The sequence below is a fragment of the Nerophis ophidion genome, linkage group LG21, assembly GCF_033978795.1.
Source record: "Nerophis ophidion isolate RoL-2023_Sa linkage group LG21, RoL_Noph_v1.0, whole genome shotgun sequence".
NCBI classification, from domain to species: domain Eukaryota; kingdom Metazoa; phylum Chordata; class Actinopteri; order Syngnathiformes; family Syngnathidae; genus Nerophis; species Nerophis ophidion.
In genome coordinates, this window is record NC_084631.1 from 42,883,641 (window position 1) to 42,955,729 (window position 72,089).

Below are 72,089 nucleotides of genomic sequence, written 5' to 3' on the forward strand. Positions count from 1 at the left end.
AGGCCATAGGGCGGGCCACTTACAGTCATGTGACTACCTGAACGCGGGCCACCTAGTCATGTGACTACCTGAACACAGCCCATAGGGCGGGCCACTTACAATCATGTGACTACCTGAACGCGGGCCACTTACAGTCATGTGACTACATGAACACAGCCCATAGGGCGGGCCACTTACAGTCATGTGACTATCTGAACGCGGGCCACTTACAGTCATGTGACTACCTGAACGCGGGCCACTTAGTCATGTGACTACCTGAACACAGCCCATAGGGCGGGCCACTTACAATCATGTGACTACCTGAACGCGGGCCACTTACAGTCATGTGACTACCTGAACACAGGCCATAGGGCGGGCCACTTACAGTCATGTGACTACCTGAACACAGCCCATAGGGCGGGCCACTTACAGTCATGTGACTACCTGAACACAGGCCATAGGGCGGGCCACTTACAGTCATGTGACTACCTGAACGCGGGCCACCTAGTCATGTGACTACCTGAACACAGCCCATAGGGCGGGCCACTTACAATCATGTGACTACCTGAACGCGGGCCACTTACAGTCATGTGACTACATGAACACAGCCCATAGGGCGGGCCACTTACAGTCATGTGACTACCTGAACGCGGGCCACTTACAGTCATGTGACTACCTGAACGCGGGCCACTTAGTCATGTGACTACCTGAACACAGCCCATAGGGCGGGCCACTTACAGTCATGTGACTACCTGAACACAGGCCATAGGGCGGGCCACTTACAGTCATGTGACTACCTGAACGCGGGCCACTTAGTCATGTGACTACCTGAACACAGCCCATAGGGCGGGCCACTTACAGTCATGTGACTACCTGAACACAGGCCATAGGGCGGGCCACTTACAGTCATGTGACTACCTGAACACAGCCCATAGGGCGGGCCACTTACAGTCATGTGACTACCTGAACGCGGGCCACTTAGTCATGTGACTACCTGAACACAACCCATAGGGCGGGCCACTTACAGTCATGTGACTACCTGAAGGCGGGACAATAATGTCATATCAAATCTCAGGTGCTAATCGTTGTATTGAAAACAAAGAATAAAAAAGAGAAACAGTTGTCTGCGACAACGTTGAGTCATCATTTTATTAAAAAAAGAACATTTCATTCCTCAACATTGGTTGTGTTTTGTAAGCAGACAATAATAACAATGGCTGCTGTGTGCAGGGCGTGGAACATACAATACAACAACAGTGCATGTATCTAAAGTGCATTTTAGAACCTCTATTGAAAGACACATTTTTATATTTCCTCTGTGAGTTGCAAGCTGTGCTGGTCTCCAACAGCGGACCTGTCAGAAACACCAGCTGGTTACCAGGAACTGATTAAACAAGTTGGAAAACATCTTGGTTGGTTAGCATTTGGTGCTCAATTGTAGGCAATATGTACTTTACTGTGCAATCTAACAATACAAGCTGATGAACAAGTCTCACCTACACAAGAGGATCTGTTTGGAAAGGCAATCTCTTATATCTTCTGCTTCTTTGTTCTTTCTCTTCTGCACCATCAACTCCATCTTCAAGTCTCTGTGGCTCTCCTCCAGGCGACGGATATTCTCCTGGAAATAAAAAGCATGAATTGAAAAAAATAAATGTTCTCGGGACAATTTGCCTGCTGCTTTTGTTTGTTGGTTTTTATTTATTTGAAGGACAATGTGCGTTAGATATAAACAAATGATCCCTTGATTTAAAGAAAACAAAAGTTATGTTATTCGGCTATTTTCCAATCCAGGACCAGCAATAAATATAGATGGCGTGATTCTAGAAACGGTGTCAGAAATTAAATTCTTAGGAGTCACTATTGATAATAAATTAAGCTGGAAACCACACATAAAACATATACAAAGCAACATCTCCAAAACCATCTCTATTATCAATAAATCCAAATTCTTCTTAAATGACCCAGCTCTGCATTTATTATATTGTTCATTGGTCTTACAATATCTAAATTACTGCATAGAAATCTGGGGCAACAACTACAAAACTTCACTACATCCCCTGGTTACACTCCAAAACAACTACAAAACTTCACTACATCCCCTGGTTACACTCCAAAACAACTACAAAACTTCACTACATCCCCTGGTTACACTCCAAAACAACTACAAAACTTCACTACATCCCCTTGTTACACTCCAAAACAACTACAAAATTTCACTAAATCCCCTGGTTACACTCCAAAAAAACTACAAAACTTCACTACATCCCCTGGTTACACTCCAAAACAACTACAAAACTTCACTACATCCCCTTGTTACACTCCAAAACAACTACAAAATTTCACTACATCCCCTGGTTACACTCCAAAAAAACTACAAAACTTCACTACATCCCCTGGTTACACTCCAAAAAAACTACAAAACTTCACTACATCCCCTGGTTACACTCCAAAACAACTACAAAACTTCACTACATCCCCTGGTTACACTCCAAAAAAACTACAAAACTTCACTACATCCCCTGGTTACACTCCAAAACAACTACAAAACTTCACTACATCCCCTGGTTACACTCCAAAAAAACTACAAAACTTCACTACATCCCCTGGTTACACTCCAAAAAAATTACAAAACTTCACTACATCCCCTGGTTACACTCCAAAACAACTACAAAACTTCACTACATCCCCTGGTTACACTCCAAAAAAACTACAAAACTTCACTACATCCCCTGGTTACACTCCAAAAAAACTACAAAACTTCGCTACATCCCCTGGTTACACTCCAAAAAAACTACAAAACTTCACTACATCCCCTGGTTACACTCCAAAAAAACTACAAAACTTCACTACATCCCCTGGTTACACTCCAAAACAACTACAAAACTTCACTACATCCCCTGGTTACACTCCAAAAAAACTACAAAACTTCACTACATCCCCTGGTTACACTCCAAAACAACTACAAAACTTCACTACATCCCCTGGTTACACTCCAAAACAACTACAAAACTTCACTACATCCCCTGGTTACACTCCAAAAAAACTACAAAACTTCACTACATCCCCTGGTTACACTCCAAAAAAACGACAAAACTTCACGACATCCCCTGGTTACACTCCAAAAAAACTACAAAACTTCACTACATCCCCTGGTTACACTCCAAAACAACTACAAAACTTCACTACATCCCCTGGTTACACTCCAAAAAAACTACAAAACTTCACTACATCCCCTGGTTACACTCCAAAAAAACTACAAAACTTCACTACATCCCCTGGTTACACTCCAAAAAAACGACAAAACTTCACTACATCCCCTGGTTACACTCCAAAAAAACGACAAAACTTCACTACATCCCCTGGTTACACTCCAAAACAACTACAAAACTTCACTACATCCCCTGGTTACACTCCAAAACAACTACAAAACTTCACTACATCCCCTGGTTACACTCCAAAACAACTACAAAACTTCACTACATCCCCTGGTTACACTCCAAAAAAACGACAAAACTTCACTACATCCCCTGGTTACACTCCAAAACAACTACAAAACTTCACTACATCCCCTGGTTACACTCCAAAACAACTACAAAACTTCACTACATCCCCTGGTTACACTCCAAAACAACTACAAAACTTCACTACATCCCCTGGTTACACTCCAAAACAACTACAAAACTTCACTACATCCCCTGGTTACACTCCAAAAACAACTACAAAACTTCACTACATCCCCTGGTTACACTCCAAAACAACTACAAAACTTCACTACATCCCCTGGTTACACTCCAAAAAACCTACAAAACTTCACTACATCCCCTGGTTACACTCCAAAACAACTACAAAAGTTCACTACATCCCCTGGTTACACTCCAAAAAAACTACAAAACTTCACTACATCCCCTGGTTACACTCCAAAACAACTCCAAAACTTCACTACATCCCCTGGTTACACTCCAAAACAACTACAAAACTTCACTACATCCCCTGGTAACACTCCAAAACAACTACAAAACTTCACTACATCCCCTGGTTACACTCCAAAACAACTACAAAACTTCACTACATCCCCTGGTTACACTCCAAAAAAACTACAAAACTTCACTACATCCCCTGGTTACACTCCAAAACAACTACAAAACTTCACTACATCCCCTGGTTACACTCCTAAACAACTACAAAACTTCACTACATCCCCTGGTTACACTCCAAAACAACTACAAAACTTCACTACATCCCCTGGTTACACTCCAAAACAACTACAAAACTTCACTACATCCCCTGGTTACACTCCAAAACAACTACAAAACTTCACTACATCCCCTGGTTACACTCCAAAACAACTACAAAACTTCACTACATCCCCTGGTTACACTCCAAAACAACTACAAAACTTCACTACATCCCCTGGTTACACTCCTAAACAATTACAAAACTTCACTACATCCCCTGGTTACACTCCAAAACAACTACAAAACCTCACTACATCCCCTGGTTACACTCCAAAAAAACTACTAAACTTCACTACATCCCCTGGTTACACTCCAAAACAACTACAAAACTTCACTACATCCCCTGGTTACACTCCAAAAAAACTACAAAACTTCACTACATCCCCTGGTTACACTCCAAAAAACCTACAAAACTTCACTACATCCCCTGGTTACACTCCAAAAAAACTACAAAACTTCACTACATCCCCTGGTTACACTCCAAAACAACTACAAAACTTCACTACATCCCCTGGTTACACTCCAAAAAAACTACAAAACTTCACTACATCCCCTGGTTACATTCCAAAAAAACTACAAAACTTCACTACATCCCCTGGTTACACTCCAAAACAACTACAAAACTTCACTACATCCCCTGGTTACACTCCAAAAAAACTACAAAACTTCACTACATCCCCTGGTTACACTCCAAAAAAACTACAAAACTTCACTACATCCCCTGGTTACACTCCAAAAAAACTACAAAACTTCACTACATTCCCTGGTTACACTCCAAAACAACTACAAAACTTCACTACATCCCCTGGCTACACTCCAAAACAACTACAAAACGTCACTACATCCCCTGGTTACACTCCAAAACAACTACAAAAGTTCACTACATCCCCTGGTTACACTCCAAAACAACTACAAAATGTCACTACATCCCCTGGTTACACTCCAAAACAACTACAAAACTTCACTACATCCCCTGGTTACACTCCAAAAAAACTACAAAACTTCACTACATCCCCTGGTTACACTCCAAAACAACTACAAAACTTCACTACATCCCCCGGTTACCTCCAAAAAAACTACAAAACTTCACTACATCCCCCGGTTACACTCCAAAACAACTACAAAACTTCACTACATCCCCTGGTTACACTCCAAAACAACTACAAAACTTCATTACATCCCCTGGTTACACTCCAAAACAACTACAAAACTTCACTACATCCCCTGGTTACACTCCAAAAAAACTACAAAACTTCACTACATCCCCTGGTTACACTCCAAAACAACTACAAAACTTCACTACATCCCCTGGTTACACTCCAAAAAAACTACAAAACTTCACTACATCCCCTGGTTACACTCCAAAAAAACTACAAAACTTCACTACATCCCCTGGTTACACTCCAAAAAAACTACAAAACTTCACTACATCCCCTGGTTACACTCCAAAACAACTACAAAACTTCACTACATCCCCTGGTTACACTCCAAAAAAACTACAAAACTTCACTACATCCCCTGGTTACACTCCAAAAACGTGCAATAAGAATTCTACACAAGGTGGGATATTGTGACCACACAAATATTTGATTTTTATTATCTAAATTATTAAAACTGCCTGATCTAGTTGATTTTAATACAGCTCAATTATTATTTAAAGCAAACAAAAAGGTTCTACCTGCCAATATTCAAATACATTTCAAACACAGAGAAGGAGTTGATAATCTAAGGGGGTGTAGTATCTTTACTATTCCAACAGTAAGAACTACCAGGAAAAGTTAGTGTGTGTCTGTAGGTGGAGTGAAACTTTGGAACGGATTAGATGTGGAGCTCAAGCAATGTTCAAATGTCCATCAGTTCAAAACAAGATACAAAAAAATGGTATGTGCAATGTATATGAATGTGAACATGGACGCCTAAGTGTTAAACTCCATCACTGGCTAATAAGGATTATTGTTATTATTATTATTATTGTTGTTGTTATCATCATCATTATTTTATATGTATTATTGTCATCATTTCATTTATTGTCATTGCTATTGCTATTGTTCATATTGTTATTATTATTGTTATCATTATCGATATTATTATTGTTTAGTCATTGTTGATATTATCATTATTATTATTACTTCTATGACATCACCCAACTAGTTCAACTATATGAATTAGTATCAATGAGAGGAATACATTGAATTGTGTGTGTGTGTGCGCATGTGTGTGTGTGTGTGTGTGTGTACACAAACAATCCTATATGCAATGTGAGTAATACAAATTTTCTGCAAATGTAAAAACAAATATGAATTCTGACTAAAGAATTGGTGCCGATGGAAACTAAGAAAAGGGATTTGGGTCCACTATCTGGAGTACAGGGCAGGCGAGTGGGGGAATCTTATGTTGGTGGATAACTCCTCTGGCAGGGGGCTCCCCTCGTCTCTTTTAATGCACAGCATAGGACACATAGCAAGAGTGGTCCTCAGGTCCTGTTTTTTTTTTTTTTTTTCCCAAGATGGCGCTGCTGTAGTGGCTGCTGTAGGCAGGAACTCTGTGCTCTTGTGTCATCCTTTTGTGTTTCCCTCTTGTTTTTCATGTGGTATTATATTTTTTTGCATTTTGGTCCGGGACCCTTTGGGACTGTGTGACAAGGGATGGCACTTTCGTGACCTCTGCGGTGCTTTTTTTGTGGACTTCTGGATCTGCCTCCCGGCAGCCTTTTGGCCATGGAGACCAGCTGCTGGGTCTCTGCTACACCGGAGTCTGTATGGAGGGACTGGAGGAGATGCGGATGAGGGGACAGGGCTGCGGAGCTAGCACTGAGCTACTGGGACGGAGAGGCTTCGCGGTGTCTTGGCTGAGTGAGCAGGTGTCGGACACCTCAGTCACCTTGGACGTATCCTCGCTCATCCATGCGGACTGGACACTGGAGAGTGGAGTCGGCTGTCTTGGTTGCTTTGTTGGGTCTGCTCCTGTCTCTGGCCATGCTCCCCCCATCCCAGCGGACGATGGCGTGGAACACCGCAGAGGGCACCAGAGTGGATATGTTTCTTTTACTTTTTATTCATAGCTGTATGTAGAAGTGTCTGGTTGTATCTGCTGCTTTAATGTCTTTAATGTCCTATGTGTTCTTTGATGTTTGATGTTTCCCTCTTACACACATGGAAGAGGGATGTGTACCATGGCTATGAGTTGTTGGTTTTTTTTCCCCTTGGCCTCAGTCTGCACCCCCACTCCAGGACCTAGGCTAAGACCGATTTTTTAATTTTATTTTAATCTTCTATTTTTTTCTCCCCCCCCCTTGTTTACCTGTATGTCATCTTTTTTGTAAGGGGCGCTGGAAGCCGGCAGACCCGTCAGCGATCCTGTTCTGTCTCCCTGTAATGTTTGTCTGATCTTGAATGGGATTGTGCTGAAAATTTTAATTTTCCTGAAGGAACTCTCCTGACGGAATAAATAAAGTACTATCTATCCATCTATCTATCTATCTATCCATCTATCTATCCATCTATCCATCTGTCTATCAGGGGCAATGGCTCCACAGCCACAGATCCACTATTAACCACAAATATCACAGTCAAAATGAAAGCTTGTTCCCATAGGCACCATAAACTGTTAATAATGTTTAGACAAAAGTGTATATTATATATACTATTATATATATTGTATTTATATAGGTGTGTGTGTGATGGATATGTGTGTACTTTGGGTATATGCATGTGTGTGTGTATGTGATTGTGTGTGTATGTGTATATGTATGTATATATATATATATATATATATATATATATATATATATACATATACATATATATATATATATATATATATATATATAAATTGTATATATGTGTGTGTGTGAATTTAAATGTATTATATATAGACAATATATAGCAGCAACCACTGAATTGAATTATATTATATATATTATTGTATTATATATTGTATATATATATTGTATATGTATAGGGGTGGGACCTAATAAGTTTACTTCTTCCCACTCCCTTTTGAGCCGATCTTGACATCTACAAAAGATTAGTCAAATGTAATGTTTTCAATGTAGGTGTAAAAATAATGTATCTATATATTTCTTTTGTATTTTATGTCATTCTCTTGTTTTGTTTGCATGGCTCAAAATAAACCCATTCATTCATCCATTCATTAGCACCATGCTCATTTCCATCTGGAGTCTCTTTTATGCTGCAGCTAGCGTTCACAAAACGATGGCATGAGATATTAAAATGATGTAGTGATGAACAAATTATAGTTATAGTGTTCTGGCAGCTTCATTTCAAGTGCAGAAGTATATAAAGTGCAGCAGTTTTGATGAAAGTGCACATAGAGTGCAGTAGCCATCCGATGATATCATTCCATCGGCATGAAGCCCATTGATATTGCATCCACATTCACCTGATAGTGCTGAGCATCCTCTTCCCTCTGCATGTGTCGCAGTTTGACTTTCTGCTCCATGCGAGCTCTCTGGAGCACCAGTCTTTGGGTCTCCTCCTGCAGGGGTCTTAACTGGGCCCTGAGCTCCTGGGCCTGCTCCTTGGACTTTGCACAAGACCGCGTTGTCGTCTCCTTCCTCTTCAGCAAGGCCAGCAAGACGGGCTCGTACCTGCGACGTTTGCCACACGCCAGCACAATGTCAGCATGACGGCCCGGAAAGGAAGGAAGGAAATGTTTTCACTTGACTTCATTCTCCCAGAAGTCATGGACCATGTGTCCGACATATTTGTAAAGCAGTCTGAACACAACCCATAGGGCGGGCCACTTACAGTCATGTGACTACCTGAACGCGGGCCACTTACAGTCATGTGACTACCTGAACGCAGGCCACTTAGTCATGTGACTACCTGAACGCGGGCCACTTAGTCTTGTGACTACCTGAACGCGGGCCACTTACTGTCATGTGACTACCTGAACGCGGGCCACTTACAGTCATGTGACTACCTGAACGCGGGCCACTTAGTCATGTGACTACCTGAACACAGCCCATAGGGCGGGCCACTTACAGTCATGTGACTACCTGAACGCAGGCCACTTAGTCATGTGACTACCTGAACGCGGGCCACTTACAGTCATGTGACTACCTGAACACAGCCCATAGGGCGGGCCACTTAGAGTCATGTGACTACCTGAACGCGGGCCACTTAGTCATGTGACTACCTGAACGCGGGCCACTTACAGTCATGTGACTACCTGAACACAGCCCATAGGGCGGGCCACTTACAGTCATGTGACTACCTGAACGCAGGCCACTTAGTCATGTGACTACCTGAACGCGGGCCACTTACAGTCATGTGACTACCTGAACACAGCCCATAGGGCGGGCCACTTACAGTCATGTGACTACCTGAACGCGGGCCACTTACAGTCATGTGACTACCTGAACGCAGGCCACTTAGTCATGTGACTACCTGAACGCGGGCCACTTACAGTCATGTGACTACCTGAACGCAGGCCACTTAGTCATGTGACTACCTGAACGCAGGCCACTTAGTCATGTGACTACCTGAACGCAGGCCACTTAGTCATGTGACTACCTGAACACAGCCCATAGGGCGGGCCACTTACAGTCATGTGACTACCTGAACGCGGGCCACTTACAGTCATGTGACTACCTGAACGCAGGCCACTTAGTCATGTGACTACCTGAACACAGCCCATAGGGCGGGCCACTTACAGTCATGTGACTACCTGAACGCGGGCCACTTACAGTCATGTGACTACCTGAACGCGGGCCACTTAGTCATGTGACTACCTGAACACAGCCCATAGGGCGGGCCACTTACAGTCATGTGACTACCTGAACGCGGGCCACTTACAGTCATGTGACTACCTGAACACAGCCCATAGGGCGGGCCACTTAGAGTCATGTGACTACCTGAACGCGGGCCACTTACAGTCATGTGACTACCTGAACGCGGGCCACTTACAGTCATGTGACTACCTGAACGCGGGCCACTTAGTCATGTGACTACCTGAACGCGGGCCACTTACAGTCATGTGACTACCTGAACGCGGGCCACTTACAGTCATGTGACTACCTGAACGCAGGCCACTTAGTCATGTGACTACCTGAACGCGGGCCACTTACAGTCATGTGACTACCTGAACGCAGGCCACTTAGTCATGTGACTACCTGAACGCGGGCCACTTACAGTCATGTGACTACCTGAACGCGGGCCACTTAGTCATGTGACTACCTGAACGCGGGCCACTTACAGTCATGTGACTACCTGAACGCGGGCCACTTACATTCATGTGACTACCTGAACGCGGGCCACTTAGTCATGTGACTACCTGAACGCGGGCCACTTACAGTCATGTGACTACCTGAACGCGGGCCACTTACATTCATGTGACTACCTGAACGCGGGCCACTTACATTCATGTGACTACCTGAACGCGGGCCACTTACATTCATGTGACTACCTGAACGCGGGCCACTTAGTCATGTGACTACTTGAACACAGCCCATAGGGCGGGCCACTTACAGTCATGTGACTACCTGAACGCGGGCCACTTACAGTCATGTGACTACCTGAACGCGGGCCTCTTACAGTCATGTGACTACCTGAACGCGGGCCACTTACAGTCATGTGACTACCTGAATGCGGGCCACTTACAGTCATGTGACTACCTGAACGCGGGCCACTTACAGTCATGTGACTACCTGAACGCGGGCCACTTAGTCTTGTGACTACCTGAACGCGGGCCACTTACTGTCATGTGACTACCTGAACGCGGGCCACTTACAGTCATGTGACTACCTGAACGCGGGCCACTTAGTCATGTGACTACCTGAACACAGCCCATAGGGCGGGCCACTTACAGTCATGTGACTACCTGAACGCAGGCCACTTAGTCATGTGACTACCTGAACGCGGGCCACTTACAGTCATGTGACTACCTGAACACAGCCCATAGGGCGGGCCACTTAGAGTCATGTGACTACCTGAACGCGGGCCACTTACAGTCATGTGACTACCTGAACGCAGGCCACTTAGTCATGTGACTACCTGAACGCAGGCCACTTAGTCATGTGACTACCTGAACACAGCCCATAGGGCGGGCCACTTACAGTCATGTGACTACCTGAACGCGGGCCACTTACAGTCATGTGACTACCTGAACGCAGGCCACTTAGTCATGTGACTACCTGAACACAGCCCATAGGGCGGGCCACTTACAGTCATGTGACTACCTGAACGCGGGCCACTTACAGTCATGTGACTACCTGAACGCGGGCCACTTAGTCATGTGACTACCTGAACACAGCCCATAGGGCGGGCCACTTACAGTCATGTGACTACCTGAACGCGGGCCACTTACAGTCATGTGACTACCTGAACACAGCCCATAGGGCGGGCCACTTAGAGTCATGTGACTACCTGAACGCGGGCCACTTACAGTCATGTGACTACCTGAACGCGGGCCACTTACAGTCATGTGACTACCTGAACGCGGGCCACTTAGTCATGTGACTACCTGAACGCGGGCCACTTACAGTCATGTGACTACCTGAACGCGGGCCACTTACAGTCATGTGACTACCTGAACGCAGGCCACTTAGTCATGTGACTACCTGAACGCGGGCCACTTACAGTCATGTGACTACCTGAACGCAGGCCACTTAGTCATGTGACTACCTGAACGCGGGCCACTTACAGTCATGTGACTACCTGAACGCGGGCCACTTAGTCATGTGACTACCTGAACGCGGGCCACTTACAGTCATGTGACTACCTGAACGCGGGCCACTTACATTCATGTGACTACCTGAACGCGGGCCACTTAGTCATGTGACTACCTGAACGCGGGCCACTTACAGTCATGTGACTACCTGAACGCGGGCCACTTACATTCATGTGACTACCTGAACGCGGGCCACTTACATTCATGTGACTACCTGAACGCGGGCCACTTACATTCATGTGACTACCTGAACGCGGGCCACTTAGTCATGTGACTACTTGAACACAGCCCATAGGGCGGGCCACTTACAGTCATGTGACTACCTGAACGCGGGCCACTTACAGTCATGTGACTACCTGAACGCGGGCCTCTTACAGTCATGTGACTACCTGAACGCGGGCCACTTACAGTCATGTGACTACCTGAATGCGGGCCACTTACAGTCATGTGACTACCTGAACGCGGGCCACTTACAGTCATGTGACTACCTGAACGCGGGCCTCTTACAGTCATGTGACTACCTGAACGCGGGCCACTTACAGTCATGTGACTACCTGAATGCGGGCCACTTACAGTCATGTGACTACCTGAACGCGGGCCACTTACAGTCATGTGACTACCTGAACGCAGGCCACTTAGTCATGTGACTACCTGAACGCGGGCCACTTACAGTCATGTGACTACCTGAACGCGGGCCACTTAGTCATGTGACTACCTGAACGCGGGCCACTTACAGTCATGTGACTACCTGAACGCGGGCCACTTACAGTCATGTGACTACCTGAACGCGGGCCACTTACATTCATGTGACTACCTGAACGCGGGCCACTTAGTCATGTGACTACTTGAACACAGCCCATAGGGCGGGCCACTTACAGTCATGTGACTACCTGAACGCGGGCCTCTTACAGTCATGTGACTACCTGAACGCGGGCCTCTTACAGTCATGTGACTACCTGAACGCGGGCCACTTACAGTCATGTGACTACCTGAACGCGGGCCACTTAGTCATGTGACTACTTGAACACAGCCCATAGGGCGGGCCACTTACAGTCATGTGACTACCTGAACGCGGGCCACTTACAGTCATGTGACTACCTGAACGCGGGCCTCTTACAGTCATGTGACTACCTGAACGCGGGCCACTTACAGTCATGTGACTACCTGAATGCGGGCCACTTACAGTCATGTGACTACCTGAACGCGGGCCACTTACAGTCATGTGACTACCTGAACGCGGGCCTCTTACAGTCATGTGACTACCTGAACGCGGGCCACTTACAGTCATGTGACTACCTGAACGCGGGCCACTTACAGTCATGTGACTACCTGAACGCAGGCTACTTAGTCATGTGACTACCTGAACGCGGGCCACTTACAGTCATGTGACTACCTGAACGCGGGCCACTTACAGTCATGTGACTACCTGAACGCGGGCCACTTACATTCATGTGACTACCTGAACGCGGGCCACTTACAGTCATGTGACTACCTGAACGCGGGCCACTTACATTCATGTGACTACCTGAACGCGGGCCACTTAGTCATGTGACTACTTGAACACAGCCCATAGGGCGGGCCACTTACAGTCATGTGACTACCTGAACGCGGGCCTCTTACAGTCATGTGACTACCTGAACGCGGGCCACTTACAGTCATGTGACTACCTGAATGCGGGCCACTTACAGTCATGTGACTACCTGAACGCGGGCCACTTACAGTCATGTGACTACCTGAACGCGGGCCACTTACAGTCATGTGACTACCTGAACGCGGGCCTCTTACAGTCATGTGACTACCTGAACGCGGGCCACTTACAGTCATGTGACTACCTGAACGCGGGCCTCTTACAGTCATGTGACTACCTGAACGCGGGCCACTTACAGTCATGTGACTACCTGAATGCGGGCCACTTACAGTCATGTGACTACCTGAACGCGGGCCACTTACAGTCATGTGACTACCTGAACGCGGGCCTCTTACAGTCATGTGACTACCTGAACGCGGGCCTCTTACAGTCATGTGACTACCTGAACGCGGGCCACTTACAGTCATGTGACTACCTGAATGCGGGCCACTTACAGTCATGTGACTACCTGAATGCGGGCCACTTACAGTCATGTGACTACCTGAACGCGGGCCACTTACAGTCATGTGACTACCTGAACACAGCCCATAAGGCGGGCCACTTACAGTCATGTGACTACCTGAACGCGGGCCACTTAGTCATGTGACTACCTGAACACAGCCCATAAGGCGGGCCACTTCCAGTCATGTGACTAACTGAACACAGCCCATAGGGCGGGCCACTTCCAGTCATGTGACTACCTGTTCTGGAGGGCTGTCAGGCTGGCCTGCAGGTACTGCTGGAGGTCCCCATGGCAGTGCCTCTTGCACAGCTCCTCCTGCATAGTAGGGGAGGTGTGCTTGGTGCCCTGCAGGTGAAGCTCAGCCAGGAGGTCCAGCAGGTGGCGCTGGTGGGCCAGCTTGAGCTGCACACCCTCGTCCGTCCTCTGGAGGACCACAGTCTGCAGGGTCTCCTGGAGTTAAGCAATGGGCGAGAGTTACGTCTGGGAATAGGACTGAGGAATAGAGGTGTTCCGATACAACTTTTTCCATTTCCGATTCCATACCGATATTGAATCCTGGCATGTTAGCCAATACTGATATTGATCCGATACCATGAATCAAACATACTTTTATTTTGCAGTGTGGAATGTTAGAGAAGGTTTGATCAAGGAGAAGGAGACAAATGGTCAGTATGAAAAACACTAACCTATGAAGTTAAGCTCACGTTGTAGCTAGTCAAAATGATGCGGACACGTTTGTTGCTGGATACTTTCTAACACGCTTCTAACTCGGAGAATCCTTGTGTGTAAGTACTATGCAACTGTAACTATTTGATACTTGTGCACATTGACACATGTTCGGTTTCACCCTGCAAAAGTGTACGTCTCGCTTGTGTGCTTGGCTGTCGTGTAGCTGTTAGCTCCAAGTAGCCTAGCATGTTTATCTTTACCCAAAATAGAAGAAATGGTGTTCTTATTGGGAGAGATAACCTAGTCAGTGGCCTCGTGGTTACAGTGTCCGCCCTGAGATGGGTAGGTTGTGAGTTCAAACCCCGGCCGAGTCATACCAAAGACTATTAAAATGTGACTCCTTACCTCCCTGCTTGGTGCTCAGCATCAAGGCTTGGAATTGGGGGTTAAATCACCAAAAAGGATGCCTGGGCAGGGCCACCCAGGCGGTGAACAAGGGGATGGGTCAAATGCAGAGAGTCATTCCACCACACCTGGTGTGTGTGTGACAATCATTGCTACTTTAACTTCAACATAAAGACCTACTGAAATGAGATGTTCTTATTTAAACGGGGATAGCAGCTCCATTCTATGTGTCATACTTGATCATTTCGCCATATTGCCATATTTTTGCTGAAAGGATTTAGTAGAGAACATCCACGATAAAGTTTGCACGCTAATAGAAAAGCCTTGCCTGTACCGGAAGTAGCAGACGATGTGGGTGTGACATCACGGGTTGTGGAGCTCCACACATATTCACATTGTTTTTAATGGGAGCCTCCAGCAGTAAGAGCAATTCGGACCGAGAAAGCGACAATTTCCCCATTAATTTGAGCGAGGATGAAAGATTCGTGAATTAGGATATTGATAGTGAAGGACTAGAAAAAAAAGAAAGAAAAAAAAGCGACAGTGACCCGCGTTCAGGTAGTCACATGACTGTAAGTGGCCCGCGTTCAGGTAGTCACATGACTGTAAGTGGCCCGCCCTATGGGGTGTGTTCAGGTAGTCACATGACTGTAAGTGGCCCGACCCTATGGGCTATGTTCAGGTAGTCACATGACTGTAAGTGGCCCGCCCTATGGGCTGTGTTCAGGTAGTCACATGACTGTAAGTGACCCGCGTTCAGGTAGTCACATGACTGTAAGTGGCCCGCCCTATGGGCTGTGTTCAGGTAGTCACATGACTGTAAGTGGCCCGCGTTAAGGTAGTAACATGACTGTAAGTGGCCCGCCCTATGGGCTGTGTTCAGGTAGTCACATGACTGTAAGTGGCCCGCGTTCAGGTAGTAACATGACTGTAAGTGGCCCGCCCTATGGGCTGTGTTCAGGTAGTCACATGACTAAGTGGCCCGCGTTCAGGTAGTCACATGACTAAGTGGCCCGCCCTATGGGCTGTGTTCAGGTAGTCACATGACTAAGTGGCCCGCGTTCAGGTGTCACATGACTAAGTGGCCCGCCCTATGGGCTGTGTTCAGGTAGTCACATGACTGTAAGTGGCCCGCGTTCAGGTAGTCACATGACTGTAAGTGGCCCGCCCTATGGGCTGTGTTCAGGTAGTCACATGACTGTAAGTGGCCCGCGTTCAGGTAGTAACATGACTGTAAGTGGCCCGCCCTATGGGCTGTGTTCAGGTAGTCACATGACTAAGTGGCCCGCGTTCAGGTAGTCACATGACTAAGTGGCCCGCCCTATGGGCTGTGTTCAGGTAGTCACATGACTGTAAGTGGCCCGCGTTCAGGTAGTCACATGACTGTAAGTGGCCCGCCCTATGGGCTGTGTTCAGGTAGTCACATGACTGTAAGTGGCCCGACCCTATGGGCTATGTTCAGGTAGTCACATGACTGTAAGTGGCCCGCCCTATGGGCTGTGTTCAGGTAGTCACATGACTGTAAGTGGCCCGACCCTATGGGCTATGTTCAGGTAGTCACATGACTGTAAGTGGCCCGCCCTATGGCCTGTGTTCAGGTAGTCACATGACTGTAAGTGGCCCGCGTTCAGGTAGTCACATGACTGTAAGTGGCCCGCCCTATGGGCTGTGTTCAGGTAGTCACATGACTGTAAGTGGCCCGCGTTCAGGTAGTCACATGACTGTAAGTGGCCCGCCCTATGGGCTGTGTTCAGGTAGTCACATGACTGTAAGTGGCCCGACCCTATGGGCTATGTTCAGGTAGTCACATGACTGTAAGTGGCCCGCCCTATGGGCTGTGTTCAGGTAGTCACATGAATGTAAGTGGCCCGACCCTATGGGCTATGTTCAGGTAGTCACATGGCTGTAAGTGGCCCGCCCTATGGCCTGTGTTCAGGTAGTCACATGACTGTAAGTGGCCCGCCCTATGGGCTGTGTTCAGGTAGTCACATGACTGTAAGTGGCCCGCCCTATGGGCTGTGTTCAGGTAGTCACATGACTAAGTGGCCCGCGTTCAGGTAGTCACATGACTAAGTGGCCCGCCCTATGGGCTGTGTTCAGGTAGTCACATGACTGTAAGTGGCCCGCGTTCAGGTAGTCACATGACTGTAAGTGGCCCGCCCTATGGGCTGTGTTCAGGTAGTCACATGACTGTAAGTGGCCCGCGTTCAGGTAGTCACATGACTGTAAGTGGCCCGCCCTATGGGCTGTGTTCAGGTAGTCACATGACTGTAAGTGGCCCGCGTTCAGGTAGTCACATGACTGTAAGTGGCCCGCCCTATGGGCTGTGTTCAGGTAGTCACATGACTGTAAGTGGCCCGCGTTCAGGTAGTAACATGACTGTAAGTGGCCCGCCCTATGGGCTGTGTTCAGGTAGTCACATGACTAAGTGGCCCGCGTTCAGGTAGTCACATGACTAAGTGGCCCGCCCTATGGGCTGTGTTCAGGTAGTCACATGACTGTAAGTGGCCCGCGTTCAGGTAGTCACATGACTGTAAGTGGCCCGCCCTATGGGCTGTGTTCAGGTAGTCACATGACTGTAAGTGGCCCGACCCTATGGGCTATGTTCAGGTAGTCACATGACTGTAAGTGGCCCGCCCTATGGGCTGTGTTCAGGTAGTCACATGACTGTAAGTGGCCCGACCCTATGGGCTATGTTCAGGTAGTCACATGACTGTAAGTGGCCCGCCCTATGGCCTGTGTTCAGGTAGTCACATGACTGTAAGTGGCCCGCGTTCAGGTAGTCACATGACTGTAAGTGGCCCGCCCTATGGGCTGTGTTCAGGTAGTCACATGACTGTAAGTGGCCCGCGTTCAGGTAGTCACATGACTGTAAGTGGCCCGCCCTATGGGCTGTGTTCAGGTAGTCACATGACTGTAAGTGGCCCGACCCTATGGGCTATGTTCAGGTAGTCACATGACTGTAAGTGGCCCGCCCTATGGGCTGTGTTCAGGTAGTCACATGAATGTAAGTGGCCCGACCCTATGGGCTATGTTCAGGTAGTCACATGGCTGTAAGTGGCCCGCCCTATGGCCTGTGTTCAGGTAGTCACATGACTGTAAGTGGCCCGCCCTATGGGCTGTGTTCAGGTAGTCACATGACTGTAAGTGGCCCGCCCTATGGGCTGTGTTCAGGTAGTCACATGACTAAGTGGCCCGCGTTCAGGGAGTCACATGAGCGTTTCAGATGTAATCAGACACATTTACTAGGATAATTCTGGAAGATCCTTTATCTGCTTACTGTTTTAATAGTGTTTCAGTGAGATTTTAAAGATTGTAAAGACATACCTCGAGGTCGGATGGCTGCGGTGAACACGCAGTGTCTCAGAGAGAAGCAGAGGAGCCAAGCTCACAGCTGCCTTTTAAACAGCTGCTGCAGGATGACAAATAATCCACTGATGTCTCTGGTAAGATATATATATATATCACAATTTTCCACATCCAAAAACATGCTGGTTGACGTAGAGAAAACATGTTCGCTTGACTGCTCCGCTTCACAACAAACAAAGAAACATCGGCTGTGTCTCGGTGCTAAAGACAGCTGCAATCCACCGCTTTCCACCAACAGCATTCTTCTTTGACGTCTCCATTATTAAATGAACAAATTGCAAAAGATTCAGCAACACAGATGTCCAAGATACCGTGTAATTATGCGGATAAAGCAGACGACTTTTAGCCGTGTTTGGTGCAGCGCTAATATTTCCTGACAGTCCGTGACGTCACGCGTACAAGTTTATATATCAATGATGAAATATTAACATTGCAACACATGCCAATACGGCCACTTTAGTTGACTAAATTGCAATTTTAAATTTCCCGGGAGTTTCTTGTTGAAAACGTCGCGGAATGATGACGTGTGAGCGTGACGTCACGGACTGCAGAGGACATATTAGTGCTGCACCAAACACGGCTAAAAGTCGTCTCTGTTCATGGCGTAATTACACAGTATTTTGGACATCTGTGTTGCTGAATCTTTTGCAATTTGTTCATTTAATAGTGGAGACGTCAAAGAAGAATGCTGTTGGTGGAAAGCGGTGGATTGCAGTTGTCTTTAGCACCGAGACACAGCCGGTGTTTCTTTGTTTGTTGAGTAGCTTCAACACAGAGCGGTCAAGCGAACATGTTTTCTCTACGTCAACCAGCATGTTTTTGGATGGGGAAAATTGTGATATATATCTTACCGAGACATCAGTTAAAAGGCAGCTGTGAGCTTGGCTCCTCGGCTTCTCTCTGAGACACTGCGTGTTCACCGCAGCCCTCCGACCTCCAGGTATGTCTTTACAATCTCACTAAACACTATTAAAACAATAAGCAGATAAGGATCTTCCAGAATTATCCAAGTAAATGTGTCTAATTACATCTGAAACGCTCACACTGCCACCGCCCGGAGCTGTCGCTTTTTTTTCTTTTTTCTTTTTGTAGTCCTTCACTATCAATATTCGTATTCACAAATCTTTCATCCTCGCTCAAATTAAATGGGGCAATTGTCGTTTTCTCGGTCCGAATTTCTCTTACTGCTGGTGGCTCCCATTAAAAACAATGTTCAGATGTGAGGAGCTCCACAACCCGTGATGTCACGCGCACATTGTCTGCTACTTCCGGTACAGCAAGGCTTTTCTATCCATCCATCCATCATCTTCCACTTATCCGAGGTCGGGTCGCGGGGGCAACAGCCTAAGCAGGGAAACCCAGACTTCCCTCTCCCCAGTCACTTCGTCTAGCTCTTCCCGGGGGATCCCGAGGCGTTCCCAGGCCAGCCGGGAGACATAGTCTTCCCAACGTGTCCTGGGTCTTCCCCGTGGCCTCCTACCGGTTGGACGTGCCCTAAACACCTCCCTAGGGAGGCGTTCGGGTGGCATCCTGACCAGATGCCCGAACCACCTCATCTGGCTCCTCTCCATGTGGAGGAGCAGCGGCTTTACTTTGAGTTCCTCCCGGATGGCAGAGCTTCTCACCCTATCTCTAAGGGAGAGACCCAAACTCATTTGGGCCGCTTGTACCCGTGATCTTATCCTTTCGGTCATGACCCAAAGCTCATGACCATAGGTGAGGATGGGAACGTAGATCGACCGCTAAATTGAGAGCTTTGCCTTCCGGCTCAGCTCCTTCTTCACCACAACGGATCGGTACAACGTCCGCATTACTGAAGACGCCACACCGATCCGCCTGTCGATCTCACGATCCACTCTTCCCTCACTCGTGAACAAGACTCCTAGGTACTTGAACTCCTCCACTTGGGGCAGGGTCTCCTCCCCAACCCGGAGATGGCATTCCACCCTTTTCCGGGCGAGAACCATGGACTCGGACTTGGGAGGTGCTGATTCTCATTCCGGTCGCTTCACACTCGGCTGCGAACCGATCCAGCGAGAGCTGAAGATCCCGGTCAGATGAAGCCATCAGGACCACATCATCTGCAAAAAGCAGAGACCTAATCCTGCGGTCACCAAACCGGAACCCCTCAACGCCTTGACTGCGCCCAGAAATTCTGTCCATAAAAGTTATGAACAGAATGGGTGACAAAGGACAGCCTTGGCGGAGTCCAACCCTCACTGGAAATGTGTTCGACTTACTGCCGGCAATGCGGACCAAGCTCTGGCACTGATCATACAGGGAGCGGACCGCCACAATAAGACAGTCCGATACCCCATACTCTCTGAGCACTTCCCACAGGACTTCCCGAGGGACACGGTCCAATGCCTTCTCCAAGTCCACAAAGCACATGTAGACTGGTTGGGCAAACTCCCATGCACCCTCAAGAACCCTGCCCAGAGTATAGAGCTGGTCCACAGTTCCACGACCAGGACGAAAACCACACTGTTCCTCCTGAATCCGAGGTTGGACTATCCGGCGTAGCCTCCTCTCCAGTACACCTGAATAAACCTTACCGGGAAGGCTTTTCTATTAGCGACCAAAAGTTGTGAACTTTATCGTGGATGTTCTCTACTAAATCCTTTCAGCTAAAATATGGCAATATCGCAAAATGATCAAGTATGACACATAGAATGGAGCTGCTATCCCCGTTTAAATAAGAACATCTCATTTCAGTAGGCCTTTAACACATATACTATATGCTTATGCTTTTGATTCAGCAGAATGACGTCATGTCATTGTACATGTCAGCTGCCCACCTGTGCCATCATGTACCAAAGCAGCAAGGAAGCTGGTTCAGCAAGTGTGTACCCCACCCCCCCATCATTGTGCGTGTGTGTGTGTGTGTGTGACTAAATTGCAATTTTAAATTTCCCAGGAGTTTATTGTTGGAAACGTCACGGTCATCATTCTGTGACGTTTTCAACAAGAAACCCGAGGGAAATTTCTAATTGCGATTTAGTCAACCAAAGCGTCCGTATTGGCATGTGTTGCAATGTTAATATTTCATCATTGATATACAGGTGGTGTTCATATTATTAGAATATCATGAAAAAGTTGATTTATTTCAGTAATTATATTCAGAACGCGAAACTGACATATCATATCAATTCATTGCACACATAGTGATATATTTGAAATGTTTATTTCTTTAAATTTTGATGATTAGTACTGACAATTACTGAAAATCCCAAATTCAGTATCTCAGAAAATTAGAATATTAGTTACGACTAGTACCAAAAAATATTTTTTTAGAAATGTGAGCCAACTGAAAAGTATGAAGATGGAAAGTTTCAGCATGTACGGCAATCAATACTTAGTTGCAGCTCCTTTTGCCTGAATTGCTGCAGCAAATACGGCGTGGTATGGAGTCCACCAGTCTCCAGGTCAGGTGAGTTTGCAGGCCAATCAAGAACAGGGATACCGTGCTCCTTAAACCAGGTACTGGTAGATTTGGCACTGTGTGCAGGTGCCAAGTCATGTTGGAAAAGGAAATCTTCACCTCCATAAAATTGGTCGGTGGCAGGCAGCATAAAGTGTTGTAAAACTTCCTGGTAGACTGCTGCATTGACCCTAGACCTCAGGAAACACAGTGGACCAACACCAGCAGATGACATGGCACCCCAGACCATTACCCATTGTGGACATTTGACACTGGACTTCAGGCAACGTGGATTCTGTGCCTCTCCTGTCTTCCTCCAGACTCTGGGACCTTGATTTCCAAAGGAGATACAACATTTACTTTCATCTGAAAACATAACTTTGGACCACTCAGCAGCAGTCCAGTCCTTTTTGTCTTGAGCCCAGGCGAGACGCTTTTGACGTTGTCTCTTATTCAAGAGTGGCTTTACACAAGGAATGCGACAGCTGAAGCCCATATCTTGCATACGTCGGTGCGTGGTGGTTCTTGAAGCACTGACTCCAGCTGCAGTCCACTCTTTGTGGATCTCCCCCACATTTTTGAATCGGTTTTGTTTGACAATCCTCTTATCCGTCTTGCTTGTACACTTTTTTCTACCACATCTTTGTCTTCTATTAATGTGCTTGGACACAGAGCTCTGGGAACATCTAACCTCTTTGGCAATGACCTTTTGTGTCTTGCCCTCCTTCTTTAAAGTATCAATGGTCATCTTTTGGACACTTGTCAAGTTAGCAGTCTTTCCCATGATTGTGTGTCATACAGAATCAAAACCAGAGACCATTTAAAGGCTTTTCCAGGTGTTTTGAGTTAGTTAGCTAATTAGAGTGTGGCACCAGGTGTCTTCAATATCTGACCTTTTCACCATATTCTAATTTTCTGAGATGTTGAATTTAGGCTTTTCATTGGTTGTCAGCTATAATCATCTCCTTTTTGGCAAAAATCACTTGAGATGTATCAGTCTGTTTGGAATGAATGTATACATTCTACAAGTTCGACTTTCTAAATGGAATTAATGAAATAAATCAACTTTTTCATGATATTCTAATAATATGACCAGCACCTGTATAAAGTATCAGACAGCGTGGTGGCTAGTAGTGGCTTTCAGTAGGCCTTTAACTTAACCGGCTGTGCATCTTTGCAGAAGTACGACTGCTTGTATCGCAGCGTTTCGATGCATGTGGATATCGGATGGGAACAGCCGATACTGTATCTTTTCTTGATACCAGATGGGGACAGCCCCTGTTGAGCATGCCTGGAGATGTCCTACCTCCTGTCTCCTGAGGAGCGCCACCTCCTGGCGTTGCTTGCTCAGAGCGGCCTGGGCGTGCGCACTCTCCTTAGCCCGAGCGAACAGCTTCCACTTCAGCTTGCGCAGCAGCTCCCGCGTCTCCTGCGTCTCCAGGTCCGCCTTCCACACCCGCCGCTCCTCCTCCGCTCTTGTCCACCTCAAGCGTTGGATCTCCCGCTTCCTCTCCTCTCTGCGGGCCGCCTCCTCGCTTTGCAGCCTCTCTTCTTCTTCTTCTTCTGGGCCTTTCTGCCGTCTCAGCTGCAGCACCTCTGAGAGTAATTCTTTTCTCCTGCTCTCCAAGCGCTGCACCTCCTGGATGCACTCCTCCATTTGAGACCTGAGAGCCTCAAAGACGTCCACTTCAGACCCACAAAGTGGCGATGCATCTTTCACTTGCTTCTCCCCACAACTTGTGGCCAATGAGGAAGCGTCATAGCTTGGGTTCGCCTCTGGTGCTGCTTCCCCCCCACAGTTCTCCACATGGACGTACTCTGGACTTGTCTCCACGGGGACGTACTCTGGACTTGTCTCCCAGTCTTCCATGCGGCTTTCCAGCATGGCCAACATCCCCAACAGCCGCCCCTCGTACTTCATCATGGTGTCGCTCAGCCGGTTGCCCGCCAAAGTAAGAGGCAAGTCCGCCTGGTGAGGAACATCCGCTCCTCCCTGAGAAGATTCTGTTTTGTCCACTTGGGTTTCTGTGCAGCTGGTGGAAAAATACGGGGAGCTTTCCCAACTGCTGGCTTCCGACTCCCCAGAGAGGTGGGAACAGAGAGAAATATCCGTCGTCTCCTCGCAGCTCTGAAGGAGGTCATCCATCTGGTGTAAGTACAGCCCGAGCAGCGTAGGTGAATTCCTTGCCGAAGTAAAAGGCGAACGGTCGCTCTGCTCTCCGGGATCCACGTCAGGTCCCTCCGGGTCCCCGGTGTCTTCTTCTTCGTGGATGAAGAGAGGCGTCAAGTGGTCGTCCTCCATGGCTGTCCTCTGAACGCTGCTGATGAAGAGAACACCTGTCAGAAGTGTTTTTTTGGACCGAAAATGTCAGGCTTGCCACTGACAGTTTGTTTGTGTTTTAGTTTTTACTCGTGTGTGTTAATATTTCCTGTTTTTAGTTCCTGTCAGCGCTCTTATTAGGGTCCTTGGCCCATTGCAAAAGGACTCCACAGGAGTCCTTTTGCAATGGGCCAAGGACCCTATTGAAACTGAAGTGAAGTGAAGTGAATTATATTTATATAGCGCTTTTCTCTAGTGACTCAAAGCGCTTTACATAGTGAAACCCAATATCTAAGTTACATTTAAACCAGTGTGGGTGGCACTGGGAGCAGGTGGGTAAAGTGTCTTCCCCAGGGACACAACGGCAGTGACTAGGATGGCGGAAGCGGGAATCGAACCTGCACCCCTCAAGTTGCTGGCACGGCCACTCTACCAACCGAGCTATGCCGGTCGTGTGTTTTATTATTCTTTATTAGGGTCCTTGGCCCATGGCAAAGGACTCCTGTGGAGTCCTTTGCCATGGGCCAAGGACCCTATTGAAACTGCTGTGTTTTATTATTATTCCGCACCTACGCGCTGTAATTTGACCCCCTTAACATGCTTCAAAACTCACCAAATTTGACACACACATAGCAAACCTTCCCAACATATTAAGCAACCAATCCCCCAAAATGAAAATTGCACTCAAGCGCCCCCTAGGAAAAAATTACAGACAAAACTGCATGTAACTTCTGTTAGGAATGTCATAGCGACATGAAACAAAAACTGCTATGTAGGTCTGACTTAGACCCAATTTTCATACACTCACTTCTTTCAGCAAAAATCTACAGGAAGTTGGCAAAAACCCCTTCAAAATAAAATTTGCGCAAAAAATGCATTTTTTTGCCTCTTTGCGCTGTAATTTGACCCCTTTAAAATGCTTCAAAAGTCACCAAACTTGGCGCACACATAAGGACTGGCAAATATTGCGATTTAATGAAAAACACAAACCCCAAAACTCAAAATTGCGCTAAAAAACACTAAAAAAACTGCTCCTAGGAAGAAAACACAGACACAATTGCTTGTAACTTCCGGTAAGAATGTCAGAGAGACATGAAACAAAAACCTCTATGTAGGTCTCGCTTAGACTTACATTTCATAGATTGACAACCCCTAACAAAAATCAACAGGAAGTTTGCAATCCCCCCTTCAAAACAAAAGTTTTGTAAAAACCGGTCACCTTTCTTCAAATATTATCTCCTCTGAGCGCGTTTGTTGTTTTGGCTTCAAACTCGCACAGGAGAGAGATTGAACCCTTGTGATTAAAAGTATAGAACAGAGTTTTGATAAGTTCTCAGGTTTTGATTTTACGCACCTTCAAAGAACCCCTGTGCAAAGTCTCCTAAAAAATGTCATTTTTGCCTCTTTGAGCTGATATTTGACCCCCTTAAAATGCTTCAAAACTCACCATATTTGACACACACATCAGGATCTACGAAAATTGCCATCTAATAAAAAAACCTAGCCCGAAAAATCAAAATTGCGTGCTAGCGCCCCCTAGGAAGAGACAAAAAACAGACTGCTTGTAACTTCCGTTAGGAATGTCATAGAGACATGAAACAAAAACCCCTATGTATGTCTGACTTAGACCTACATTTCCAATTAGAAACGTTTATACCTAAAATCAACAGAATTTTTGCAAAAAATGCTATTTTTGCCTCTTTGAGCGGTAATTTGACCCCCTTAAAACGCTTCAAAACTCACCAAACTTGGCACACACATCAGGATTGGCAAAAATTGCGATCTCATGAAAAAGAAAAAACCCAAAACTCAAAAATGCGCTCTAGCATAATTTTTGAATAAAACACAGAAAAAACTGTTCCCAGGAAGAGAAAAGAGACAAAACTGCTTCTAACTTCCGGTAGGAATGTCGGAGAGACCTGAAACAAAAACCTCTATGTAGGTCTCACTTAGACCTACATTTTTATGATTGACATCTTTCAGTTAAAAACAACAGGAAGTTAAAAATTACCCCTTCAAAATAAAAGATTTGTAAACACCCGTCACCTTTTTTCAAACGTTATCTCCTCTGAGCTCGTTTGTCGTTTCGGCTTCAAACTCACACAAGAGAGACTTTGAACCCTTCTGATTAAAAATTATTGAAAGAGTTTGGATAAGTTCTCCGGTTTGGATTTTACGCGCCTTCAAAAAACCCCTGCGCAAATTTTCCTAAAAAATGCCATTTTTGCCTCTTTGAGCTGTAATTTGACCCCCTTAAAATGCTTCAAAGTGCAAGTTAAAGCTCTACTATGCAAAGCAAAAGCCATTTATCAACAACATCCAGAAACGCCAATCTGTAATTTGACCCTCTTAACATGCTTAAAAACTCACCAAATTTTACACACACATCCCGACTGGCGAAAATTGCCATCTAATAAAAAAACAAACCCCAAAAGTCAAAATTGCGCTCCAGCAGCCCCTAGGAAAAAAAACAGACAAAACAGCTTGTAACTTCTGTTAGGAATGTCGTAGAGACATGAAACAAAGACCTCTATGTAGGTCTGACTTAGACCAGGGCTTGGCAGCGGCCAAAGGCGGACCCGACCAACGCTGCTTGCAGCTTTAATTTTGTTTGTTATCCGCCCACGTGCGCGCTTTTAGTTTGTACCCTTTGTTTGTTTTTTGTCTTAGTGTTTGGAATTAAATCATGTTTTCTCACTCCATGCCTGCCTCCTTCTCTGCATCTTGGGGTTCGTCACAAAGTAACTCTGACAGAAAAGTACGTTCCAAGGCTTTATTTGAGCAACAATCAACTATTTAAGAACACAGGTAGGTCTTCCTTAGGACCAACGTCCTCTGCAAAGGACGTTTGCTTTTGCTTTATGAGCCTTTGACACCTGTAAGTTAAATACGATGATTGTATTCTCATCCACAAAAAGGGATGTCAGTAAAGTAGAGTAAGATGGAGGCCTATCGTCAACATAAAACTGAAACCTTCCAACCTCCAATCACTTCCCATAAAAGTGTGACTTTCAAAATAAAGCAGTACTTACTTAGCCTCGCTGCAGGAGGAGAATGTGTTGGAAATGGGGGAGCAGACAACGTTGGGGAACTCTCTCACTGGCACCCGCTCCTCCAGTCGAGCCTGCAGATATGCGTCACCACGGCAACCACCATTCTGTTTGGCTTTATTAATAAACACGGGGCTGGGCCACAGCGACCCAGAAACAAGACCACCTCGGTCTAAAACAGGCTCGTCCAAACGACCAACTGAAATGAGAATGCATTCGAATTTGAATTAGCAAACAGGAAATAACATTAAATCTCAATTTGAACAGAAGTGGGATTGGATTTTTGTCATGTATATTTTATTTGATTAATGAATTGATCATTTTGGTGTATTTCACAATATATATATACATACATTTACAGTGGGGCAAAAAAGTATCTAGTCAGCCAGCGATTGTGCAAGTTCTCCCACTTAAAATGATAACAGAATGTGGAAAAAAAATCCAGGAATTCACATAGCAGGAATTTTAAGGAATTTATTTGTAAATGATGGTGGAAAATAAGTATTTGGTCAAGCATTCAAAGCTCTCACTGATGGAAGGAGGTTTTGGCTCCAAATCTCACGATACATGGCCCCATTCATTCTTTCCTTAACACGGATCAATCGTCCTGTCCCCTTAGCAGAAAAACAGCCCCAAAGCATGATGTTTCCACCCCCATGCTTCACAGTAGGTGTGGTGTTCTTGGGATGCAACTCAGTATTCTTCTTCCTCCAAACACCACCAGTTGAGTTTATACCAAAAAGTTCTATTTTGGTTTCATCCGACCACATGACATTCTCCCAATCCTCTGCTGTATCATCCATCCGTCCATCATCTTCCGCTTATCCGAGGTCGGGTCGCGGGGGCAACAGCCTAAGCAGGGAAACCCAGACTTCCCTCTCCCCAGCCACTCCCTCTAGCTCTTCCCGGGGGATCCCGAGGCGTTCCCAGGCCAGCCGGGAGACATAGTCTTCCCAACGTGTCCTGGGTCTACCCCGTGGCCTCCTACCGGTTGGACGTGCCCTAAACACCTCCCTAGGGAGGCGTTCGGGTGGCATCCTGACCAGATGCCCGAACCACCTCATCTGGCTCCTCTCCATGTGGAGGAGCAGTGGCTTTACTTTGAGTTCCTCCCGGATGGCAGAGCTTCTCACCCTATCTCTAAGGGAGAGACCTGGAAACTCATTTGGGCCGCTTGTACCCGTGATCTTATCCTTTCGGTCATGACCCAAAGCTCATGGCCATAGGTGAGGATGGGAACGTAGATCGACCGGTAAATTGAGAGCTTTGCCTTCCGGCTCAGCTCCTTCTTCACCACAACGGATCGGTACAACGTCCGCACTACTGAAGACGCCGCACCGATCCGCCTGTCGATCTCACGATCCACTCTTCCCCCACTCGTGAACAAGACTCCTAGGTACTTGAACTCCTCCACTTGGGGCAGGGTCTCCTCCCCAACCCGGAGATGGCACTCCACCCTTTTCCGGGCGAGAACCATGGACTCGGACTTGGAGGTGCTGATTCTCATTCCGGTCGCTTCACACTCGGCTGCGAACCGATCCATGTATCCATTTTGGTATAAACTCAACTGGTGGTGTTTGGAGGAAGAAGAATACTGAGTTGCATCCCAAGAACACCATACCTACTGTGAAGCATGGGGGTGGAAACATCATGCTTTGGGGCTGTTTTTCTGCTAAGGGGACAGGACGATTGATCCGTGTTAAGGAAAGAATGAATGAGATTTGGAGCCAAAACCTCCTTCCATCAGTGAGAGCTTTGAATGCTTGACCAAATACTTATTTTCCACCATCATTTACAAATTAATTCTTTAAAATTCCTGGATTTTTTTTTCACATTCTGTCTCTCACAGTTGAAGTGTACCTATGATGAAAATGACAGACCTCTGTCATCCTTTGAAGTGGGAAAACTTGCACAATCGCTGGCTGACTAAATACTTTCTTGCCCCACTGTATGTATATATCGAGAGGTGCCAGATGAAGTGGTTCAGGCATCTGGTCAGGATGCCACCTGAAAGTCTCCCTGGGGAGGTGTTTTGGGCACGTCCGACCAGTAGGAGGAAGACCCAGGACACGTTGGGAAGACTATGTCTCCGGGCTGGCCCTGGGAACGCCTCGGTATCCCACAGGAGGAGCTGGACCAAGTAGCTGGGGAGAGGGAAGTCTGGGCTTCCCTGCTTGGGCTGCTGCACCCGCGACCCCACCTGGGATGAGCGGAAGAAGATGGCTGGATATTGTTACTTGGTTCTGTCTGTCTAGCATGCTAACATACTGGCATCCTGGATAGTGATGATAGTCCAGAAGTAACTGACTGCTTTTCTATAGTTGATAAACATGACATGCACATTAACCACAACCCCCAGGGGGCGCCACACTGTGCCAAGAAGATAGTGTGTTGAAGATGAGGATGATGGAGATCAAGTTCCAGGATTCCAAACATGCCTCCTGATTAGCAAGCAGCTTTAAATATCTCCTGTGTACTTTTCTCCCAGATTGTTTTCCTCTAAACTTGTGACCCCGACAATGGAGGCAGAGAACATTCTGATGGCTCCTCCCACCAATCACAGCTGGAAGCAGCTGCAGGAGATGAACTTTCCATTTATTACAATGATTTATTCATGGAAACACCCTCCATCCATCCATTTTCTACCGTTTGTCCCTTTCGGAGCCTATCTCAGCTGCATTCGGGCGGAAGGCAGGGTACACCCTGGACAAGTCATCACCTCATCACAGATGTACAACATTCACACACTAGGGAGCATTTAGTGTTGCTAATCAACCTATCTCCAGGTGCATGTCTTTGGCGGTGGGAGGGGCCTATCCCCAGGTGCATGTCTTTGGAGGTGGGAGGGGCCTATCCTCAGGTGGATGTCTTTGGAGGTGGGAGGGGCCTATCCTCAGGTGGATGTCTTTGGAGGTGGGAGGGGCCTATCCTCAGGTGCATGTGTTTGGAGGTGGGAGGGGCCTATCCCCAGGTGGATGTGTTTGGAGGTGGGAGGGGCCTATCCCCAGGTGCATGTCTTTGGAGGTGGGAGGAGCCTTACCCCCAGGTGCATGTCTTTGGAGGTGGGAGGGGCCTATCCCCAGGTGCATGTCTTTGGAGGTGGGAGGAGCCTTACCCACAGGTGCATGTCTTTGGAGGTGGGAGGGGCCTATCCTCAGGTGCATGTCTTTGGAGGTGGGAGGGGCCTATCCTCAGGTGTGTGTTTGGAGGTGGGAGGGGCCTATCCTCAGGTGTGTGTTTGGAGGTGGGAGGGGCCTATCCTCAGGTGCATGTGTTTGAAGGTGGGACTAAGGCGGAGTAGAACCCACACAGTCACGGGGAGAACATGCAAACTCCAAGCAGAAAGATCGTGAACCCAGCTTTTATGGACTCACCACTTCTCCTAAATTGTCATTAAGAGACACACTTCTCATTTTGTCCACTAGATGGCACTAAATAACTTCACAACCTTTTTTTTTTAATCAGTTAAACTGTTTCTTAATGTTTCAATTTATTGTGGTGTAGAAAAATCTACATAGATAAACCATACACCAAATGATGACTTAATTATTCATTCATATTGTTCTGACCGGGAATTATTTCAAGTGAAAATAATAATGTTTTATTGGAATTGTTTTGTTTGTTAAATTTTAATTTAAGTCTCTGCAACCCACCAAGTATTTTATAACTGTAAAATACATTGAGAACAGGAGTGTCTCCATATGATATTGACATTGTTTACTTGTGTGTGATATCATGTGTGATACAAGCAGTCCTGCAGTGTGTTTACTTGTGTGTGATATCATGTGTGATACAAGCAGTCCTGCAGTGTGTTTACTTGTGTGTGATATCATGTGTGATACAAGCAGTTCTGCAGCGTGTTTACTTGTGTGTGATATCATGTGCGATACAAGCAGTCTTGCAGTGTGTTTACTTGTGTGTGATATCATGTGCGATACAAGCAGTCCTGCAATGTGTTTACTTGTGTGTGATATCATGTGTGATACAAGCAGTCCTGCAGAGTGTTTACTTGTGTGTGATATCATGTGCGATACAAGCAGTCCTGCAATGTGTTTACTTGTGTGTGATATCATGTGTGATACAAGCAGTCCTGCAGAGTGTTTACTTGTGTGTGATATCATGTGTGATACAAGCAGTTCTGCAGCGTGTTTACTTGTGTGTGATATCATGTGCGATACAAGCAGTCCTGCAGTGTGTTTACTTGTGTGTGATATCATGTGCGATACAAGCAGTCCTGCAATGTGTTTACTTGTGTGTGATATCATGTGTGATACAAGCAGTCCTGCAGAGTGTTTACTTGTGTGTGATATCATGTGCGATACAAGCAGTCCTGCAATGTGTTTACTTGTGTGTGATATCATGTGTGATACAAGCAGTCCTGCAGAGTGTTTACTTGTGTGTGATATCATGTGTGATACAAACAGTCCTGCAGTGTGTTTACTTGTGTGTGATATCATGTGCGATACAAGCAGTCCTGCAGTGTGTTTACTTGTGTGTGATATCATGTGCGATACAAACAGTCCTGCAGTGTTTACTTGTGTCTGATATCATGAGCGATACAACAAGTCCTGCAGTGTGTTTATTTGTGTCTGATATCATGAGCGATACAACAAGTCCTGCAGTGTGTTTATTTGTGTGTGATATCACGTGTGATACAAGCAGTCCTGCAGTGTGTTTACTTGTGTGTGATATCATGTGCGATACAAGCAGTCCTGCAGTGTGTTTACTTGTGTGTGATATCATGTGCGATACAAGCAGTCCTGCAGTGTGTTTACTTGTGTGTGATATCATGTGCGATACAAACAGTCCTGCAGTGTTTACTTGTGTCTGATATCATGAGCGATACAACAAGTCCTGCAGTGTGTTTATTTGTGTCTGATATCATGAGCGATACAACAAGTCCTGCAGTGTGTTTATTTGTGTGTGATATCACGTGTGATACAAGCAAGTTCTCTGTTTGACTCATTTTACTAGATCAAACCTTTCCTTACATTCCACACTACTAAATAATTCAAGTATGTATGATTCCTGCTGATATCGTATATATATATATATATATATATTTGTGTGTGTGTATAGATATATATTTGTATATATTTATATACATATACACATTATAGACATCGTTTCTTCTACAGCTTATTCTCTTTGAAAAGTCGAGTTTGTGCAGCAAATAATGACAATAATGTCAGTTGGCCACTAGATGGCAGTGTTGTCTCACAAGTCAGCTGACATCAACTATTAAAAGAACTTAAAGGTGAAGAAAAGTGCAGTTACTAATAAAATAAAAGAACGAAAAAGGCGTAATAAATGACGTCATTGCTGACATGCAATGTGATGATCGGAGATGACATGTAGACACTTTTAGGAAAGAGTCCTGACCTAAAACGCGCCTCGGCGATTGTGCAAGAGAACCTCCCTGAGCATGACGTCATGTGATTAACTTGCTGGGAGGAGTTAACAACATCAGTGTTGTCATAGCAACCCCTGAAAACAGCACCATCAGCACCTCACCAACGCTCTTCATTAACCACCTTGTTTTCATAAGGGCGTGACGGGCGTGAAGGGTCAGGGGGCTGACGTCATGGCCGCCATGTGGCCGTGGAGAGAGAGAGAGAGATAGAGAGAGAGAGAGAGAGAGAGAGAGATGGAAAGCTGCAGCCTGTTTGTGTCCCGTCTGCAACAACCACACCCTCACAGCACAAATATTCCACTTCATCTTTTCTACTCCAGCTGCAAGACTCCCATGTCACACCAACTTTATCTCGCTTTTTTAACAACTGTCAAACCCTCCCAATACACCACTTGTTGATATGTACTCCACTAGTACAAGTAGCAGCTTATAACACCGCCTGTTGAAAAGTACTCAATAAGTACAAGTTAGAAGTAGCAGCTTATAACACCGCCTGTTGAAATGTACTCAATAAGTACAAGTTAGAAGTAGCAGCTTATAACACCGCCTGTTGAAATGTACTCAATAAGTACAAGTTAGAAGTAGCAGCTTATAACACCGCCTGTTGAAATGTACTCAATAAGTAGAAGTTAGAAGTAGCAGCTTATAACACCGCCTGTTGAAATGTACTCAATAAGTACAAGTTAGAAGTAGCAGCTTATAACATCGCCTGTTGAAATGTACTCAATAAGTACAAGTTAGAAGTAGCAGCTTATAACACCGCCTGTTGAAATGTACTCAATAAGTACAAGTTAGAAGTAGCAGCTTATAACACCGCCTGTTGAAATGTACTCAATAAGTACAAGTTAGAAGTAGCAGCTTATAAAACCGCCTGTTGAAATGTACTAAATAAGTACAAGTTAGAAGTAGCAGCTTATAACACCGCCTGTTGAAATGTACTCAATAAGTACAAGTTAGAAGTAGCAGCTTATAACACCGCCTGTTGAAATGTACTCAATAAGTACAAGTTAGAAGTAGCAGCTTATAACATCGCCTGTTGAAATGTACTCAATAAGTACAAGTTAGAAGTAGCAGCTTATAACACCGCCTGTTGAAATGTACTCAATAAGTACAAGTTAGAAGTAGCAGCTTATAACACCGCCTGTTGAAATGTACTCAATAAGTACAAGTTAGAAGTAGCAGCTTATAAAACCGCCTGTTGAAATGTACTAAATAAGTACAAGTTAGAAGTAGCAGCTTATAACACCGCCTGTTGAAATGTACTCAATAAGTACAAGTTAGAAGTAGCAGCTTATAACATCGCCTGTTGAAATGTACTCAATAAGTACAAGTAGCAGCTTATAACACCGCCTGTTGAAATGTACTAAATAAGTACAAGTTAGAAGTAGCAGCTTATAACACCGCCTGTTGAAATGTATTCAATAAGTACAAGTTAGAAGTAGCAGCTTATAACACCACCTGTTGACAAAATGTACTCGATAAGTACAAGTTAGAAGTAGCAGCTTATATCACCGCCTGTTGAAATGTACTCGATAAGTACAAGTTAGAAGTAGCAGCTTATAACACCGCCTGTTGAAATGTACTCAATAAGTACAAGTTAGAAGTAGCAGCTTATAACACCGCCTGTTGAAATGTACTCAATAAGTACAAGTTAGAAGTAGCAGCTTATAACACCGCCTGTTGAAATGTACTCAATATGTACAAGTTAGAAATAGCAGCTTATAACACCACCTGTTGACAAAATGTACTCGATAAGTACAAGTTAGAAGTATCAGCTTATAACACCGCCTGTTGAAATGTATTCAATAAGTACAAGTTAGAAGTAGCAGCTTATAACACCACCTGTTGAAATGTACTCAATAAGTACAAGTTAGAAGTAGCAGCTTATAACACCGCCTGTTGAAATGTACTCAATAAGTACAAGTTAGAAGTAGCAGCTTATAACACCGCCTGTTGAAACGTACTCAATAAGTACAAGTTAGAAGTAGCAGCTTATAACATCGCCTGTTGAAATGTACTCAATAAGTACAAGTAGCAGCTTATAACACCGCCTGTTGAAATGTACTAAATAAGTACAAGTTAGAAGTATCAGCTTATAACACCGCCTGTTGAAATGTATTCAATAAGTACAAGTTAGAAGTAGCAGCTTATAACACCACCTGTTGACAAAATGTACTCGATAAGTACAAGTTAGAAGTAGCAGCTTATAACACCGCCTGTTGAAATGTACTCGATAAGTACAAGTTAGAAGTAGCAGCTTATAACACCGCCTGTTGAAATGTACTCAATAAGTACAAGTTAGAAGTAGCAGCTTATAACACCGCCTGTTGAAATGTACTCAATAAGTACAAGTTAGAAGTAGCAGCTTATAACACCGCCTGTTGAAATGTACTCGATAAGTACAAGTTAGAAGTAGCAGCTTATAACACCACCTGTTGACAAAATGTACTCGATAAGTACAAGTTAGAAGTAGCAGCTTATAACACCGCCTGTTGACAAAATGTACTCAATAAGTACAAGTTAGAAATAGCAGCTTATAACACCGCCTGTTGAAATGTACACAATAAGTACAAGTTAGAAGTAGCAGCTTATAACACCGCCTGTTGAAATGTACTCAATAAGTACAAGTAGCAGCTTATAACACCGCCTGTTGAAACGTACTCAATAAGTACAAGTTAGAAGTAGCAGCTTATAACACCGCCTGTTGAAATGTACTCAATAAGTACAAGTTACAAGTGGCAGCTTATAGCACCACCTGTTGAAATGTACTCAATAAGTACAAGTTAGAAGTAGCAGCTTATAACACCGCCTGTTGAAATGTACTCAATAAGTACAAGTTAGAAGTAGCAGCTTATAACACCGCCTGTTGAAATGTACTCAATAAGTACAAGTTAGAAGTAGCAGCTTATAACACCGCCTGTTGAAATGTACACAATAAGTACAAGTTAGAAGTATCCGCTTATAACACCGCCTGTTGAAATGTACTCAATAAGTACAAGTTAGAAGTATCAGCTTATAACACCGCCTGTTGAAACGTACTCAATAAGTACAAGTTAGAAGTAGCAGCTTATAACACCGCCTGTTGAAATGTACTCAATAAGTACAAGTTATAAGTGGCAGCTTATAGCACCACCTGTTGAAATGTACTCAATAAGTACAAGTTAGAAGTAGCAGCTTATAACACCGCCTGTTGAAATGTACTCAATAAGTACAAGTTAGAAGTGGCAGCTTATAACACCGCCTGTTGAAATGTACTCAATAAGTACAAGTTAGAAGTAGCAGCTTATAACACCGCCTGTTGAAAAGTACTCAATAAGTACAAGTGGCAGCTTATAGCACCGCCTGTTGAAATGTACTCAATAAGTACAAGTCGGAAGTGGCAGCTTATAACACCGCCTGTTGAAATGTACTCAATAAGTACAAGTTAGAAGTAGCAGCTTATAACACCGCCTGTTGAAATGTACTCAAGAAGTACAAGTTACAAGTAGCAGCTTATAACACCGCCTGTTGAAATGTACTCAATAAGTACAAGTTAGAAGTAGCAGCTTATAACACCGCCTGTTGAAATGTACTCAATAAGTACAAGTTAGAAGTAGCAGCTTATAACACCGCCTGTTGAAATGTAGTCAATAAGTACAAGTTAGAAGTAGCAGCTTATAACACTGCCTGTTGAAAAGTACTCAATAAGTACAAGTTAGAAGTAGCAGCTTATAACACCGCCTGTTGAAATGTACTCAATAAGTACAAGTTAGAAGTATCAGCTTATAACACCGCCTGTTGAAAAGTACTCAATAAGTACAAGTTAGAAGTAGCAGCTTATAACACCGCCTGTTGACATGTACTAAATAAGTACAAGTTAAAAGTATCCGCTTATAACACCGCCTGTTGAAATGTACTCAATAAGTACAAGTTAGAAGTAGCAGCTTATAACACCGCCTGTTGAAATGTACTCAATAAGTACAAGTTAGAAGTAGCAGCTTATAACACCGCCTGTTGAAATGTACTCAATAAGTACAAGTTAGAAGTATCAGCTTATAACACCGCCTGTTGAAATGTACTCAATAAGTACAAGTTAGAAATAGCAGCTTATAACACCGCCTGTTGAAATGTACTCAATAAGTACAAGTTAGAAGTATCAGCTTATAACACCGCCTGTTGAAATGTACTCAATAAGTACAAGTTAGAAGAAGCAGCTTATAACACCGCCTGTTGAAATGTACTCAATAAGTACAAGTTTGAAGTAGCAGCTTATAACACCACCTGTTGAAATGTACTCAATAAATACAAGTTAGAAATAGCAGCTTATAACACCGCCTGTTGAAATGTACTCAATAAGTACAAGTTAGAAGTAGCAGCTTATAACACCGCCTGTTGAAATGTAGTCAATAAGTACAAGTTAGAAGTAGCAGCTTATAACACTGCCTGTTGAAAAGTACTCAATAAGTACAAGTTAGAAGTAGGAGCTTATAACACCGCCTGTTGAAAAGTACTCAATAAGTACAAGTTGGAAGTAGCAGCTTATAACACCGCCTGTTGACATGTACTAAATAAGTACAAGTTAAAAGTATCCGCTTATAACACCGCCTGTTGAAATGTACTCAATAAGTACAAGTTAGAAGTGGCAGCTTATAACACCGCCTGTTGAAATGTACTCAATAAGTACAAGTTAGAAGTGGCAGCTTATAACACCAGCTGTTGAAATGTACTCAATAAGTACAAGTTAGAAATAGCAGCTTATAACACCACCTGTTGACTCAATGTACTCGATAAGTACAAGTTAGAAGTAGCAGCTTATAACACCGCCTGTTGAAATGTACTCAATAAGTACAAGTTAGAAGTAGCAGCTTATAACACCGCCTGTTGAAATGTACTCAATAAGTACAAGTTAGAAGTAGCAGCTTATAACACCACCTGTTGAAATATACTCAATAAGTACAAGTTAGAAATAGCAGCTTATAACACCGCCTGTTGAAATGTACTCAATAAGTACAAGTTAGAAGTAGCAGCTTATAACACCACCTGTTGACAAAATGTACTCGATAAGTACAAGTTAGAAGTAGCAGCTTATAACACCGCCTGTTGACAAAATGTACTCAATAAGTACAAGTTAGAAATAGCAGCTTATAACACCGCCTGTTGAAATGTACACAATAAGTACAAGTTAGAAGTAGCAGCTTATAACACCGCCTGTTGAAATGTACTCAATAAGTACAAGTAGCAGCTTATAACACCGCCTGTTGAAACGTACTCAATAAGTACAAGTTAGAAGTAGCAGCTTATAACACCGCCTGTTGAAATGTACTCAATAAGTACAAGTTACAAGTGGCAGCTTATAGCACCACCTGTTGAAATGTACTCAATAAGTACAAGTTAGAAGTAGCAGCTTATAACACCGCCTGTTGAAATGTACTCAATAAGTACAAGTTAGAAGTAGCAGCTTATAACACCGCCTGTTGAAATGTACTCAATAAGTACAAGTTAGAAGTAGCAGCTTATAACACCGCCTGTTGAAATGTACACAATAAGTACAAGTTAGAAGTATCCGCTTATAACACCGCCTGTTGAAATGTACTCAATAAGTACAAGTTAGAAGTATCAGCTTATAACACCGCCTGTTGAAACGTACTCAATAAGTACAAGTTAGAAGTAGCAGCTTATAACACCGCCTGTTGAAATGTACTCAATAAGTACAAGTTATAAGTGGCAGCTTATAGCACCACCTGTTGAAATGTACTCAATAAGTACAAGTTAGAAGTAGCAGCTTATAACACCGCCTGTTGAAATGTACTCAATAAGTACAAGTTAGAAGTGGCAGCTTATAACACCGCCTGTTGAAATGTACTCAATAAGTACAAGTTAGAAGTAGCAGCTTATAACACCGCCTGTTGAAAAGTACTCAATAAGTACAAGTGGCAGCTTATAGCACCGCCTGTTGAAATGTACTCAATAAGTACAAGTCGGAAGTGGCAGCTTATAACACCGCCTGTTGAAATGTACTCAATAAGTACAAGTTAGAAGTAGCAGCTTATAACACCGCCTGTTGAAATGTACTCAAGAAGTACAAGTTACAAGTAGCAGCTTATAACACCGCCTGTTGAAATGTACTCAATAAGTACAAGTTTGAAGTAGCAGCTTATAACACCGCCTGTTGAAATGTACTCAATAAGTACAAGTTAGAAGTAGCAGCTTATAACACCGCCTGTTGAAATGTAGTCAATAAGTACAAGTTAGAAGTAGCAGCTTATAACACTGCCTGTTGAAAAGTACTCAATAAGTACAAGTTAGAAGTAGCAGCTTATAACACCGCCTGTTGAAATGTACTCAATAAGTACAAGTTAGAAGTATCAGCTTATAACACCGCCTGTTGAAAAGTACTCAATAAGTACAAGTTAGAAGTAGCAGCTTATAACACCGCCTGTTGACATGTACTAAATAAGTACAAGTTAAAAGTATCCGCTTATAACACCGCCTGTTGAAATGTACTCAATAAGTACAAGTTAGAAGTAGCAGCTTATAACACCGCCTGTTGAAATGTACTCAATAAGTACAAGTTAGAAGTAGCAGCTTATAACACCGCCTGTTGAAATGTACTCAATAAGTACAAGTTAGAAGTATCAGCTTATAACACCGCCTGTTGAAATGTACTCAATAAGTACAAGTTAGAAATAGCAGCTTATAACACCGCCTGTTGAAATGTACTCAATAAGTACAAGTTAGAAGTATCAGCTTATAACACCGCCTGTTGAAATGTACTCAATAAGTACAAGTTAGAAGAAGCAGCTTATAACACCGCCTGTTGAAATGTACTCAATAAGTACAAGTTTGAAGTAGCAGCTTATAACACCACCTGTTGAAATGTACTCAATAAATACAAGTTAGAAATAGCAGCTTATAACACCGCCTGTTGAAATGTACTCAATAAGTACAAGTTAGAAGTAGCAGCTTATAACACCGCCTGTTGAAATGTAGTCAATAAGTACAAGTTAGAAGTAGCAGCTTATAACACTGCCTGTTGAAAAGTACTCAATAAGTACAAGTTAGAAGTAGGAGCTTATAACACCGCCTGTTGAAAAGTACTCAATAAGTACAAGTTAGAAGTAGCAGCTTATAACACCGCCTGTTGAAATGTACTCAAGAAGTACAAGTTACAAGTAGCAGCTTATAACACCGCCTGTTGAAATGTACTCAATAAGTACAAGTTTGAAGTAGCAGCTTATAACACCGCCTGTTGAAATGTACTCAATAAGTACAAGTTAGAAGTAGCAGCTTATAACACCGCCTGTTGAAATGTAGTCAATAAGTACAAGTTAGAAGTAGCAGCTTATAACACTGCCTGTTGAAAAGTACTCAATAAGTACAAGTTAGAAGTAGCAGCTTATAACACCGCCTGTTGAAATGTACTCAATAAGTACAAGTTAGAAGTATCAGCTTATAACACCGCCTGTTGAAAAGTACTCAATAAGTACAAGTTAGAAGTAGCAGCTTATAACACCGCCTGTTGACATGTACTAAATAAGTACAAGTTAAAAGTATCCGCTTATAACACCGCCTGTTGAAATGTACTCAATAAGTACAAGTTAGAAGTAGCAGCTTATAACACCGCCTGTTGAAATGTACTCAATAAGTACAAGTTAGAAGTAGCAGCTTATAACACCGCCTGTTGAAATGTACTCAATAAGTACAAGTTAGAAGTATCAGCTTATAACACCGCCTGTTGAAATGTACTCAATAAGTACAAGTTAGAAATAGCAGCTTATAACACCGCCTGTTGAAATGTACTCAATAAGTACAAGTTAGAAGTATCAGCTTATAACACCGCCTGTTGAAATGTACTCAATAAGTACAAGTTAGAAGAAGCAGCTTATAACACCGCCTGTTGAAATGTACTCAATAAGTACAAGTTTGAAGTAGCAGCTTATAACACCACCTGTTGAAATGTACTCAATAAATACAAGTTAGAAATAGCAGCTTATAACACCGCCTGTTGAAATGTACTCAATAAGTACAAGTTAGAAGTAGCAGCTTATAACACCGCCTGTTGAAATGTAGTCAATAAGTACAAGTTAGAAGTAGCAGCTTATAACACTGCCTGTTGAAAAGTACTCAATAAGTACAAGTTAGAAGTAGGAGCTTATAACACCGCCTGTTGAAAAGTACTCAATAAGTACAAGTTGGAAGTAGCAGCTTATAACACCGCCTGTTGACATGTACTAAATAAGTACAAGTTAAAAGTATCCGCTTATAACACCGCCTGTTGAAATGTACTCAATAAGTACAAGTTAGAAGTGGCAGCTTATAACACCGCCTGTTGAAATGTACTCAATAAGTACAAGTTAGAAGTGGCAGCTTATAACACCAGCTGTTGAAATGTACTCAATAAGTACAAGTTAGAAATAGCAGCTTAGAACACCACCTGTTGACTCAATGTACTCGATAAGTACAAGTTAGAAGTAGCAGCTTATAACACCGCCTGTTGAAATGTACTCAATAAGTACAAGTTAGAAGTAGCAGCTTATAACACCGCCTGTTGAAATGTACTCAATAAGTACAAGTTAGAAGTAGCAGCTTATAACACCACCTGTTGAAATATACTCAATAAGTACAAGTTAGAAATAGCAGCTTATAACACCGCCTGTTGAAATGTACTCAATAAGTACAAGTTAGAAGTAGCAGCTTATAACACCGCCTGTTGAAATGTACTCGATAAGTACAAGTTAGAAGTAGCAGCTTATAACACCGCCTGTTGAAATGTACTCAATAAGTACAAGTTAGAAGTAGCAGCTTATAACACCGCCTGTTGAAATGTACTCAATAAGTACAAGTTAGAAGTAGCAGCTTATAACACCGCCTGTTGAAATGTACTCGATAAGTACAAGTTAGAAGTAGCAGCTTATAACACCACCTGTTGACAAAATGTACTCGATAAGTACAAGTTAGAAGTAGCAGCTTATAACACCGCCTGTTGACAAAATGTACTCAATAAGTACAAGTTAGAAATAGCAGCTTATAACACCGCCTGTTGAAACGTACTCAATAAGTACAAGTTAGAAGTAGCAGCTTATAACACCGCCTGTTGAAATGTACTCAATAAGTACAAGTTACAAGTGGCAGCTTATAGCACCACCTGTTGAAATGTACTCAATAAGTACAAGTTAGAAGTAGCAGCTTATAACACCGCCTGTTGAAATGTACTCAATAAGTACAAGTTAGAAGTAGCAGCTTATAACACCGCCTGTTGAAATGTACTCAATAAGTACAAGTTAGAAGTAGCAGCTTATAACACGGCCTGTTGAAATGTACACAATAAGTACAAGTTAGAAGTATCCGCTTATAACACCGCCTGTTGAAATGTACTCAATAAGTACAAGTTAGAAGTATCAGCTTATAACACCGCCTGTTGAAACGTACTCAATAAGTACAAGTTAGAAGTAGCAGCTTATAACACCTCCTGTTGAAATGTACTCAATAAGTACAAGTTACAAGTGGCAGCTTATAGCACCACCTGTTGAAATGTACTCAATAAGTACAAGTTAGAAGTAGCAGCTTATAACACCGCCTGTTGAAATGTACTCAATAAGTACAAGTTAGAAGTGGCAGCTTATAACACCGCCTGTTGAAATGTACTCAATAAGTACAAGTTAGAAGTAGCAGCTTATAACACCGCCTGTTGAAAAGTACTCAATAAGTACAAGTGGCAGCTTATAGCACCGCCTGTTGAAATGTACTCAATAAGTACAAGTCGGAAGTGGCAGCTTATAACACCGCCTGTTGAAATGTACTCAATAAGTACAAGTTAGAAGTAGCAGCTTATAACACCGCCTGTTGAAATGTACTCAAGAAGTACAAGTTACAAGTAGCAGCTTATAACACTGCCTGTTGAAAAGTACTCAATAAGTACAAGTTAGAAGTAGCAGCTTATAACACCGCCTGTTGAAATGTACTCAATAAGTACAAGTTAGAAGTATCAGCTTATAACACCGCCTGTTGAAAAGTACTCAATAAGTACAAGTTAGAAGTAGCAGCTTATAACACCGCCTGTTGACATGTACTAAATAAGTACAAGTTAAAAGTATCCGCTTATAACACCGCCTGTTGAAATGTACTCAATAAGTACAAGTTAGAAGTAGCAGCTTATAACACCGCCTGTTGAAATGTACTCAATAAGTACAAGTTAGAAGTAGCAGCTTATAACACCGCCTGTTGAAATGTACTCAATAAGTACAAGTTAGAAGTATCAGCTTATAACACCGCCTGTTGAAATGTACTCAATAAGTACAAGTTAGAAATAGCAGCTTATAACACCGCCTGTTGAAATGTACTCAATAAGTACAAGTTAGAAGTATCAGCTTATAACACCGCCTGTTGAAATGTACTCAATAAGTACAAGTTAGAAGAAGCAGCTTATAACACCGCCTGTTGAAATGTACTCAATAAGTACAAGTTTGAAGTAGCAGCTTATAACACCACCTGTTGAAATGTACTCAATAAATACAAGTTAGAAATAGCAGCTTATAACACCGCCTGTTGAAATGTACTCAATAAGTACAAGTTAGAAGTAGCAGCTTATAACACCGCCTGTTGAAATGTAGTCAATAAGTACAAGTTAGAAGTAGCAGCTTATAACACTGCCTGTTGAAAAGTACTCAATAAGTACAAGTTAGAAGTAGGAGCTTATAACACCGCCTGTTGAAAAGTACTCAATAAGTACAAGTTGGAAGTAGCAGCTTATAACACCGCCTGTTGACATGTACTAAATAAGTACAAGTTAAAAGTATCCGCTTATAACACCGCCTGTTGAAATGTACTCAATAAGTACAAGTTAGAAGTGGCAGCTTATAACACCGCCTGTTGAAATGTACTCAATAAGTACAAGTTAGAAGTGGCAGCTTATAACACCAGCTGTTGAAATGTACTCAATAAGTACAAGTTAGAAGTAGCAGCTTATAACACCACCTGTTGAAATGTACTCAATAAGTACAAGTTAGAAGTAGCAGCTTATAACACCGCCTGTTGAAATGTACTCAATAAGTACAAGTTAGAAGTAGCAGCTTATAACACCGCCTGTTGAAACGTACTCAATAAGTACAAGTTAGAAGTAGCAGCTTATAACATCGCCTGTTGAAATGTACTCAATAAGTACAAGTAGCAGCTTATAACACCGCCTGTTGAAATGTACTAAATAAGTACAAGTTAGAAGTATCAGCTTATAACACCGCCTGTTGAAATGTATTCAATAAGTACAAGTTAGAAGTAGCAGCTTATAACACCACCTGTTGACAAAATGTACTCGATAAGTACAAGTTAGAAGTAGCAGCTTATAACACCGCCTGTTGAAATGTACTCGATAAGTACAAGTTAGAAGTAGCAGCTTATAACACCGCCTGTTGAAATGTACTCAATAAGTACAAGTTAGAAGTAGCAGCTTATAACACCGCCTGTTGAAATGTACTCAATAAGTACAAGTTAGAAGTAGCAGCTTATAACACCGCCTGTTGAAATGTACTCGATAAGTACAAGTTAGAAGTAGCAGCTTATAACACCACCTGTTGACAAAATGTACTCGATAAGTACAAGTTAGAAGTAGCAGCTTATAACACCGCCTGTTGACAAAATGTACTCAATAAGTACAAGTTAGAAATAGCAGCTTATAACACCGCCTGTTGAAATGTACACAATAAGTACAAGTTAGAAGTAGCAGCTTATAACACCGCCTGTTGAAATGTACTCAATAAGTACAAGTAGCAGCTTATAACACCGCCTGTTGAAACGTACTCAATAAGTACAAGTTAGAAGTAGCAGCTTATAACACCGCCTGTTGAAATGTACTCAATAAGTACAAGTTACAAGTGGCAGCTTATAGCACCACCTGTTGAAATGTACTCAATAAGTACAAGTTAGAAGTAGCAGCTTATAACACCGCCTGTTGAAATGTACTCAATAAGTACAAGTTAGAAGTAGCAGCTTATAACACCGCCTGTTGAAATGTACTCAATAAGTACAAGTTAGAAGTAGCAGCTTATAACACCGCCTGTTGAAATGTACACAATAAGTACAAGTTAGAAGTATCCGCTTATAACACCGCCTGTTGAAATGTACTCAATAAGTACAAGTTAGAAGTATCAGCTTATAACACCGCCTGTTGAAACGTACTCAATAAGTACAAGTTAGAAGTAGCAGCTTATAACACCGCCTGTTGAAATGTACTCAATAAGTACAAGTTATAAGTGGCAGCTTATAGCACCACCTGTTGAAATGTACTCAATAAGTACAAGTTAGAAGTAGCAGCTTATAACACCGCCTGTTGAAATGTACTCAATAAGTACAAGTTAGAAGTGGCAGCTTATAACACCGCCTGTTGAAATGTACTCAATAAGTACAAGTTAGAAGTAGCAGCTTATAACACCGCCTGTTGAAAAGTACTCAATAAGTACAAGTGGCAGCTTATAGCACCGCCTGTTGAAATGTACTCAATAAGTACAAGTCGGAAGTGGCAGCTTATAACACCGCCTGTTGAAATGTACTCAATAAGTACAAGTTAGAAGTAGCAGCTTATAACACCGCCTGTTGAAATGTACTCAAGAAGTACAAGTTACAAGTAGCAGCTTATAACACCGCCTGTTGAAATGTACTCAATAAGTACAAGTTAGAAGTAGCAGCTTATAACACCGCCTGTTGAATGTACTCAATAAGTACAAGTTAGAAGTAGCAGCTTATAACACCGCCTGTTGAAATGTAGTCAATAAGTACAAGTTAGAAGTAGCAGCTTATAACACTGCCTGTTGAAAAGTACTCAATAAGTACAAGTTAGAAGTAGCAGCTTATAACACCGCCTGTTGAAATGTACTCAATAAGTACAAGTTAGAAGTATCAGCTTATAACACCGCCTGTTGAAAAGTACTCAATAAGTACAAGTTAGAAGTAGCAGCTTATAACACCGCCTGTTGACATGTACTAAATAAGTACAAGTTAAAAGTATCCGCTTATAACACCGCCTGTTGAAATGTACTCAATAAGTACAAGTTAGAAGTAGCAGCTTATAACACCGCCTGTTGAAATGTACTCAATAAGTACAAGTTAGAAGTAGCAGCTTATAACACCGCCTGTTGAAATGTACTCAATAAGTACAAGTTAGAAGTATCAGCTTATAACACCGCCTGTTGAAATGTACTCAATAAGTACAAGTTAGAAATAGCAGCTTATAACACCGCCTGTTGAAATGTACTCAATAAGTACAAGTTAGAAGTATCAGCTTATAACACCGCCTGTTGAAATGTACTCAATAAGTACAAGTTAGAAGAAGCAGCTTATAACACCGCCTGTTGAAATGTACTCAATAAGTACAAGTTTGAAGTAGCAGCTTATAACACCACCTGTTGAAATGTACTCAATAAATACAAGTTAGAAATAGCAGCTTATAACACCGCCTGTTGAAATGTACTCAATAAGTACAAGTTAGAAGTAGCAGCTTATAACACCGCCTGTTGAAATGTAGTCAATAAGTACAAGTTAGAAGTAGCAGCTTATAACACTGCCTGTTGAAAAGTACTCAATAAGTACAAGTTAGAAGTAGGAGCTTATAACACCGCCTGTTGAAAAGTACTCAATAAGTACAAGTTGGAAGTAGCAGCTTATAACACCGCCTGTTGACATGTACTAAATAAGTACAAGTTAAAAGTATCCGCTTATAACACCGCCTGTTGAAATGTACTCAATAAGTACAAGTTAGAAGTGGCAGCTTATAACACCGCCTGTTGAAATGTACTCAATAAGTACAAGTTAGAAGTGGCAGCTTATAACACCAGCTGTTGAAATGTACTCAATAAGTACAAGTTAGAAATAGCAGCTTATAACACCACCTGTTGACTCAATGTACTCGATAAGTACAAGTTAGAAGTAGCAGCTTATAACACCGCCTGTTGAAATGTACTCAATAAGTACAAGTTAGAAGTAGCAGCTTATAACACCGCCTGTTGAAATGTACTCAATAAGTACAAGTTAGAAGTAGCAGCTTATAACACCACCTGTTGAAATATACTCAATAAGTACAAGTTAGAAATAGCAGCTTATAACACCGCCTGTTGAAATGTACTCAATAAGTACAAGTTAGAAGTAGCAGCTTATAACACCACCTGTTGACAAAATGTACTCGATAAGTACAAGTTAGAAGTAGCAGCTTATAACACCGCCTGTTGACAAAATGTACTCAATAAGTACAAGTTAGAAATAGCAGCTTATAACACCGCCTGTTGAAATGTACACAATAAGTACAAGTTAGAAGTAGCAGCTTATAACACCGCCTGTTGAAATGTACTCAATAAGTACAAGTAGCAGCTTATAACACCGCCTGTTGAAACGTACTCAATAAGTACAAGTTAGAAATAGCAGCTTATAACACCGCCTGTTGAAATGTACTCAATAAGTACAAGTTACAAGTGGCAGCTTATAGCACCACCTGTTGAAATGTACTCAATAAGTACAAGTTAGAAGTAGCAGCTTATAACACCGCCTGTTGAAATGTACTCAATAAGTACAAGTTAGAAGTAGCAGCTTATAACACCGCCTGTTGAAATGTACTCAATAAGTACAAGTTAGAAGTAGCAGCTTATAACACCGCCTGTTGAAATGTACACAATAAGTACAAGTTAGAAGTATCCGCTTATAACACCGCCTGTTGAAATGTACTCAATAAGTACAAGTTAGAAGTATCAGCTTATAACACCGCCTGTTGAAACGTACTCAATAAGTACAAGTTAGAAGTAGCAGCTTATAACACCGCCTGTTGAAATGTACTCAATAAGTACAAGTTATAAGTGGCAGCTTATAGCACCACCTGTTGAAATGTACTCAATAAGTACAAGTTAGAAGTAGCAGCTTATAACACCGCCTGTTGAAATGTACTCAATAAGTACAAGTTAGAAGTGGCAGCTTATAACACCGCCTGTTGAAATGTACTCAATAAGTACAAGTTAGAAGTAGCAGCTTATAACACCGCCTGTTGAAAAGTACTCAATAAGTACAAGTGGCAGCTTATAGCACCGCCTGTTGAAATGTACTCAATAAGTACAAGTCGGAAGTGGCAGCTTATAACACCGCCTGTTGAAATGTACTCAATAAGTACAAGTTAGAAGTAGCAGCTTATAACACCGCCTGTTGAAATGTACTCAAGAAGTACAAGTTACAAGTAGCAGCTTATAACACCGCCTGTTGAAATGTACTCAATAAGTACAAGTTTGAAGTAGCAGCTTATAACACCGCCTGTTGAAATGTACTCAATAAGTACAAGTTAGAAGTAGCAGCTTATAACACCGCCTGTTGAAATGTAGTCAATAAGTACAAGTTAGAAGTAGCAGCTTATAACACTGCCTGTTGAAAAGTACTCAATAAGTACAAGTTAGAAGTAGCAGCTTATAACACCGCCTGTTGAAATGTACTCAATAAGTACAAGTTAGAAGTATCAGCTTATAACACCGCCTGTTGAAAAGTACTCAATAAGTACAAGTTAGAAGTAGCAGCTTATAACACCGCCTGTTGACATGTACTAAATAAGTACAAGTTAAAAGTATCCGCTTATAACACCGCCTGTTGAAATGTACTCAATAAGTACAAGTTAGAAGTAGCAGCTTATAACACCGCCTGTTGAAATGTACTCAATAAGTACAAGTTAGAAGTAGCAGCTTATAACACCGCCTGTTGAAATGTACTCAATAAGTACAAGTTAGAAGTATCAGCTTATAACACCGCCTGTTGAAATGTACTCAATAAGTACAAGTTAGAAATAGCAGCTTATAACACCGCCTGTTGAAATGTACTCAATAAGTACAAGTTAGAAGTATCAGCTTATAACACCGCCTGTTGAAATGTACTCAATAAGTACAAGTTAGAAGAAGCAGCTTATAACACCGCCTGTTGAAATGTACTCAATAAGTACAAGTTTGAAGTAGCAGCTTATAACACCACCTGTTGAAATGTACTCAATAAATACAAGTTAGAAATAGCAGCTTATAACACCGCCTGTTGAAATGTACTCAATAAGTACAAGTTAGAAGTAGCAGCTTATAACACCGCCTGTTGAAATGTAGTCAATAAGTACAAGTTAGAAGTAGCAGCTTATAACACTGCCTGTTGAAAAGTACTCAATAAGTACAAGTTAGAAGTAGGAGCTTATAACACCGCCTGTTGAAAAGTACTCAATAAGTACAAGTTAGAAGTAGCAGCTTATAACACCGCCTGTTGAAATGTACTCAAGAAGTACAAGTTACAAGTAGCAGCTTATAACACCGCCTGTTGAAATGTACTCAATAAGTACAAGTTTGAAGTAGCAGCTTATAACACCGCCTGTTGAAATGTACTCAATAAGTACAAGTTAGAAGTAGCAGCTTATAACACCGCCTGTTGAAATGTAGTCAATAAGTACAAGTTAGAAGTAGCAGCTTATAACACTGCCTGTTGAAAAGTACTCAATAAGTACAAGTTAGAAGTAGCAGCTTATAACACCGCCTGTTGAAATGTACTCAATAAGTACAAGTTAGAAGTATCAGCTTATAACACCGCCTGTTGAAAAGTACTCAATAAGTACAAGTTAGAAGTAGCAGCTTATAACACCGCCTGTTGACATGTACTAAATAAGTACAAGTTAAAAGTATCCGCTTATAACACCGCCTGTTGAAATGTACTCAATAAGTACAAGTTAGAAGTAGCAGCTTATAACACCGCCTGTTGAAATGTACTCAATAAGTACAAGTTAGAAGTAGCAGCTTATAACACCGCCTGTTGAAATGTACTCAATAAGTACAAGTTAGAAGTATCAGCTTATAACACCGCCTGTTGAAATGTACTCAATAAGTACAAGTTAGAAATAGCAGCTTATAACACCGCCTGTTGAAATGTACTCAATAAGTACAAGTTAGAAGTATCAGCTTATAACACCGCCTGTTGAAATGTACTCAATAAGTACAAGTTAGAAGAAGCAGCTTATAACACCGCCTGTTGAAATGTACTCAATAAGTACAAGTTTGAAGTAGCAGCTTATAACACCACCTGTTGAAATGTACTCAATAAATACAAGTTAGAAATAGCAGCTTATAACACCGCCTGTTGAAATGTACTCAATAAGTACAAGTTAGAAGTAGCAGCTTATAACACCGCCTGTTGAAATGTAGTCAATAAGTACAAGTTAGAAGTAGCAGCTTATAACACTGCCTGTTGAAAAGTACTCAATAAGTACAAGTTAGAAGTAGGAGCTTATAACACCGCCTGTTGAAAAGTACTCAATAAGTACAAGTTGGAAGTAGCAGCTTATAACACCGCCTGTTGACATGTACTAAATAAGTACAAGTTAAAAGTATCCGCTTATAACACCGCCTGTTGAAATGTACTCAATAAGTACAAGTTAGAAGTGGCAGCTTATAACACCGCCTGTTGAAATGTACTCAATAAGTACAAGTTAGAAGTGGCAGCTTATAACACCAGCTGTTGAAATGTACTCAATAAGTACAAGTTAGAAATAGCAGCTTAGAACACCACCTGTTGACTCAATGTACTCGATAAGTACAAGTTAGAAGTAGCAGCTTATAACACCGCCTGTTGAAATGTACTCAATAAGTACAAGTTAGAAGTAGCAGCTTATAACACCGCCTGTTGAAATGTACTCAATAAGTACAAGTTAGAAGTAGCAGCTTATAACACCACCTGTTGAAATATACTCAATAAGTACAAGTTAGAAATAGCAGCTTATAACACCGCCTGTTGAAATGTACTCAATAAGTACAAGTTAGAAGTAGCAGCTTATAACACCGCCTGTTGAAATGTACTCGATAAGTACAAGTTAGAAGTAGCAGCTTATAACACCGCCTGTTGAAATGTACTCAATAAGTACAAGTTAGAAGTAGCAGCTTATAACACCGCCTGTTGAAATGTACTCAATAAGTACAAGTTAGAAGTAGCAGCTTATAACACCGCCTGTTGAAATGTACTCGATAAGTACAAGTTAGAAGTAGCAGCTTATAACACCACCTGTTGACAAAATGTACTCGATAAGTACAAGTTAGAAGTAGCAGCTTATAACACCGCCTGTTGACAAAATGTACTCAATAAGTACAAGTTAGAAATAGCAGCTTATAACACCGCCTGTTGAAACGTACTCAATAAGTACAAGTTAGAAGTAGCAGCTTATAACACCGCCTGTTGAAATGTACTCAATAAGTACAAGTTACAAGTGGCAGCTTATAGCACCACCTGTTGAAATGTACTCAATAAGTACAAGTTAGAAGTAGCAGCTTATAACACCGCCTGTTGAAATGTACTCAATAAGTACAAGTTAGAAGTAGCAGCTTATAACACCGCCTGTTGAAATGTACTCAATAAGTACAAGTTAGAAGTAGCAGCTTATAACACGGCCTGTTGAAATGTACACAATAAGTACAAGTTAGAAGTATCCGCTTATAACACCGCCTGTTGAAATGTACTCAATAAGTACAAGTTAGAAGTATCAGCTTATAACACCGCCTGTTGAAACGTACTCAATAAGTACAAGTTAGAAGTAGCAGCTTATAACACCGCCTGTTGAAATGTACTCAATAAGTACAAGTTACAAGTGGCAGCTTATAGCACCACCTGTTGAAATGTACTCAATAAGTACAAGTTAGAAGTAGCAGCTTATAACACCGCCTGTTGAAATGTACTCAATAAGTACAAGTTAGAAGTGGCAGCTTATAACACCGCCTGTTGAAATGTACTCAATAAGTACAAGTTAGAAGTAGCAGCTTATAACACCGCCTGTTGAAAAGTACTCAATAAGTACAAGTGGCAGCTTATAGCACCGCCTGTTGAAATGTACTCAATAAGTACAAGTCGGAAGTGGCAGCTTATAACACCGCCTGTTGAAATGTACTCAATAAGTACAAGTTAGAAGTAGCAGCTTATAACACCGCCTGTTGAAATGTACTCAAGAAGTACAAGTTACAAGTAGCAGCTTATAACACTGCCTGTTGAAAAGTACTCAATAAGTACAAGTTAGAAGTAGCAGCTTATAACACCGCCTGTTGAAATGTACTCAATAAGTACAAGTTAGAAGTATCAGCTTATAACACCGCCTGTTGAAAAGTACTCAATAAGTACAAGTTAGAAGTAGCAGCTTATAACACCGCCTGTTGACATGTACTAAATAAGTACAAGTTAAAAGTATCCGCTTATAACACCGCCTGTTGAAATGTACTCAATAAGTACAAGTTAGAAGTAGCAGCTTATAACACCGCCTGTTGAAATGTACTCAATAAGTACAAGTTAGAAGTAGCAGCTTATAACACCGCCTGTTGAAATGTACTCAATAAGTACAAGTTAGAAGTATCAGCTTATAACACCGCCTGTTGAAATGTACTCAATAAGTACAAGTTAGAAATAGCAGCTTATAACACCGCCTGTTGAAATGTACTCAATAAGTACAAGTTAGAAGTATCAGCTTATAACACCGCCTGTTGAAATGTACTCAATAAGTACAAGTTAGAAGAAGCAGCTTATAACACCGCCTGTTGAAATGTACTCAATAAGTACAAGTTTGAAGTAGCAGCTTATAACACCACCTGTTGAAATGTACTCAATAAATACAAGTTAGAAATAGCAGCTTATAACACCGCCTGTTGAAATGTACTCAATAAGTACAAGTTAGAAGTAGCAGCTTATAACACCGCCTGTTGAAATGTAGTCAATAAGTACAAGTTAGAAGTAGCAGCTTATAACACTGCCTGTTGAAAAGTACTCAATAAGTACAAGTTAGAAGTAGGAGCTTATAACACCGCCTGTTGAAAAGTACTCAATAAGTACAAGTTGGAAGTAGCAGCTTATAACACCGCCTGTTGACATGTACTAAATAAGTACAAGTTAAAAGTATCCGCTTATAACACCGCCTGTTGAAATGTACTCAATAAGTACAAGTTAGAAGTGGCAGCTTATAACACCGCCTGTTGAAATGTACTCAATAAGTACAAGTTAGAAGTGGCAGCTTATAACACCAGCTGTTGAAATGTACTCAATAAGTACAAGTTAGAAATAGCAGCTTAGAACACCACCTGTTGACTCAATGTACTCGATAAGTACAAGTTAGAAGTAGCAGCTTATAACACCGCCTGTTGAAATGTACTCAATAAGTACAAGTTAGAAGTAGCAGCTTATAACACCGCCTGTTGAAATGTACTCAATAAGTACAAGTTAGAAGTAGCAGCTTATAACACCACCTGTTGAAATGTACTCAATAAGTACAAGTTAGAAATAGCAGCTTATAACACCGCCTGTTGAAATGTACTCAATAAGTACAAGTTAGAAGTAGCAGCTTATAACACCGCCTGTTGAAATGTACTCAATAAGTACAAGTTAGAAGTAGCAGCTTATAACACCGCCTGTTGAAATGTACTCAATAAGTACAAGTTAGAAGTAGCAGCTTATAACACCGCCTGTTGAAATATACTCAATAAGTACAAGTTAGAAGTAGCAGCTTATAACACCACCTGTTGACTCAATGTACTCGATAAGTACAAGTTAGAAGTAGCAGCTTATAACACCGCCTGTTGAAATGTACTCAATAAGTACAAGTTAGAAATAGCAGCTTATAACACCACCTGTTGACTCAATGTACTCGATAAGTACAAGTTAGAAGTAGCAGCTTATAACACCACCTGTTGAAATATACTCAATAAGTACAAGTTAGAAGTAGCAGCTTATAACACCGCCTGTTGAAATGTACTCAATAAGTACAAGTTAGAAATAGCAGCTTATAACACCACCTGTTGACTCAATGTACTCGATAAGTACAAGTTAGAAGTAGCAGCTTATAACACCACCTGTTGAAATATACTCAATAAGTACAAGTTAGAAGTGGCAGCTTATAACACCGCCTGTTGAAATGTACTCAATAAGTACAAGTTAGAAGTGGCAGCTTATAACACCGCCTGTTGAAATGTACTCAATAAGTACAAGTTAGAAATAGCAGCTTATAACACCACCTGTTGACTCAATGTACTCGATAAGTACAAGTTAGAAGTAGCAGCTTATAACACCGCCTGTTGAAATGTACTCAATAAGTACAAGTTAGAAGTAGCAGCTTATAACACCACCTGTTGAAATGTACTCAATAAGTACAAGTTAGAAGTAGCAGCTTATAACACCGCCTGTTGAAATGTACTCAATAAGTACAAGTTAGAAGTAGCAGCTTATAACACCGCCTGTTGAAATGTACTCAATAAGTACAAGTTAGAAGTAGCAGCTTATAACACCGCCTGTTGAAATGTACTCAATAAGTACAAGTTAGAAGTAGCAGCTTATAACACCGCCTATTGAAATATACTCAATAAGTACAAGTTAGAAGTAGCAGCTTATAACACCACCTGTTGACTCAATGTACTCGATAAGTACAAGTTAGAAGTAGCAGCTTATAACACCACCTGTTGAAATATACTCAATAAGTACAAGTTAGAAATAGCAGCTTATAACACCACCTGTTGACAAAATGTACTCAATAAGTACAAGTTAGAAATAGCAGCTTATAACACCACCTGTTGACAAAATGTGCTCGATAAGTACAAGTTAGAAGTAGCAGCTTATAACACCGCCTGTTGAAATGTACTCCATAAGTACAAGTTAGAAGTAGCAGCTTATAACACCGCCTGTTGAAATGTACTCAATAAGTACAAGTTAGAAGTAGCAGCTTATAACACCACCTGTTGAAATGTACTCAATAAGTACAAGTTAGAAGTAGCAGCTTATAACACCGCCTGTTGAAATGTACACAATAAGTACAAGTTAGAAGTAGCAGCTTATAACACCGCCTGTTGAAATGTACTCAATAAGTACAAGTTAGAAGTGGCAGCTTATAACACCGCCTGTTGAAATGTACTCAATAAGTACAAGTTAGAAGTAGCAGCTTATAACACCGCCTGTTGAAATGTACACAATATGTACAAGTTAGAAATAGCAGCTTATAACACCACCTGTTGACAAAATGTACTCAATAAGTACAAGTTAGAAATAGCAGCTTATAACACCACCTGTTGACAAAATGTACTCGATAAGTACAAGTTAGAAGTAGCAGCTTATAACACCGCCTGTTGACAAAATGTACTCAATAAGTACAAGTTAGAAGTAGTAAGATTGTCTTTAAAAAAAAAGCTAGTATGCTAAATTAGCATGTTAGCATGCTAATGTCAGCCTGCCAACAGCTAAAATGAGACAACTAGCAAATTATATGACTTTGGTGAATACATGTGTCGGATTAGCTTTTACAAACAAACTTGCATGTCAACAATGAACATGTCATGCACCAAGTTACATAAAAAAAAGTAGCATGCTAACAGTTAGCTTGTGTCATATAAGAAGGTATATGCTAACAGTTAGCATGTGTCATATAAGAAGGTATATACTTGTTAGAATAATGATATATATAAGTTATCACACAACTCTTATGTTTGAAGGCACATAACTTCTTATCTTCCACTGCAAGTTAGGAGTGCCTTGCATCAGTAGTTTGTTTCCAGACCCTGCCTGCTGACAGCCAAGGATGGACATGGAGTACCTCAACGCAGACAGGACGGAACCACGAGTCTCAGCACATTTCCATTCTGAATAATCACATATTGTGTCTACTGGGGCTGCTTGCATTACCGCTCCCTTCCTTCAGAAGCAGCCTCAGTGATGTTAACTAGGGAACTCCCGAATAAGTAGAGGAGCACGGGGGCTGTACCTTAGAGCGTAGGGTGAAACTGTAACTGAGTGTGCAGCCCAATACGTCTCTCCCCATGAGCAAAATTGAACTCTGTCTCTGCCTGATTCCTTGCTTCTTGTTTTGTTTAATATATAGTTCAGTGTTTTCAACCTGACAATGCTAACAGTTAGCTGGTGTCATATAAGAAGGTGTATGACTCTGTAAGGCTGGTTAATAAAGCTAGCATGATCATGTTAGCATGCTAACGATTATCATTGTTATTATTATTAATGTGGACCCCGACTTAACCTTCCTCTTGTGTTAACTTTCTGTTACCATCTCTTATGTTAACGGGTCGTTTTGACCCATGTCTTAAATCAGCTGTAAAATACACTAAAAACAATTATCTATCATCCAATTTGTTTCTCGTCTCTTGGTTACCTTGTTAGGCTTCCTTATCCTTGAAAATATTGGTTTTAATATTTTTGGTTTAGGCCATTGGGCTTTTTTTTGTCAGTATACCCCTCGATTTCAATTTTTAAAAATGGTAAAACAAACCTCAAGAGAATCATATAAATAAATAAAAAAGGTTGTTGTGTTACCTAACTATTACTAAGGGGTATTAGAACACATCTCTTAAATAAATGTGTTTTATTTATTTTTTCATTTTAAGAATTTTAACTATAGTAACATCTATGGTGTTACGGGTCAATTTCGACCCATATATATTTACTTCAAAAAAAAGTACTAAGGGGTATTAGAAGAAATCTCTTACATAAATGTGTTTTATTAATTTTTTCATTTTAAGAATTTTAACTATAGTAACATCTATGGTGTTACGGGTCAATTTCGACCCATATATATTTACTTGAAGAAAAAGGCTAAAAAGTATTTTTTGCAGCAACAGAAATCCAACATCAAACAAACAACAACCAATCAAGCAAATGAAACCAAGAGAAATAGATTACTAGTTCCAAAACTAATAAAAAAACCAAATCAGAGTGTCAAAAAGTGACACTTTTAGTGTCCGTCTTTTGTTTGTTTTTGTACAGGATAACAAAGTAAAATGAGAATCCACTAAAGCTCACATGATTGGGAGAGGAGCTGGCTGTCAGTGTGTTCAGTTTTGGCTCTTATCATTGCTTTATCATCTTATTTTTAGAACCGGGTCGAAACCGACCCTAACAACACCAAGGGCATAATTTCTACCAGAGCATTTTATAATTTAGTGAAAAAAATTAAAATGTTTTATTTTGTCGACAAAGAGGTTTCTGACAAAGTCAAAAAGCTTTGATGCAAAAAAAAATAAATGTATGTGGTGTTTTTATGCATTTAAAAACTAAAACGGGTCGAAGGTTAAACACGTTGACCAACTTATTGGGGTGTTACCATTTAGTGGTCAATTGTAGGGATTATGTACTGTACTGTGCAATCTACTAATAAAAGTCTCAATCAATCAATCAATCAAGTGTCCTGCACCAAGGACTCTGAGGTGTAAATATTAATTTCACAAGGTTTTATGTGAGGCTTATAGGAAGAATATTATTTTGTGGTACAAAGTGTTGTAGAAGCAAATAAGGAGGTCCAAGTCCTCTTTGCCTGCAGGAGCCCCACAGGGGGTCTAGTCCGCATGCACAAGACCACGGCACAGTGACTTGACCCAGGTCCAGCACAGCTTTAGACCGGAGCCAGCGGGGCTCTGAAGGGAGTGCAGAAGTGTCCAGGGGGCGGGACTGTAGGCGGTCTCTCCCGAGAGGGAGGGCGGTCCCACAGTCCCACAGTCAGAGACATGTGCTGCTGCTGCAGAGTCAGGCTGTTGGGACCCAGAGGGGAGGACATGTCCAGGAGGAAGTCCACGGGCCAGCTGGTGCCCAGGGACATGTTGGAGACGACGGGGCGCCAGGTGAGAGTCCAGCGTGCAGAGCAGCACAAGGCAGGAAGTGCTCTGGGTCAGGCCTTCAGCTGGCTGAGGAGCAGCCAAAAGAAGAAGAAGAAGAAGAAGAAGAAGACGATGGAGAAGAAGAAGAAGAGCGAGGATGAGGACGCTGCAAAAGGTGAGATGCTTCTCTTCAAATGGTGAAATGACCATGAAGACCCTCACAGCCGCTTGCTCAGCAGCTCACTTCCTCTTTTCATTCCAGATCAAAAGTCACTTTCTTTTGTAACTTCATCATCCTCTTCTTTTTGTAACTTCATCCTTCTCTCACACGCAGCAGGAGGGTCACACATGTTTACAGACCCCGTTTCCATATGAGTTGGAAAATTGTGTTAGATGCAAATATAAACAGAATACAATGATTTGCAAATCCTTTTCAACCCATATTCAGTTGAATATGCTACAAAGACAACATATTTGATGTTCAAACTCATAAACTTTATTTTTTTTTTGCAAATAATAATTAACTTAGAATTTCACGGCTGCAACACGTGCCAAAGTAGTTGGGAAAGGGCATGTTCACCACTGTGTTACATCACCTTTTCTTTTAACAACACTCAATAAACGTTTGGGAACTGAGGAAACTAATTGTTGAAGCTTTGAAAGTGGAATTCTTTCCCATTCTTGTTTTATGTAGAGCTTTAGTCGTTCAACTGTCGTATTTTACGCTTCATAATGCACCACACATTTTCCATGGGAGACAGGTCTGGACTGCAGGCGGGCCAGGAAAGTACCCGCACTCTTTTACTACTAAGCCACGCTGTTGTAACTGAAATAAGCAGGGGCGTCCATGATAACGTTGCTTGGATGACAACATATGTTGCTCCAAAACCTGTATGGACCTTTCAGCATTAATGGTGCCTTCACAGATGTGTAAGTTACCCATGCCTTGGGCACTAATACACCCCCATACCATCACACATGCTGGCTTTTACACTTTGCGCCTATAACAATCCGGATGGTTATTTTCCTCTTTGTTCCGGAGGACACCACATCCACAGTTTCCAAATATAATTTGAAATGTGGACTCGTCAGACCACAGAACACTTTTCCACTTTGCATCAGTCCTTCTTAGATGATCTCGGAACCAGGGTGTTGTTGATAAAGGGCATTCGCTTTGCATAGCAGAGTTTTAACTTGCATTTACAGATGTAGCGAACAACTGGAGTTACTAACAGTGGTTTTCCGAAATGTTCCAGAGCTCATTTGGTGATATCCTTTACACACTGATGTTGGTTTTTGATGCAGTACCGCCTGAGGGATTAAAAGTCTGTAATATCATCGCTTACGTGCAGTGATTTCTCCAGATTCTCTGCACCTTTTGATGATTTTACAGACCGTAGATGGTAAAATCCCTAAATTCCTTGCAATAGCTCGTTGAGAAATGTTGTTCTAAAACTGTTCGACAATTTGCTTACAAAGTGGTGACCCTCACCCCATCCTTGTTTGTGAATTACTTAGCATTTCACGGAAGCTGTTTTTATAGCCAATCATGGCACCCACCTGTTCCCAATTAGCCTGCACACCTGTGGGATGTTCCAAATAAGTGTTTGATGAGCATTCCTCAACTTTATCAGTATTTATTGCCACCTTTCCCAACTTCTTTGTCACGTGTTGCTGGCATCAAATTCTAAAGTTAATGTTTAATTGCAAAAAAAATTTATTTTATCAGTTTGAACATCAAATATGTTGTCTTTGTAGCATATTCAACTGAATATGGGTTGAAAAGGATTTGCAAATCATTGTATTCTGTTTATATTTACATCTAACACATACACACATACATATATATAAATAAATATATATATACAGTATACATATATATACATACATGTATACAGTATATATACATATATATACTGTATATATATATACATATATATACTGTATATATATATATACACACACAGTGGGTAAAAAAAAGTATTTAGTCAGCCAGCGATTGTGCAAGTTCTCCCACTTTAAATGATGACAGAGGTCTGTCATTTTCATCATAGGTACACTTCAACTGTGAGAGACAGAATGTGAAAAAAAAATCCAGGAATTCCCATTGTAGGAATTTTAAAGAATTTATTTGTAAATGATGGTGGAAAATAAGTATTTGGTCAACCATTCAAAGCTCTCACTGATGGAAGGAGATTTTGGCTCCAAATCTCACGATGCATGGCCCCATTCATTCTTTCCTTAACACGGATCAATCGTCCTGTCCCCTTAGCAGAAAAACAGCCCCAAAGCATGATGTTTCCACCCCCATGCTTCACAGTAGGTATGGTGTTCTTGGGATGCAATTCAGTATTCTTCTTCCTCCAAACACCACCAGTTGAGTTGATACCAAAAAGTTCTACTTTGGTTTCATCTGACCACATGACATTCTCCCAATCCTCTGCTGTATCATCCATGTGCTCTCTGGCAAACTTCAGACGGGCCTGGACATGCACTGGCTTAAGCAGGGGGACACGTCTGGCACTGCAGGATTTGATTCGCTGTTGGCGTAATGTGTTACTGATGGTAACCTTTGTTACTTTGGTCCCAGCTCTCTGCAGGTCATTCTTGCTCACCGTTCTCATGATCATTTTGACCCCACGGGATGAGATCTTGCATGGAGCCCCAGATCGAGGGAGATTATCAGTGGTCTTGTATGTCTTCCATTTTCTGATAGTTGCTCCCACAGTTGATTTTTTCCCACCAAGCTGCTTGCCCATTGTAGATTCACTTCCCAGTCTGGTGCAGGTCTACAATTATTTTCCTGGTGTCCTTCGACAGCTCTTTGGTCTTGGCCGTAGTGGAGTTTGGAGTCTGACTGTTTGAGGCTGTGGACAGGTGTCTTTTATACGGATAACGAGTTCAAACAGGTGCCATTAACACAGGTAACGAGTGGAGGACAGAAGAGCTTCTTAAGGAAGACGTTACAGGTCTGTGAGAGCCAGAGATCTTCTTGTTTGAAGTGACCAAATATTTATTTTCCACCATCATTTACAAATAAATTCTTTAAAATTCCTACAATGTGAATTCCTGGATTTTTTGTTCACATTCTGTCTCTCACAGTTGAAGTGTACCTATGATGAAAATTACAGACCTCTGTCATCATTTGAAGTGGGAGAACTTGCACAATCGCTGGCTGACTAAATACTTTTTGGCCCCACTGTGTATGTATGTATATATATATATATATATATATATATATATATATATATATATATATATATATATATATATATATATGATTAAATATTTAAAACATAATTGTCATATTTCTGTAGCAGTTTTTGGAAAGCTGGCATTTTCATGATGAGAAACTTAAGTGTTTTATGACAATGATTGCAGTTTTTAAATGTCGGTGTTCCATCAACATACTGACTTTTAACATGTTTCATCATTAACTTCTTATTTTTAGGATTAAATATAAAAAAAAATTTACTCGTCTAGAGTAAACATTTTTACAAAAATGTAATATTTCTGTAGCAGTTTTTGGCAAGGTCACATTTTTGGTTATTTTAGAGTGTTTTTAAATGTTGGCGTTACATCAACATACTGACTTTTAACATGTTTCATCATTAACTTCTTATTTTTAGGATTAAATATTAAAAAAAACTTACTCCTCTAGAGTAAACATTTTTACAAAAATGTCATATTTCTGTAGCAGTTTTTGGCAAGGTCACATTTTTGGTTATTTTAGAGTGTTTTTAAATGTTGGCGTTCCATCAACATACTGACTTTTAACATGTTTCATAATTAACTTCTTATTTTTAGGATTAAATATTAAAAAAAACGTACTCCTCTGGAGTAAACATTTTACAAAAATGTCATATTTCTGTAGCAGTTTTTGGCAAGGTCACATTTTTGTTTATTTTAGAGTGTTTTTAAATGTTGGCGTTCCATCAACATACTGACTTTTAACATGTTTCATCATTAACTTCTTATTTTTAGGATTAAATATGAAAAAAAAATTACTCCTTTAGAGTAAACATTTTTACAAAAATGTCATATTTCTGTAGCCGTTTTTGGCAAGGTCACATTTTTGGTTATTTTAGAGTGTTTTTAAATGTTGGCGTTCCATCAACATACTGACTTTTAACATGTTTCATCATTAACTTCTCATTTTTAGGATTAAATATTTAAAAAAAACGTACTCCTCTAGAGTAAACATTTTTACAAATATGTCATATTTCTGTAGCCGTTTTTGGCAAGGTCACATTTTTGGTTATTTTAGAGTGTTTTTAAATGTTGGCGTTCCATCAACATACTGACTTTTAACATGTTTCATCATTAACTTCTCATTTTTAGGATTAAATATTTAAAAAAAACTTACTCCTCTAGAGTAAACATTTTTACAAAAATGTCATATTTCTGTAGCAGAGTTTGGCAAGGTCACATTTTTGGTTATTTTAGAGTGTTTTTAAATGTTGGCGTTCCATCAACATACTGACTTTTAACATGTTTCATCATTAACTTCTTATTTTTAGGATTAAATATTAAAAAAAACGTACTCCTTTAGTGTAAACATTTTTACAAATATGTCATATTTCTGTAGCAGTTTTTGGCAAGGTCACATTTTGGGTTATTTTAGAGTGTTTTTAAATGTTGGCGTTCCATCAACATACTGACTTTTAACATGTTTCATCATTAAGTTCTTATTTTTAGGATTAAATATTAAAAAAAAACGTACTCCTTTAGTGTAAACATTTTTACAAATATGTCATATTTCTGTAGCAGTTTTTGGCAAGGTCACATTTTTGGTTATTTTAGAGTGTTTTTATATGTTGGCGTTCCATCAACATACTGACTTTTAACATGTTTCATCATTAACTTCTTATTTTTTGGATTAAATATGAAAAAAAAAACTTACTCCTCTAGAGTAAACATTTTTACAAAAATGTCATATTTCTGTAGCAGTTTTTGGCAAGGTCACATTTTGGGTTATTTTAGAGTGTTTTTAAATGTTGGCGTTCCATCAACATACTGACTTTTAACATGTTTCATCATTAACTTCTTATTTTTAAGATTAAATATTAAAAAAAACGTACTCCTTTAGTGTAAACATTTTTACAAATATGTCATATTTCTGTAGCAGTTTTTGGCAAGGTCACATTTTTGGTTATTTTAGAGTGTTTTTAAATGTTGGCGTTCCATCAACATACTGACTTTTAACATGTTTCATAGTTAACTCCTTATTTTTAGGATTAAATATTTAAAAAAACTTACTCCTCTGGAGTAAACATTTTTACAAAAATGTCATATTTCTGTAGCAGTTGTTGGCAAGGTCACGTTTTTGGTTATTTTAGAGTGTTTTTAAATGTTAGCGTTCCATCAACATACTGACTTTTAACATGTTTCATCATTAACTTCTTATTTTTAGGATTAAATATTTAAAAAAAACTTACTCCTCTAGAGTAAACATTTTTACAAAAATGTCATATTTCTGTAGCAGTTTTTGGCAAGGTCACATTTTTTATTATTTTAGAGTGTTTTTAAATGTTGGCGTTCCATCAACATACTGACTTTTAACATGTTTCATCATTAACTTCTTATTTTTAGGATTAAATATTTAAAAAAAACTTACTCCTCTAGAGTAAACATTTTTACAAAAATGTCATATTTCTGTAGCAGTTTTTAGCAAGGTCACATTTTGGGTTATTTTAGAGTGTTTTTAAATGTTGGCGTTCCATCAACATACTGACTTTTAACATGTTTCATCATTAACTTCTTATTTTTAGGATTAAATATTAAAAAAAACTTACTCCTCTAGAGTAGACATTTTTAGAAAAATGTCATATTTCTGTAGCAGTTTTTGGCAAGGTCACATTTTGGTTATTTTAGAGTGTTTTTAAATGTTGGCGTTCCATCAACATACTGACTTTTAACATGTTTCATCATTAACTTCTTATTTTTAGGATTAAATATAAAAAAAAAACTTACTCCTTTAGAGTAAACATTTTTACAAATATGTCATATTTCTGTAGCAGTTTTTGGCAAGGTCACATTTTTGGTTATTTTAGAGTGTTTTTAAATGTTGGCGTTCCATCAACATACTGACTTTTAACATGTTTCATCATTAACTTCTTATTTTTAGGATTAAATATTTAAAAAAACTTACTCCTCTAGAGTAGACATTTTTACAAAAATGTCATGTTTCTGTAGCAGTTTTTGGCAAGGTCACATTTTGGTTATTTTAGAGTGTTTTAAAAGGTTGGCGTTCCATCAACATACTGACTTTTAACATGTTTCATCATTAACTTCTTATTTTTAGGATTAAATATTTAAAAAAACTTACTCCTCTAGAGTGAACATTTTTACAAAACTTTCATATTTCTGTAGCAGTTTTTGGCAAGGTCACATTTTTGGTTATTTTAGAGTGTTTTGAAATGTTGGCGTTACATCAACATACTGACTTTTAACATGTTTCATAATTAACTTCTTATTTTTAGGATTAAATATTTAAAAAAACGTACTCCTCTGGAGTAAACATTTTTACAAAAATGTCATATTTCTGTAGCAGTTTTTGGCAAGGTCACATTTTTGGTTATTTTAGAGTGTTTTTAAATGTTGGCGTTCCATTAACATACTGACTTTTAACATGTTTCATCATTAACTTCTTATTTTTAGGATTAAATATGAAAAAAAACTTACTCCTTTAGAGTAAACATTTTTACAAAAATGTTATATTTCTGTAGCAGTTTTTGGCAAGGTCACATTTTTGGTTATTTTAGAGTGTTTTTAAATGTTGGCGTTCCATCAACATACTGACTTTTAACATGTTTCATCATTAACTTCTTATTTTTAGGATTAAATATTTAAAAAAACTTACTCCTCTAGAGTAGACATTTTTACAAAAATGTCATGTTTCTGTAGCAGTTTTTGGCAAGGTCACATTTTTGGTTATTTTAGAGTGTTTTTAAATGTTGGCGTTACATCAACATACTGACTTTTAACATGTTTCATCATTAACTTCTTATTTTTAGGATTAAATATGAAAAAAAACTTACTCCTCTAGAGTAAACATTTTTACAAATATGTCATATTTCTGTAGCAGTTTTTGGCAAGGTCACATTTTTGGTTATTTTAGAGTGTTTTTAAATGTTGGCGTTCCATCAACATACTGACTTTTAACATGTTTCATCATTAACTTCTTATTTTTAGGATTAAATATTTAAAAAAACTTACTCCTCTAGAGTAGACATTTTTACAAAAATGTCATGTTTCTGTAGCAGTTTTTGGCAAGGTCACATTTTTGGTTATTTTAGAGTGTTTTTAAATGTTGGCGTTACATCAACATACTGACTTTTAACATGTTTCATCATTAACTTCTTATTTTTAGGATTAAATATGAAAAAAAACTTACTCCTCTAGAGTAAACATTTTTACAAATATGTCATATTTCTGTAGCAGTTTTTGGCAAGGTCACATTTTTGGTTATTTTAGAGTGTTTTTAAATGTTGGCGTTCCATCAACATACTGACTTTTAACATGTTTCATCATTAACTTCTTATTTTTAGGATTAAATATGAAAAAAAACTTACTCCTCTAGAGTAAACATTTTTACAAAAATGTCATATTTCTGTAGCAGTTTTTGGCAAGGTCACATTTTGGGTTATTTTAGAGTGTTTTTAAATGTTGGCGTTCCATCAACATACTGACTTTTAACATGTTTCATCATTAACTTCTTATTTTTAGGATTAAATATAAAAAAACTTACTCCTCTAGAGTAAACATTTTTACAAATATGTCAAATGTCTGTAGCAGTTTTTGGCAAGGTCACATTTTTGGTTATTTTAGAGTGTTTTTAAATGTTGGCGTTCCATCAACATACTGACTTTTAACATGTTTCATCATTAACTTCTTATTTTTAGGATTAAATATTAAAAAAAACTTACTCCTCTAAAGTAAACATTTTTACAAAAATGTCATATTTCTGTAGCAGTTTTTGGCAAGGTCACATTTTTTGTTATTTTAGAGTGTTTTTAAATGTTGGCGTTCCATCAACATACTGACTTTTAACATGTTTCATCATTAACTTCTTATTTTTAAGGATTAAATATAAAAAAAACTTACTCCTCTAGAGTAAACATTTTTACAAAAATGTCATATTTCTGTAGCAGTTTTTGGCAAGGTCACATTTTTGGTTATTTTAGAGTGTTTTTAAATGTTGGCGTTCCATCAACATACTGACTTTTAACATGTTTCATCATTAACTTCTTATTTTTAGGATTAAATATGAAAAAAAACTTACTCCTTTAGAGTAAACATTTTTACAAAAATGTTATATTTCTGTAGCAGTTTTTGGCAAGGTCACATTTTTGGTTATTTTAGAGTGTTTTTAAATGTTGGCGTTCCATCAACATACTGACTTTTAACATGTTTCATCATTAACTTCTTATTTTTAGGATTAAATATGAAAAAAAACTTACTCCTTTAGAGTAAACATTTTTACAAAAATGTTATATTTCTGTAGCAGTTTTTGGCAAGGTCACATTTTTGGTTATTTTAGAGTGTTTTTAAATGTTGGCGTTCCATCAACATACTGACTTTTAACATGTTTCATAATTAACTTCTTATTTTTAGGATTAAATATTTAAAAAAACTTACTCCTCTGGAGTAAACATTTTTACAAAAATGTCAGATTTCTGTAGCAGTTGTTGGCAAGGTCAAGTTTTTGGTTATTTTAGAGTGTTTTTAAATGTTGGCGTTCCATCAACATACTGACTTTTAACATGTTTCATCATTAACTTCTTATTTTTAGGATTAAATATTTAAAAAAAACTTACTCCTCTAGAGTAGACATTTTTACAAAAATGTCATGTTTCTGTAGCAGTTTTTGGCAAGGTCACATTTTTGGTTATTTTAGAGTGTTTTTAAATGTTGGCGTTACATCAACATACTGACTTTTAACATGTTTCATCATTAACTTCTTATTTTTAGGATTAAATATTTAAAAAAAACTTACTCCTCTAGAGTAGACATTTTTACAAAAATGTCATGTTTCTGTAGCAGTTTTTGGCAAGGTCACATTTTTGGTTATTTTAGAGTGTTTTTAAATGTTGGCGTTACATCAACATACTGACTTTTAACATGTTTCATCATTAACTTCTTATTTTTAGGATTAAATATGAAAAAAAACTTACTCCTTTAGAGTAAACATTTTTACAAAAATGTTATATTTCTGTAGCAGTTTTTGGCAAGGTCACATTTTTGGTTATTTTAGAGTGTTTTTAAATGTTGGCGTTCCATCAACATACTGACTTTTAACATGTTTCATCCTTAACTTCTTATTTTTAGGATTAAATATTAAAAAAAACTTACTCCTCTAGAGTAAACATTTTTACAAAAATGTCATATTTCTGTAGCAGTTTTTGGCAAGGTCACATTTTTGGTTATTTTAGAGTGTTTTTAAATGTTGGCGTTCCATCAACATACTGACTTTTAACATGTTTCATAATTAACTTCTTATTTTTAGGATTGAATATTAAAAAAAACGTACTCCTCTGGAGTAAACATTTTTACAAAAATGTCATATTTCTGTAGCAGTTTTTAGCAAGGTCACATTTTTGGTTATTTTAGAGTGTTTTTAAATGTTGGCGTTCCATCAACATACTGACTTTTAACATGTTTCATCATTAACTTCTTATTTTTAGGATTAAATGTTTAAAAAAACTTACTCCTCTAGAGTAGACATTTTTACAAAAATGTCATGTTTCTGTAGCAGTTGTTGGCAAGGTCACGTTTTTGGTTATTTTAGAGTGTTTTTAAATGTTGGCGTTCCATCAACATACTGACTTTTAACATGTTTCATCATTAACTTCTCCTTTTTAGGATTAAATATTTAAAAAAAACTTACTCCTCTAGAGTAAACATTTTTACAAAAATGTCATATTTCTGTAGCAGTTTTTGGCAAGGTCACATTTTTGGTTATTTTAGAGTGTTTTTAAATGTTGGCGTTCCATCAACATACTGACTTTTAACATGTTTCATCATTAACTTCTTATTTTTAGGATTGAATATTAAAAAAAACGTACTCCTCTGGAGTAAACATTTTTACAAAAATGTCATATTTCTGTAGCAGTTTTTAGCAAGGTCACATTTTTGGTTATTTTAGAGTGTTTTTAAATGTTGGCGTTCCATCAACATACTGACTTTTAACATGTTTCATCATTAACTTCTTATTTTTAGGATTAAATGTTTAAAAAAACTTACTCCTCTAGAGTAGACATTTTTACAAAAATGTCATGTTTCTGTAGCAGTTGTTGGCAAGGTCACGTTTTTGGTTATTTTAGAGTGTTTTTAAATGTTGGCGTTCCATCAACATACTGACTTTTAACATGTTTCATCATTAACTTCTTATTTTTAGGATTAAATATTAAAAAAAACTTACTCCTCTAGAGTAAACATTTTTACAAATATGTCATATTTCTGTAGCAGTTTTTGGCAAGGTCACATATTTGGTTATTTTAGAGTGTTTTTAAATGTTGCTGCCATTCATTGACTAAACCTTGTGTTGAATAATATTTAAAACAATAAAAAGCTATCTAAAATTGTAGTTTTTGGAGAATACAAACAAATATTAGCGCTACATAAACATTCTGACAAGTTTAACAACACATCAAAGAGCATTTTATTTGTATTTTTGAAGGTTAAGTCATTTAAAAAGACCTATTGCTCTAAAGTCAACATTTTTATCAATATCTCATCTTTTTATAGCAGTTTTGGGCAAGCAGACATTTTTTGTCATTAGGAACTTTAATGTGATTTTAGATAATTATTGACTACTATCAGGGTCAAATAAAAAGTATTTGATGGAAGTTATTGTAGTTTAGTGTTGAGGCCAATACATGTTAAACACACATCTGTGTATTTTATATTTGGAGTGAAGGTTAAGTCCTATAAAATGTAACTTAGCAGCAATTACCATTTCAATACATTTTTGTCAAGCTGACGTTTTGAAAAAGTGTTTTAAGAAGGTGAGATAATGTTTTAATAACATTTTAAAAACAATACTATAAACATAGGAGATTTAAAACATTATTCTCATGTCATTGTGTAGCTCAGGTCAAAGGTCACATGTCTTCTCTGGCTGAACTGGACTCACATTCCTCACACACCAATCTCTCTGTCTGTGTGTGTGTGTGTGTGTGTGTGTGTGTGTGTGTGTGTGTGTGTGTGTGTGTGTGTGTGTGTGTGTGTTTGTCCAACACACACTTTGACTGGTGAGGTCATTTAGCACCACAGCGCGACTATTAAGAGTGTGTGTGTCCATTGTTGTGTTTAAAACAACACCAAACCTAGTTGGTTCCTGTGTGTGTGTGTGTGTGTGTGTGTGTGTGTGTGTGTGTGTGTGTGTGTGTGTGTGTGTGTGTGTGTGTGTGTGTGTGTGTGTTGAAGCTTCTCCTCCTGAACTGATGAGTGTGCTGTAATTTGCGGCCAGTAAGTAAGTCCCCACAGGCTTGAAACTTCTCCCACCCCCAGTAAGGTGAGGCAGGCTTGTTAGCATGATGCACACCTTCACAGCACACCTGTGCAACATTTGAGTACGGTCGGTTAGAAAATATGGCCGCCACTACTTGGCAACTAATTGTCATATTTTGTCTACATGAGTGTGAGTAGTACACAGTGTTACTGTTCAAACTGTGTGTCATGTTACACTGGCCAAATATATCAAGTTTACTTCTTAAATAAACCTTGTTTTGAGTGAATACTTAGGTCTACTACACTACTGTATTTAATGTTGTCATTATGCTGGTACTTAATGAATACTTAGGTCTACTACACTACTGTAATTAATGTTGTCATTATGGTGGTACTTAATAAATACTTAGGTCTACTACACTACTGTATTTAATGTTGTCATTATGCTGGTACTTAATGAATACTTAGGTCTACTACACTACTGTATTTAATGTTGTCATTATGCTGGTACTTAATGAATACTTTGGTCTACTACACTACTGTATTTAATGTTGTCATTATGCTGGTACTTAATGAATACTTAGGTCTACTACACTATCAATCAATCAATCAATGTTTACTTATATAGCCCTAAATCACTAGTGTCTCAAAGGGCTGCACAAACCACCACGACATCCTCGGTAGGCCCACATAAGGGCAAGGAAAACTCACACCCAGTGGGACGTCGGTGACAATGATGACTATGAGAACCTTGGAGAGGAAGAAAGCAATGGATGTCGAGCGGGTCTAACATGATACTGTGAAAGTTCAATCCACAATGGATCCAACACAGTCGCGAGAGTCCAGTCCAAAGTCCCAGCTACAACGGGGTTCTATTAACACTGACAAGATTGTATATACGGCGGATACTGCCCTCCAAAATAGTTTCTCTCGTTTTGAGGAAATAACATTAGAGGAATTGTTACAACGTGTAAATGGAATAAAACAGACAACATGTTTACTTGACCCTCTTCCTGGGAAACTGATCAAGGAACTCTTTGTATTATTAGGTCCATCATTGCTAAATATTATAAACTTATCACTCTCCTCGGGCACTGTTCCCCTAGCATTCAAAAAAGCGGTTATTCATCCTCTTCTTAAAAGACCTAACCTCGATCCTGACCTCATGGTAAACTACCGACCGGTGTCTCACCTTCCCTTTATTTCAAAAATCCTTGAAAAAATTGTTGCGGAGCAGTTAAATGAACACTTAGCGTCTAACAATCTATTTGAAACCTTTCAATCCGGTTTCAGAGCAAATCACTCGACTGAGACAGCCCTCGCAAAAATGACTAATGATCTATTGCTTACGATGGATTCTGATGCGTCATCTATGTTGCTGCTCCTCGATCTTAGCGCTGCTTTCGATACCGTCGATCATAATATTTTATTAGAACGTATCAAAACACGAATTGGTATGTCAGACTTAGCCCTGTCTTGGTTTAACTCTTATCTTACTGATAGGATGCAGTGTGTCTCCCATAACAATGTGACCTCGGACTATGTTAAGGTAACGTGTGGAGTTCCCCAGGGTTCGGTCCTTGGCCCTGCACTCTTCAGCCTCCACATGCTGCCGCTAGGTGACATCATACGCAAATAAGGTGTTAGCTTTCACTGTTATGCTGATGACACCCAACTCTACATGCCCCTAAAGCTGACCAACACGCCGGATTGTAGTCAGCTGGAGGCGTGTCTTAATGAAATTAAACAATGGATGTCCGCTAACTTTTTGCAACTCAACACCAAAAAAACGGAAATGCTGATTATCGGTCCTGCTAGACACCGAACTCTATTTAATAATACAACTCTAACATTTGACAACCAAACAATTAAACAAGGCGACACGGTAAAGAATCTGGGTATTATCTTCGACCCAACTCTCTCCTTTGAGGCACACATTAAAAGCATTACTAAAACGGCCTTCTTTCATCTCCGTAACATCGCTAAAATTCGCTCCATTCTGTCCACTAAAGACGCCTGCTGTGTCTTGGATCCTCTTTGGACTACTGTATTTAATGTTGTCATTATGGTGGTACTTAATGAATACTTAGGTCTACTACACTACTGTATTTAATGTTGTCATTATGGTGGTACTTAATGAATACTTGGGTCTATTACACTACTGTATTTAATGTTGTCATGATGGTGGTACTTAATGAATACTTAGGTCTACTACACTACTGTATTTAATGTTGTCATTATGGTGGTACTTAATGAATACTTAGGTCTACTACACTACTGTATTTAATGTTGTCATTATACTGGTACTTAATGAATACTTAGGTCTACTACACTACTGTATTTAATGTTGTCATTATGGTGGTACTTAATGAATACTTAGGTCTACTACACTACTGTATTTAATGTTGTCATGATGCTGGTATTTAATGAATACTTAGGTCTACTACACTACTGTATTTAATGTTGTCATTATGGTGGTACTTAATGAATACTTGGATCTACTACACTACTGTATTTAATGTTGTCATTATGGTGGTACTTAATGAATACTTAGGTCTACTACACTACTGTATTTAATGTTGTCATTATACTGGTACTTAATGAATACTTAGGTCTACTACACTACTGTATTTAATGTTGTCATTATGGTGGTACTTAATGAATACTTAGGTCTACTACACTACTGTATTTAATGTTGTCATGATGCTGGTATTTAATGAATACTTAGGTCTACTACACTACTGTATTTAATGTTGTCATTATGGTGGTACTTAATGAATACTTGGGTCTACTACACTACTGTATTTAATGTTGTCATTATGGTGGTACTTAATGAATACTTAGGTCTACTACACTACTGTATTTAATGTTGTCATGATGCTGGTACTTAGTGAATACTTAGGTCTACTACACTACTGTATTTAATGTTGTCATGATGGTGGTACTTAATGAATACTTAGGTCTACTACACTACTGTATTTAATGTTGTCATGATGGTGGTACTTAATGAATACTTAGGTCTACTACACTACTGTATTTAATGTTGTCATGATGGTGGTACTTAATGAATACTTAGGTCTACTACACTACTGTATTTAATGTTGTCATGATGGTGGTACTTAATGAATACTTAGGTCTACTACACTACTGTATTTAATGTTGTCATGATGGTGGTACTTAATGAATACTTAGGTCTACTACACTACTGTATTTAATGTTGTCATTATGCTGGTACTTAATGAATACTTAGGTCTACTACACTACTGTAGTGTAATGTTGTCATTATGGTGGTACTTAATGAATACTTGGGTCTACTACACTACTGTATTTAATGTTGTCATCATGGTGGTACTTAATGAATACTTGGGTCTACTACACTACTGTATTTAATGTTGTCATTATGCTGGTACTTAATGAATACTT

General features: G+C 40.4%; 2 protein-coding genes across 4 annotated transcripts in view; one reads left to right on the forward strand and one right to left on the reverse strand.

Annotated features, from left to right (window-relative positions):
* Positions 1–1,096: 1,096 nt before the first annotated feature.
* sync (syncoilin, intermediate filament protein) lies at positions 1,097–27,416 on the reverse strand. Its single transcript, XM_061882653.1, has 6 exons — positions 27,216–27,416; positions 23,170–24,184; positions 14,238–14,449; positions 8,619–8,826; positions 1,476–1,600; positions 1,097–1,333 (listed from the first exon to the last, which is right to left on the reverse strand). Exons 2-6 carry the CDS (start codon positions 24,163–24,165, stop codon positions 1,285–1,287), a joined length of 1,590 nt encoding a protein of 529 aa, XP_061738637.1. The 5' UTR covers positions 24,166–24,184; positions 27,216–27,416; the 3' UTR covers positions 1,097–1,284.
* Positions 27,417–57,122: 29,706 nt separating this feature from the next.
* The window catches only part of nhsl3 (NHS like 3), a 61,143-nt gene continuing 46,176 nt past the window's right edge, over positions 57,123–72,089 (forward strand). For all 3 annotated transcript variants that reach the window (XM_061882655.1, XM_061882656.1, XM_061882657.1), the window contains exon 1: positions 57,123–57,387. In XM_061882655.1, the coding sequence (XP_061738639.1) occupies positions 57,123–57,387 (265 nt within the window). The remainder of the gene's footprint in view (positions 57,388–72,089) is intronic.

Excerpts from the sequence above, each read along its gene's own strand:
- sync (XM_061882653.1), bottom strand. The coding sequence starts at position 24,165 with ATGGAGGACGACCACTTGACGCCTCTCTTCATCCACGAAGAAGAAGAC. Across the intron at positions 8,827-14,237 it reads CTGACAGCCCTCCAGAACAG|GTACGAGCCCGTCTTGCTGG; the intron begins GTAGTCACATGA and ends CAAACGTCGCAG. Across the intron at positions 1,601-8,618 it reads AGGATGCTCAGCACTATCAG|GAGAATATCCGTCGCCTGGA; the intron begins GTGAATGTGGAT and ends TTTTATTTCCAG.